Genomic DNA, 72,089 nt, shown 5'->3' on the forward strand with positions numbered 1-72,089 from the left:
TCCCAATCAACAACTTGCAAATTTCTGAAATAAGAAGCTTTTCCAAATCCTTTTTCAGCAAAATGGCCACTACCCTTTTGAGTAGATGTGTGATAACTTGATGATCTAGAATTTACAATCTCTCCTCCATATTGAACCATGCTAGCATGAGTTCTTAAGTGACTAAACAAGATTGCTGGCGAATAACCAACCAGTAGTCCTGATCCAAATTCCAGCCACCAATGTCCATGCTTAGAGTCCTACACACAAAACAAATTCTGTTCTAGTGACTTTTTTGGCTAAACTTTGGATGTACATTGCTTAAATCTTCCTTATTTCTCATTATGTCGTTCACTGCATAAAGGCAAACATAAGTAATTTCCCTAACATGGGTCCAATTATCTTATTATATAGTCTTAATTACAAATCAAGGGAAACAAATCACAACCATTAATGTAAGAGTAAAAAACTAAATATTAGGGAAAATGCAAAAAGAAAATTATGCTTTTAATTCTTCAATTTATAATAGATGGTGGGAGTCAACCCAATCTTTAAAAAAATAATTTTTTGGTTTAAAAGTTAGTGCTTGAATTGGATGAACCCTTGCTGACAGTAATATGATTGCAGGTTAGAGAAGAGCTTTTTCCTTTGAGTTGGACGAGAACATCCAAGTGGTATCAACTACTCTCCTTTTCAAAACCTACCAACTTTTGTCATTTATTGGGTATCATTGCATTATTTACTTCTGTTATGACACTGTGTGAAACAGAAAGCAAAGAAAATGAGTCCTTTATTTAGGCATTGTTGATGGATTACGTTCATATAGGTCATTTTGAAGCACATGTTTGGTATGAAACCAACATCACAGTCTTGCATCCACACGGAAACAAGTGACCTATAGCTCCATTCTTCCCCTCTTGGAATTAGGGATCAAATCCTCAGAGTGTGGCCGTGCTATGGACATAACCTTGGATGGATAAGAACCAGTTTGACCTAGGGCAACAAAAATAACACTAATTGTCCCCAAGGGTGGTCTTGAGGAAACATTCTTTTGATGTGCCGACCCTGCCTGGCTCCCCTGCCTAGTTGGTTGATACAGGAATTGCTTTAGCTTCCCACTTTTGACCAGCTGTTCCAAGTGATCATGTAAAATCCTACACTCCTCTGTAATGTGTCTTCGGTCTTGATGGTACTGGCAATGAAGACTTTGATTACGCTTTATAGATTCTCCTCCCATCTTATTTGGCCATTTAAAGTATGGCTCATTCTTTATCCTTTCCAAGATTTGGTGCATAGGCTTCCTAAACATTGTGCTGACTACCTGGGCAATGGCAAGCCCAGTATGTCCATCAAAATTAGGAATGGCAATGGGTTGGATTCGGGCCGGGTTTTTCCATACCCGAACCCAACCCACGGGCTAAGACCCATGGAATGGACCCACCCCCGTGGGCCCTGTTAAGGGATTGGGCTCAATTCGTGGCCCAACCAAAAAAAAAAAAAAAGAATTGAAGCCCAAATTTATTTTTGCCTACATTCAAGCCTAGATAACATGGCCCAAATGCCAAATCAGTCCAAATCATAAGCTACTAATCATAAATCAATAAATCACTTATTAAAGAAAATCATAACTAAAATCACCAGCTAAACATAAAAATAAAATAAATCCAACAAGTCCAAGAAATAAGTATCAAAAGTCCAACGAGTCCAAGAAATTAAAAAGCTACAAAATAAATCCCACAAATTTAGAATAATTACAAACCAACAAATTAATCCAACAAGGCTAAGAAATTTAAAAAGCTACTAAATTAATACAAAATGTTTAATCTTTGACAATTGTGACACAACTCCCATCAATTGTGACACAACTCATAATTTATAAATTTCCTGTACATGTAACTGTGTGGCCTGTGCTTCCCAACTCTTTTCTGTTTAAACATAAATTACAACTTGAAACTAAATAGAAGATCTCCAAATTCCCTGGAATTATGTGATCTTCAACAAATATAGAACAGCGCTACATAATGCATAGCACCCACAAAAAACCGAGATCTTTTAACTGATGTCTTTCACCTGCATAGTACAAGTAATGCATGACCAAACTATCAAGTTGTTTATACAAATAAGAAGTAATTAATAAGCAAACAAGCTACCAAAAACTACCACATACCCAAATGCATGCAGGATCTGATTAGTTTAAAATGTCATTTATATTGAAAAGAAAACAGGTTGATTTATAGTTGTAGTTCCATAGGTTCATTAATAAGCATTATATTCATTGAAATTTGCTTATCAACTGATTAAATTAAAATGCCATTTATATCAGAACCTTTGCATAATAAGATATTTTTAGATCTTATGCCTAACTGTTCTAGTCACCCTATTCATTTAGGCCCTGCAATATCATCCTCATCTCATTACTATGTTGTTTACATGAAATGACAATTCTTTATTGCATCTCCAACTTTAGTAAATAAAAACCGTTTTCCCTGAATATACAAAACTGATGCTTGGGTACAAACATATATACCTTCAAACATGTTTGAATACCTTCAAACATGTACAAATAGATATATATATATATACACACACACTTCATTCAGCATAACATCTTTATCAGACCGAAAGCCAATCATTATTCAATACTAATAAGCTCAATAACTTCATTTTTCATGTCCAACCAACCATTTAAACCAAACAAGGAACATACCTCTAATCAAACTCACCATCTTCATCTTTAAAATGATTCTTCATTTTCAGGCCTTCTTTGTTACTATTTACAAACTTGAGTTGAGCCTTTAGTCTTAAGCTCTCTCTATTATTTACGATCACAAGCGAGTCTTTGTTTTTGGGCTGTCACTAATATTTACAAAACCCTTGGTTCCTACTAGCATCCAAGGACCATTACATTCAGTTCCCTCACTAGCATTATGTAATTCTACCACTGTAGCAGCACAGTCAGACATAGAGTCAAGCAAGCTAAAGCTGGTTCCTACTAGTATCCAAGGAACAGAATGCTTTGAGACTTGAATCAAGTAAAAGATATGTATACAAAAATTCACTACCATATTTCACACTTAGTTTCACTGATTTCAAAACAAACCCAATAACACCACAAACACCTTAACCCATAAACCAAACCCTCACCCACCCAAAACCAAAATAAACATTATTATCATCATAACAAAGTCAATGAACCACCACACAATCAAAACCTCCAAACAAATTTTAATGAAACACTGAAAAAAAAAATCCAAAATTTTAAAACAAAAACCGAACATTTTGCCTCTTTATCTAATCCAAAAATCGCAATGATAGATCATACATTTTGCCTCTTTATCATCAAAGAGTGAGATCATATAAAAAAGCTTTACAAATCGGACAACAGAGATTAAACACATGACTCATCTTGTTCATGTTATGATCAATACAACTGAGTTTTATTATATAGCAATCACTACATGCTAACTGAGCATTTATGTAATAATCCAAAGCATTTCCGTTTCTTTTCTTATTCTCCTACATTTTCTCAGCAACCAAACAATGCACCAACAATCAAAACCTTAGCCTAGTAAAAAGAAACTGAAAAAAAAAAAAAAAAAAAAAAAAAAAAAAAAATCACGTCAAACTCATATTTAACAGCTCATTTTCTCTCTTTCATCACATTTTCATATCAACCAAACAGAGCACAAGCATCCATCCATACATTACATAAATGTATATACATACATATAAAAGAACTTATTGTTGTTATGTATCATTGTTACCTTAGAACAAGTTTTCTGGAACCCTAATCGTTTTCCCGAAACGCTTTTTAAGCAAAAAAAATTGCGAGAGTAACAGACTGAGACGACGAAACAATGCCGTGGAAAGGCTCTTTGTTGTCTACAATGCTAAATGGCCCAGAGATTTCTAGAAGACTCAGAATTTCTCAGAGTTTTTGAGAGAGAGAGAGAGAGAGTCTTTGGAGTTTAATCTTTTAGTGTGTCAATTGAGAAAGGATTCAAAGAGACAGAGGGTGAAGGAGTGTCAGAGTGTGGAAGTGAGGGTGAGGGAGCATCAGAGTGTGGGAGTGAGGGTGAGGGACTAAGTTGAGGGAGAGTGAACGTCAGACTAAGGGAGGGAGGTGTGAGTGCTGAAGAAATGAGGGATTAGGGTTAGATTATAGGTATATATATATATAGGGTATTTTAGTAATTTCAGGGTATCGGGTTTTTTTCCAGGCCGAGTTTCGGATCGGGTCTCAGATTTTTTTGATAAAACCCAGACCTGACCCGGACCCGCTTCAGGTTTTTTAAAAAAAAAAACCCATACCTGACCCTATTCCTAATCGGACTGGGTAAAACCTGGCCCATTAGGGTCGGGCCGGGTTGGGTACCCGCAGGTCAGGCAAAAATTGCCATCCCTGAGTAAAATCTCTCCTAGAGCGATTATTGTTATGTCTCTCCGACCTAAAATCTCTTCGGTCTTAGGGAACTACCTTCGCCTTCCCCTTTCCTTGTTGTTGATCATCTTTAACCCGTTTATACTCATCAATTCAGTCCATGAGCTGACATACATTTCAAGCAGGCTTCCTTATCAAAGACTTCCTCAAATCGTGCTCAGTAGGAAGGCCGACCTTGAATGTCCTTATTGCTACATCGTCAAAATTTCCATCTATCTCATTAAACATCTCCCAATACCTATCTGAGTACATCTTCAAGGTCTTTCCCTCTCGCATGGCTATAGACGACAAGGAATCCAAGGGACGAGGAATCTTACTACAAGTAACAAATTTGACCCCAAAGGCCTTGGTAAGCTCTTGAAAGGAGCTAATTGATCTCTCCTTCAACCCATCAAACCATCTCATCGCCACTGGCCCCAAGTTAGATGGGAATACCTTGTATATTAAGGCCTTATTCTTCGAGTGGACAACCATTCTTTGATTAAAATGTCTTACATGCTCCACTTGATCCGTCCTACCGATATACATGGTAAATGTTGTCTACGTAAACCACTGAGGAAGTTTTCCCCCTTCAATCCTTCCTGTGAGCGAAGATTTGGAAATTTGGCGCAAGGCCTTACTCATAGCATTTCTCCCCAAGCCCCTGCGAGATGAGCTTTTGCCCCTCTGCCTACAATGGCAATCCTTATCATAAGACAAAGACTTGCTATTAGGATTTCTTGACCTGGGCTTGTAACTACCATTATCATCAGAAGGAGACTTTGAGCTTGAAGGAGTCCCTCTCCATTGCTTACGGTGTAGCTTCCTCTGTAAATGATCTATCTCCAGCTACATGTTCCTGGTGTTTTCCCCATGGGACACATGACTCCCACTTCTAAAATGACTCCTGCTTGTATGGGTGGTGTGTACACTAACTTCACGGTTTCTCCTTCATTCAAGATTAAGGAATTGATCTTGACGTTGGGATCCTACAAATTCTTCACGATTTGGTCCTGAACCTACCATGGTTGATCAGGCTCAAGAATGTTCAATTTTCCACAGATGGCACCAATTGTAAGGACACGATTTGCTCCACAGCCCAAGCGGATGGTCAATGGCCCAATGAGCCCAAAATAATGAATTTATTAAAGGGTGGACTTGAAATTGAACTTTCAATGAGTTAGGTGGATAAGGATCACCAGTAGGTTAGTTATTAATGGAAAGAATAAAACAAACGGTTTTGAATAAGAAAAGTTCTCCACGGTCAAGTCCGAGGAAGATCTGTTCTTATATATTTCTAATGCGGCTATAGTTGTCACCTATAGCCGCATTTGAAAAATGCGGCTAGAATATGTCCTATAGCCGTTTTTATAAAAACGTGGCCATTGGTCTAAGCCTATAGTCATGGGTTTTAGGCCACACAGCCTAAAAAAACACTGCTATAAGCAAAATCGTCCTGTAGCCACGTTTTTAAGAGCTATAGCCGCATTTTAAAAATGCGACTATAGGACTTTTTTTTTGTAGTGAATGAATCACTAAGCAAGAAGCCCTATAAGTTAGAGGGAGTCACAGTATAAAGGCTTTCACTTAAAAAGGATACGGTGATTATTGTTGCACGAGATGAGTTGATATCATGTTTTAAAAGCATGAATTTAGCTTTGTGTACCGTACACACAGTGTTTAGCCATCACCAATTAAAACAAATATTATATTTCTAGTTCTAGCATTAATATTACAATCATGTGGAGTCGTTTTATTTGGTAGCTAAATTGTTTAGCAATGCCTCCACATAATTCCATAATCTAGTGTATAATGTGAACAGGATATGGTGGTCGGTGGGACAAACACATCCTCCAACACAATTGAGTTTGCCATGGCTGAAATCATGAACAAACCGAAGGTGATGAGGAAAACCCAACAAGAATTGGAGGATGTAGTTGACAAAGATAACATTGTAGAAGAATCTCATATTCACAAACTACCGTACTTACATGCTGTAATAAAAGAAACATTGCGGTTACATGCAGCCGTGCCATTATTAGTTCCTCATTGTCCCAGCGAGACATGCACTGTAGGAGGCTACACCATTCCAAAAGGATCTCGAATTTTTGTGAATGTATGGGCGATACAAAGGGACCCCTCTATTTGGGAAAATCCATTAAATTTTGATCCAAAGAGGTTCTTGGATAGTAAATGGGACTATAGTGGAAGTGACTTTAGTTATTTTATGTATGGGTTTGGTTGAAGAAGAGAAATGTAAGGGACATCAATTTTGGTACAACTTTGTGCCACAACTAGCCACTTGGCCACGAGTGGAGGTACATATAGTCTTGAGGGGGCTTTTGAAATCCTCTTATAGTGCTGTATAAAAATAAATTGGGCCCCTACAAATTATAATGATTGGCCCCTCCAAAAAATTTCACAAAACCTTCTTGTTGTCAATGGAAGAAAATTGGTCTAGCATAGTTGGACAGGCCACCTAATACAAGAATCTAGACTACTCTTAACTCAATTTAAATCATAATAAAAGAGAAAGTAACCAAGTGGCCCACCTACTTGCACAATATGCCAAGAACCTGGAGTTTCCAAACTATTGAATAGAAGATAGTCTCTGATTTTAGAGTTCCAATTAGCTATGAATATTCATCTTCTTCACAGTTTATGCTAATTTTTTTTACTGTTGTTTTGCTTAGTTTTCTCTTTACTCTGATTTTGGATAATGACTTTCATTTAAAAAAAAATGTCATAGAGATCTGTTCATTGTTAGTTTTTATGTTATTTCCCTTTAAAATATAACAATGATTGCATTTAGCCATTTACAATTCCAATGTTTAGTTAGTTTCTCAAGTGTACTCCACTCAAACAATATGCACACTTTTACCAAAATCTTATAAATCCCTAGACTTTTACCAAAATCTTATAAATCCCTAATCTCTAGGTGTCTTTCTTTTTATTTTTTCTAAGAATAGAAAAAGGACGTTGTTCCTATTGTTTTCAATTTTTAAATGCAATGCGTTGCTTGAATTGGTGTGTTTTTCTTTTCATTCTTAGCCTTCAAATTCATTTATTTTGGTCCCATCATCATCATTTTTTCACAAAATTTGATCCCTTTCTCATATTTCCAATTTTTTTTCCTCATATGTTTTTCTCTCATTATCATCATCTCATTTATATATATTTTTAGTTGATTTTTTGTTTTGCTTTTGTATCCAAGTGCCTTATAAGTTGTACCGACATTGATATGTTTCTACAATAGAATTTAGGTTGCGCTAGAGATAAGAAACATTCTCAACTCTTAACCCCCTCCCAATTTGAAAAGGGGAAATTTTGTTAAGAATTTCACTATGAAAATGATAATGAAGGGAATTTATTTCATGAATGGTCTTCATCAAGCAAAATTCTAATAGGAGATGCTAAGGCTTAAAAAAAAAAAAAAAAATCGTTTATATGTTTATAGCAAATTGAACAATTTTTTATTATTATCTTATTTGAGTTTTAAAATATTATAAAATGTTAAATTTGACTATTTTATATAGAATATAGTTATTGTATTAATTATGAGTTATGACTAGCATATAAATATATAATTCGCCCCCCCCCCCAAGTGGAAAATCCTGGTTACGCCCCTACACATAGTGAGTTGTGATTGGTAAGAATGTGTTAGTGGGCCATGTGAGGACACACCCTTACCAATTACAAGTCGCCATATGGCGAGTTGTTGTACAAAGTTGTGCGAAAATTGGTGTCACTAGCATTTCTAGTCGAAGAATATGCATTCTGATGAGGCCGTGAAATCACCAGTGAGCCGCACAGTCCACGCTCGCTGCAACTGGCAACCTGCAAAGAAGAAGAAAGTGATCTCGCCGTGGGCACCGGTGTGGTGTCGACCAAATACCCTCCGACGATCAAGTTAGAATTGTTCTCAACTCTAGAGTGCCAGAGAGGGTGTTTTTTGCGTACCTTGATTTGTGAGAGTATTCAAGCTTTTATAGTAGAAGAAAGTCGGTCTTTCCTCCTTGGACTAGAAGTCTTTTCCTTATAGGACTCTTCACCCTGAAATCCCAAACGTGATGGACAAATATTTCCTTCTAGAGTGAGTCTCTTCATTAAGGCGGATCTTCTAGAATTGCCCTTGTGCGGACCTCCTAATTTTCTGGGATTCCCTTGATTTCAAACGTGTGTATCAAGCATTTCAAGTGAGGCTAAGCCTTGGGCCCCTGCTTAAAGTCGGCCCATGATTTCAAATTCGTCAGGCCCAAACGTTGCACAATTTCTTACCCATCAGTTGCCCCCTTCACCCTATGGTCCGTCATTGTTTTTAATGGACGGAGCATTAGGGTGACGGTTAGATAAATTTGGGGGATGACGATTAAAGGTTCATAATGATGATGGTTGAGAAACTGACGTTTCCAGATGGATCAACTTGTCGGCTGAAGATTCATAAAGTTGACGGTTCCACAAAGGGTACAATTTGCTAATGCATGTTGACAGGTTGTCAACATTTATGGGGTATGCCACGTGTCACACTCGAAATGGTTGTTGTATTGGATCGAAGCGTTGCTTCATCTTCCGTGCATCTCCTATATATAAAGCGCACCACTCCCCCATTTCTCCTATTTTCAGCCAGAAATCATTTGTCAGAGCGAATTCGTCATTCTTGCCAGAGCACCCCGTCAGGGACCTGTATCCGTAGATCCCACCAATCATCAACTATCCTTTTCCAAGTGTGGTGAGTATTTATTTTATCATTATAGTTCAAGTTACTTTTCCGTCCTTGCGTTTAGACTTACTACACACCCGTCAATACTTTCAAACCCGTCAGTCTTAGGTTTTATCGTCAATTGTAGGAAATGTCTAGTGCGTCAAGTAACTAGTCGGTGGTTCGTGACGAGACGGAATACGAGGGTGTATACCCGTCCGGTCATAAAGACCAAGAGAGCCCCGGCGAAGATAGGAGTCCGTCTGCCTCTTCTTCATCCTCAACAAATGAGGATATGGAGATGGTTGAAGTAGAGGGTTCTGATGACGACGGGAATCAAGCACTGGAGTCCATTGTAGGTGCTGATGGACTAAGGCAGTTCATCATGTTACCAGAGTGGACGGTGCATAGGTTCACATCCGTCATTAGGGAGAGACATTTCAGCACTTTTAGAACCAACTTCCAAATTCCGGACTACATTCCCATCCGTCTACCCTATGTGTCGGAGAAGTGTTACTATGAAGGGGTAGAAGGTGTTGGAGTATATGAGCAGGTGTTGAAGGCAGGACTTGATTCCCGCTCAGTACACTTCATAGGGAACTCTTGCACTATCTGGGATTGTCCGTCACCCAGATATCTCCGAACGCCTGGAGGGTCTTCATAGCAATGGAGATTCTCTATGGTGCAATGTCGGATGGAGAAAGGAGATTGACGGTCCGTGAGTTTCTTCACTTTTACCGTCCTGACGAGATTGATAGATCAAGGGGGATGTATAGTTTTGCTAGTTGAAGCCCCTTGTTGAAGGTGATCTTTGAGACCCCAGACTCAAATAGAGACTGGAAGAGTCGTTACTTCTTCCTGGAGGGTGACAGATGGATGAACCATCCAGGGGAGACGGAGTACATGCCTGTTGACACAACCTGGGGAGTGATAAATCAATCGTGTATGCACCCGTCCTATTTTCGTAATACCCATCATACCCGTTCATTTTTATATATATATTTTGATCGTCTTTCTCTGCAGGTAGACGGCGCCCACAAGTTAGCCTTGAGGAATTTAGTTTCCTTGAAAAGATTTGTAGAAAAACTAAGCCGGAGGAAAGGACTTCGGCAAAGTTGGTGAACCCGAAGACCATACATTGGTACTGTGACGGTCTTGAGCCCACTCAAGAGGCCATTAGATACGACGAGCGAGTTCATAGACGTAAGCCCGTCAATTTTACTTGGCCAATTTATTTCAACCGTATTTAGTTTAATTTCATCCGTCATAATTTGCAGAGATGGAGGACGGAAAAAGGAGAGCTTTGATTAAATCTCAAGCCGTCAAGAAGAAGGAATCCAGCGAGGTGGCACCAAAGGGGTCGGCTCCAGCCTCGAAGAGGAAGCCGACATCAAAATCTGACCGTCCGTTTAAACAACCCAAGATCTCTCTTGAACCAGTTGTTGGCCTGATGGCTGAGGGCGCCAAGACCGTCACCCCAGCTAAGCATGGGACGGGGAAGGGTTTTATGAAGGCCCCAGACACCAAACAAGAGAGACCTCCTCCCCTCCTCCGTGACGACTCCAAGTATGCATTGGAGAAGCTGTCGTCTATTATCACGGTGGAAGATTATGAGGACATAGGGAACCACTCGATGGAGGCTATGGGAAAGACAGGCCTCTTTGCTGTTGCTTAAGTAAGTTATGCCCGTTAATTATGCTTGTTTTTCCTTTTTATTTAATATATTACATGACGGACTCTCTTTTCGTTTGTAGTCCTTGGTCATGATGAAGGGATTAATGGATCGATGTCTCAACCGTGAGAATACTTTGGACCGGGTGCGTGCAAAGGCGGAACAGACGGAGGAAGAGCTTGGTCAACTCCATAAATGGAAGTCCAATATGGAAAAGAAGCTAGAGTTGTCTGAGCAAGCAAGGAAAGAGCTGGAGCAGAAGACGGACGAGGTGTCGACGGCCTTGGAGAAGAAGGAGAAGGAGATCCAAGAACTGAAGGAAAAGATCCGTCATGCTAAAGAAGTAGCTGTCCAGGAGTACCGCGACTCAGACTCCTTGTTGAGCGAGCTGGCGGACTCTTTTCTGCAAGGCTTTGACGACTCGCTTCGTCAGATCAAGAAGGTCTATCCCGAGCTGGATGTGTCAATGATCAAAGTTGACGACCATGGCCAGACTTCCGCTATTCCCGTCGCTTTTGAAAATACGGAGGACCTCTTTGGAGATGAAACAGCTTAGGGTGACGGAGAATCAGCCATGCCAAAGGACGTTCCGGATGCCGACCCTAAGAATGTTGATTGATCTCTTGTAATTTTTTGTATTTTGAGGACGGTTTGTTCCTTCTTGTATGTTTTGAGCAATTTTACGATAGACTTATCCGTCAATGTGCACTTTAAACTTTTATTTCTGCTTTATATTAGCCTTCACAGTGGACAATGTTTTTTTGAAAATATGTTTATGCATATTTTGATTGAGCATTTACATCCGTAAGGATTTTTCTCTCCGTCTTTCTTTATGGGAATTGTTAATTTGGACAAACTTCCCTTTTGGAGGGTCCATCCAATCTATGGACTTCGCGAATGGTTGCATTGGTTTTTTGATCCGTCCACTTTGTTGAAAGTTTCTATCTACCATGGGGATCCGTCCACTTTGTTGTAGTTATCTCACTTCTAACTAGATCCGTCTATTAGGTGGACTTATGGATATACTATCCATCCACTTTGTGGTGGTTTTTACCTTAAACATGACCATCCAATTCATGGACTTGTAAAAAATTTTAACCGTTTCGGTGGTCCGTCCACTTTGTGGGCAGTTCTTTTATCGTCGTGGTGATCCGTCCACTTTGTGGCGATTATATCACCTTTAAAAGCACCGTCCATTTTATGGACTTGTAAAAATTTTCACCATTTCGTTGATCCGTCCACTTCGTGGACAATTTTTTTTTTCATCGTTGTGGTGATCCATCCTCTTTGTGGCGGTTATATCACCTTTAAATGCACCGTCCATTTTATGGACTTGTAAAAATTTTCACCGTTTCGGTGATCCGTCCACTTTGTGGACAGTTTTTTTTTTCATCGTCGTGGTGATCCGTCCTCTTTGGGGCGGTTATATCACCTTTAAATGCACCGTCCATTTTATGGACTTGTAAGAATTTTCACTGTTTTGGTGATCCGTCCACTTCGCGGACAGTTTTTTTTTTCATCGTCGTGGTGATCCGTCCACTTTGTGGCGGTTATATCACCTTTAAATGCACCGTCCATTTTATGGACTTGTAAGAATTTTCACCATTTCGGTGATTCGTCCACTTCGCGGACAGTTTTTTTTTTTCATCGTCGTGGTGATCCGTCCTCTTTGTGGCGGTTATATCACCTTTAAAAGGTCCGTCCACTTTATGGACCTGTAAAAATTTTCACCGTTTCGGTGATTCGTCCACTTTGCGGACATGTTCCTTGTAGCATATCCATATCCATGCGAAAAATTAAGTTGTCTGTGAATACTTAAATAAATAAATAAAAAAACCAAGTGCCAGTCCCCTTGGGCTTAAAAAAGGCACAAAAGGATTGTATCAAAAGTTGGAGAAAACGTAGTAAAAGTTAATAGAAAAATAAATAGGGGAAATTGAAGGTCTCTCTTATATTCTTCTTCTTTCTACGGGTAGTATTTCCGAAGATGCTCTAAGTTCCATGGGTGCTGTAGCTTTCGTCCATCCAATGTCTCAAGGTGGTAGGTGCCCTTCCTTTGCCATGACGTGATCCTGTAGGGTCCTTCCTAGTTGGGGCCGAGTTTTCCTTGTGAGGAGTCTCTGGCGGCACCCATTACTTTCCGTAGCACTAGGTCCCCGACCCTGAAGTCCCTATGCCTTACTTTGTTGTTGTAATGCCTCGCCATGAGATTCTGATAGCGTGCTAGCCTTTGCTCGGCCGTTGCTCTAACTTCGTCTAGTAGATCAAGCTGGAGGCGCATAGCTTCTTTGTTTACATCTTCGTCGTAGTTCTCCACCCGGTAGTTTGTGAGCCCCACTTCTGCAGGAATGACAGCCTCTGTCCCATACGCAAGTCGGAACGGTGTTTCTCCAGTGGGTGTTCTTGCTGTGGTCCGGTATGCCCATAGGACACTAGGTAGTTCATCTGGCCATATGTCTTTTGTTCCTTCAAGACGGGTCTTGATTATCCTGAGTAGGGATCGGTTCGTGACCTCAACCTGCCTGTTCGCCTGTGGGTGTGCAGGTGACGAGTAATGATTCCTGATCCCTAGCTCTGCGCAGAAGTCTCTGAAAGCACTGTTGTTGAACTGTTTACCGTTGTCAGAGACCAGTACCCTGGGTATCCCGTACCTGCATACGATGTTTCTCCAGACAAAACTTTGGATATTTTTCTCCGTGATGGTGGCTAAAGCTTCCGCCTCGACCCACTTGGTGAAGTAGTCTATGCCGACGACCAGGAATTTTAACTGCCGGACTGCTATCGAAAAGGGGCCCATAATGTCAAGTCCCTATTGCGCAAACGGCCAGGGTGCCGTCATAGGTGTCAGCTCTTCGAACGGCTGCCTGATGAAATTGCTGAACCTCTGGCATTTGTTGCAAGATTGGACATAGGCTTGCGCATCCTTCATCATTGTAGGCCAGTAGTACCCTGCACGGATCAGTTTATGTACCAGTGATCGCGCCCCTAAGTGGTTTCCGCAGATACCCTCGTGCACCTCTCTCATTACATAATTTGCCTTTTCTTTGCACAAACACCTCAGGTATGGTCGAGAAAAACCTATTTTATATAAGATGTCTTTTATCAGCACGAACCGTGACGCTTGGACCTTCAATTTTCTCGCAGTACCTTTCTCATCTGGTAACACCCCGTCCTTTAGGTAGGCGATTAATGGCGTAGTCCAGCTACACTTAGAGTCCTCAACCTGCATGTTTGTTTCGTTATCGATTAATGAGGATGTTTGTACGAACGACAATACCTGTTCGGGGACCACTACGAACTCGGCTGATGCAGATTTTGCTAGTTGGTCAGCCCATCCGTTCTCTTCCCTCGGGATTTGAACGAATTCGACTTCAGTGCTGTTGATCCGGTACTTCACTTCTTCTAAATATTTCTTCATTCTATCGTTCTTGCACTCGTAGTCGCCAATGATCTGACTTGTTACTACTTGTGAATCGCAATGGACAATTACGTTCTCCGCTCCCGCGGCCTTTGCGAGGTCTAGTCCCGCCACCAAGGCCTCATACTCTGCCTCATTGTTGGTTATTGGAAAATCCAGGTGGATCATGCATCGTATCGTGTCACCCACGGAGTTTGTATTACGACTCCAGCTCCTCCAGCCCGCCTGTTTGAGGATCCATCTGTGTAGATTTTCCACTGTTCCTTTACTTCTGCCAATTGGTCCTCCCCGAGTGTAAATTCGGCGATGAAGTCAGCTACTGCCTGTCCTTTCATGGCCGTCCGCGGGCGGTATTGAATGTCGAACTCGCTTAGCTCTATTGCCCACAAGACCATTCTTCCTGCTGCTTCCGGGCTGTTCATAGCTTTCCTTAGTGGCTTGTTTGTTAAGACAATGATCGTGTGTGCCTGGAAGTACGACTTAAGTCTCCACGCAGCTATTACTAGTGCGAAAGCCAACTTTTCCATCTGGGGGTACCTCTCCTCTGCTCCACGGAGTGCACGGCTGGTAAAGTAGACAGGTTTTTGTATCTCGTCCTCCTCCCTTACTAAAGCTGCGCTCACTGCGGCATGCGAGACTACTAAGTAAAGGTAGAGTTCTTCACCTTGCACGGAAGGACTGAGCAATGGTGGAGATGAGAGATACGCCTTTAAGTCGTTGAAGGCTGCTTGGCATTCATCCGTCCACTCAAATGACTTTCTTAGGGTTCGGAAGAATGGTAAGCACCTGTCCGTCGCCCTTGAGACGAATCTGTTTAGGGCCGCAATCTTTCCATTTAGACTCTGGACTTCTTTGACCGTCCTCGGGGGTTCCAACTCCATTATGGCCCGTACCTTCTCCAAGTTGACTTCTATTCCTCTCTGGGACACCATAAAACCCAGGAACTTTCCCGTCGTGACCCCGAACGCACACTTGCTCGGATTTAGCTTCATGTTGAATGATCGAAGTGTGTCGAACGTTTCTCAGAGGTCGTCTAGATGATCTTTTTCGCGCAGGCTTTTGACTAACATGTCGTCAATGTAAACATGAACGTTCCTGCCTATCTGATGTGCAAACATCTTGTTCATTAGCCTCTGGTACGTTGCTCCGGCGTTCTTGAGTCCGAAGGGCATTACCTTGTAGCAGAATAATCCCTGGCTTGTGACGAAGGAGGTCTTTTCTTGATCAGATACGTCCATCCGGATTTGGTTGTAGCCTGAGAAAGCATCAATGAAGCTTAGGAGCTGATGTCTTGCAGTTGAATCTACCAGGGTATCTATCCGTGGGAGCGGGTAGCTGTCTTTGGGGCAAGCTTTGTTGAGGTCTGTGAAGTCTACACACATCCGCCAATTCCCGTTGGCCTTCTTCACCATAACGACGTTCGCCAGCCAGTCGGGATAGTATACTTCTCTGATGAAGCCTGCCCCCAGTAACTTCTGAACTTCCTCGACTATGGCCTTATCCCGCTCCTGGGCGAAGGCTCGTTTCTTTTGCCGGACTAGAGGAAAAGAGGGCGACACATTCAACCTGTGGACCATGACTGATGGGTCAATACCCGGTATGTCTTCATGGTTCCAAGCGAAGACGTCTTGGTTACTTCTTAGGAAAGTTGTGATCGTCTGTCGCACCGGCCAACTGGCTAGCGTGCCGATTTTGGTCGTCCGTTCAGGCCGTGCGTCGTCCAGTCTTACTTCTTCTAGCTCTTCAACTGGCTCTGCCGTTACTTTCTGCTTCCCGATACACATCGTCAGCTATTGATCCTCCATTTCTATCATGGCAATATAGCACTCTCGGGCAACGACTTAATTTCCCCGCAGCTCTCCTACCCCGTACTCCATCGGGAATTTAATCATTAGGTGATACGTTGAAGTCACCGCCTTCCAGGAATTGAGAGTTGGTCGACCGAGGATGGCGTTGTAGGCGGATGAGCAGTCGACTACGAGAAATGTTACTTCCCTAGTGATTTGCTGAGGATAGTCACCTACTATTGCTGTTAGAGTTATTGCACCCAAAGGGAATATCTTTGCGCCCCCAAATCCTACGAGTGGGGCGTTCGTTGGGGACAATTGTTCCCTGCCAATTCTCATCTGCTGGAATGCTGGATAGTACAAGATGTCCGCTGAGCTGCCGTTGTCGACGAGTACCCGATGCATATTATAATCCCCAATCTGTAGGCTGACCACCAGCGCATCGTCATGAGGATGGTGAAGTCTCCGAGCATCATCCTCTGAAAAGTGTATGACGGGGTTACCTATTCGCGGCATCTTCGGTACGGATCCTGTGAGTTAGACGCTATGGACCGTCCTAAGGTAGGTTTTGCGGGCTTTTTTGGAAGACCCAGCTGCAACTGTGCCCTCTATTATCATCCGAATGTCCCCTATTGGTGGTCTGGGGCGCTCGTTCTCCCGTCGTGGGGTCTGTTCTTCCGGTTTGTCGGTCTTTTCCCTGCTGACGAACCTTTGTAACTTTCCCTGTCTAATCAGTGCCTCAATCTGCTGCTTCAGGTCATAACAGTTGGCAGTGTCATGCCCGTGGTCCCGGTGAAAGCGACAATACTTGTCCCTTGGTCTTTTGTTGGGATCTCCTTTCAACTTTCCTGGGAATGTCAATGCTCCTTCATCTTTGATTTGCATCAATACTTGGTCGATTGGGGCGGTTAATGGTGTGAAATTGGTGAATCTTCTTGTGGGGGGTCTGAAGCGCCTGTCATCACGCTGATCCCCGGTTCTAGCGACCTTTCGCCCCCTATCTTGTCGTGTATCCTCCTGCCTCTCCCTCTTCTTAGGCTTCTCTTCGCGGGCCAGCAATGCATCTTCTGCATTCATATACTTGGTAGCCCTATAGAGTACATCTGCCATGGTCTTCGGGTCGTTCTTGTACAAGGAAAATAAGAACTTCCCCTTCCGTAGCCCGCTTGTAAACGCGGCTACGAGTATCTTATCATCCGCTTCGTCGATCGAAAGGGCTTCTTTGTTGAAACAGGTTATGTAGGCTCGCAACGTCTCGTCTTCTCGCTGCTTGATGCTCATCAAGCACGCCGTGGACCTCTTGTACTGATGTCCGCCTATGAAGTGGGAGGTGAATTGGGCGCTCAAATCCTTGAAAGTATTGATGGAGTTCGGTGTCAGTCTACTAAACCAAACCCTCGCAGGTCCCTTCAGTGTGGTCAGGAACGCCCTGCACATGATTTCGTCAGGTACCCCCTAAAGGTGCATCAGGGTCTTGAAGGTCTCTAGATGATCGAGGGGGTCCTTGACCCCGTTGTAACTTTCGATCTGAGGCATTCGGAACTTCGGTGGCAGGGGGGATGAGTTGACGGATGCAGTGAATGGTGAGTCAGTCCTGTTCACTAAATCATTGAGGTCGGAGGATACCTGCCCCTTGAGGGCGTTCATCATGACCTTCATCTGCTCCTTCATCGCCTGCATCTCCGCGATGATAGGTGGGGGGGGGGGTAGGATCCGTGAGAGACGAAAGGCTCTCGTTTTGCCGCTCCTGTCGGCTTGGGATGTTGCTGTCCTCTGGGTTCTCTTGCTCCTTTCGCTCGGCACTGTCACCTTCCTGGTTTCGTTCCTGAGGGTTAGGTCCTGCATCCCTTTGACGTAGCTGTTCCTCCAAATCATGATTCTGCTTTGTGAGTCGTTCGACCGCCGTCATGAGGGTCTGGACCTGCCTTTCCAATGCAGTAGACCTCGGCGGTTCGTCTCCTTGGGCGTTGCTGGTGGTGGCCATTGAACGAGTGAGTACCATGCAACTCTTACGTCCGGGAGGCGATAATCTTTCTCGCGATTCCCACAGACAGCGCCAACTGATGAGGCCGTGAAATCACCAATGAGCCGCACAGTCCACGCTCGCTGCAACTGGCAACCTGCAAAGAAGAAGAAAGTGATCTCGTTGTGGGCACCGGTGTGGTGTTGACCAAATACCCTCCGACGATCAAGTTAGAATTGTTCTCAACTCTAGAGTGCTAGAGAGGGTGTTTTTTGCGTACCTTGATTTGTGAGAGTATTCAAGCTTTTATAGTAGAAGAAAGTCAGTCTTTCCTCCTTGGACTAGAAATCTTTTCCTTGTAGGACTCTTCACCCTGAAATCCCAAACGTGATAGACAAATATTTCCTTGTAGAGTGAGTCTCTTCATTAAGGCGGATCTTCTAGAATTGTCCTTGTGCGGACCTCCTGATTTTCTGGGATTCCCTTGATTTCAAACGTGTGTATCAAGCATTTCAAGTGAGGCTAAGCCTTGGGCCCCTGCTTAAAGTCGGCCCATGATTTCGAATCCGTCAGGCCCAAACGTTGCACAATTTCTTACCCATCACGTTGGAATTGCAATGGCTGAGAGGATGATGATGTATTCACTTACTACACTTCTGTATTCTTTTGATTGGAAACTTCCCCAAGGAGGGAAGTTGGACCATACTGAAAAGTTTGTGATTGTGCTAAAAAAAAAAAGATTCCTCTTGTTGCAATACCTACCCCAGGGTTATGTGATCCATCTACGTATGAGTAGGGCTGCCCAAGGCCTAGGCCTAAGGCCCGTAATACCCCAAAAAAAAAAAAAAAAAAAAAAAAAAAAAAAAAAAAAAAAACCTTCTATCACTTCATAAAGAAGGCCCCATTGCCCATTTTTAAAAGACCCTAAATTTATAATAATAATTTTAAAAAAATGATTCTGCATTTTATTCTCATGAGTGAAGTTAGAGATTCTATAAATTTTACTATAGACTTACAAAATAGCATGCCAGTAAAAAAATTAATTAAAAAATTCATTAACTAGATTTTATTTCATTAACAATGACTAAAGAATTGTTACAACAATTCTTAGTTCCATATTTTTGGGGTCAATTACAGATACTCAACAAATTAGTTATGGTTAGTCACATGTATGAGATGACTAAATCTAGAAATGGCAAAACAGGTCAGAATTCACTAACCCGACCCAAACCCAATTTTTTTGAACTGAATAAAAAAACAAGTTGATTTGTGAGTCAACCAGTTTTTTGCAGGTCAACCCGACCCAATCTGTCTAACACATGATGTCCTAACCTATCTTTAAAAAAAAAATATTTTGGGTAAAATATGAATGCTCTAAAATATGTGAAAACACAAGAGTTATTTAGACTCCCAAATTAAAATTACGGCTCAATAAATTTTACTCTAACTTATACTAAGTGAGGAAAAGAGTAAATACAAGCGTATAAACAAACAACCTACTCTAACCCATATTAATAATAACACAACAATAAAATAAAAGGTAAAAGAGTAGGGAAGAAAGATGCAAACACAAGATAACACGCCGATGTGTTATTGAAGAGGAAACCGAATAACTTAGTGAAAAACCTCTCCACCGCCCTCCAAGCGGTAATCGATCCACTAGACAATCAGTTGGGATACATGGGTTAGCAAGAGACCCTCCAAGCATAATCTACCTGCTGTACCTATGCCCTCCAAGCTCCTACTCCAACAAGGCTTCTTAGAACCGTGTCTTGTCTAGCTCTTCAGATCCCGCAATATGCCCGATTGCATTTGCCAAATCCTGGCTTCTTCCAATGCTTTCCAGTAGCACGAAATCCTCACTTGACACTTTGAAAGGGTGTGGTAAGTGTTTGGGCTATCAACCTCTCAAAGGTATGGAAATGGAGAGGTAGGAGTTGAGGAAAATCCATAAGCAATTGTGTAGAGTATAACAATCTCTAACTCTCAAGGTTTGTGGCTAGGAGTTTTCTCACAGAAGCACTCCTCAACATTTGTGGGTATATATAGTGTGGGTACATAAAGTATGTATTAGATGGGACAATCTGGCAAAACAAAATATTTCACGAGTGTCTCGCGGGAAGGTCTTACCTGCGAGCTACTCGCAAAACATGGCTATCTCTATCTTGTCTTGACTTTTCACATTCCAATCACATGCAAGGCACATGCATCATTTCGCGGGATGCTTAGTCACGAGCTACCCGCGAAAACTCTTTAGTTTTCAATTTGCTTGAGTCTTCACACTCTTTTTTACTCTCACACACACAACCCTTACAATTAAATCCCATAATAAATACAAGGTACAAAAGATTGAATAAAATTACAATCAAATTTGATATGGAATTAAAGCCAACAAAACAGATAGTTGTAAATTACAACTTTAAAAAATATAATAAAATTAAGACATAGTTGGTTTACTTGTTTCTTATGGGCTTTACATTACACAACCCAAACTCAATTGATAAATTAATATAAAGCTCGTGTTTTTTTTTTTTTTTTTAAATCAAATTTTGAAAAAAAAAAATTGTTCAACACCATTAAAAAAATATATTTATATTTAACGTCATTCAAATACAATGACCTCAAGAAAATAATTGAGACTTTTATCTAGTTGCATGCAAATGAATTAAAAGATGATTATTAAGGCAGTCTTTTTTGCTTGAGTAACTGATAAGTAAAGATTTTTAGATATTGAATGACAAAATACATACCAAAATAATTTGGTTGTAGTAAACTTAAAAACATATATTTGAAATTATAAACATGTATAAGAAGAACTTATAAGTGTAGAAAGAGTAAAGTCAAAGTATATCAATGGAATTGGCATAAATTATGGATACTTAGGCCTGCTTTTTAACAGTCCATAGCCAAAATAAAAGGCTTTTAAAAATAAAAGATAACATTTTTGGAGTATATATTGCTTAACAATAACATGAATAAATAAGTAAACAATCAAACTTTGATGTATATTCTCAAAATAAAATAGAATGTCAATCACAGTGCATCAAAAATTAAACACGGATATCATATTTTTTTAAGGTATTAGATTATGAAATTAGTTTTCAAGATTTTTTAAATTTTATATGTTTTATTCTTTATCAAATTAGCTATCGGCATTTGTAATTTTGTTTTATATTTTGGGATGTTGATATTGCGTAGTAGTGAAACTTGTGTATTTGTTTAATTAGATTTTCAAATGGTAGACTAGACTTCTTTGTGTTTTTGCAATTTATTTTGATTAGTAATATTGGGATTTGTATAATTTTATAATTTATTGAACAAGTGTCAATTTTTTGAGCTGAATGCTCTCTTGAAATGGGCGATGAATTCAAAATAATGCATTTCATACGAAGTAATTGGCTACATGACTTATCAAGTGACAAATACATGTTTTTTTTTAAATAAATAAAATATTCATGTGAAAGATAAAGGTCGACCTGGCCCGACCCGACCAACCCATTTCTAGCCTAATTAAAATGACCCGTTTTGTTACACAAACATGTTTTCAACCCGAACTCGATTGACCTGACCCGTACCTGACTTGACCTGCCTGTTTGACCACATCTAACTAAAACATCGTTAAGTAGTTTAAATTCATTAACTTATTTCTTTGTTAATATAAAAATATAACCACATAAAAGAAAGAGAAGTGCTACGTTTACAATATTTTCACAATAAATCGAATGTGATAAGTTGTTATATGTTCTAATTTAAATTCATCATTAAAATTACTTTTTTTTCCACTAATAACAGCTAGTAATAACTTACCACTTAGAATTTATTGTGAAAGTGTCATAAAATGTTGTGGGCATAGCATTTCTCTAAAAGAAAATAAGAAATTAAAAATTTGTACATGAACACAAGTTAGCTTAAAATCTTAAATTTTTTTATTTAGGAACAAGAACTTGATTCCATTTATATTGTAACATTTCAGATACAAAAAAACTCTTTTACAATAATAATATACATATAATCAAGTATTTCCCTATCCAACCATATTCAGACTAGTTACGGTCTACTTGATGTTCCTAGACCTTTTTTCTTTTTCTTTTTTTTTCCTTTTTTTGGGGTAATGTGGGGGGATGAATTTGAGCTTGGGCTGAAAACCAAGCACCCAATAGATCATGTCTAAATAGAGGGGCCTGGCCCAAAAAGATGGGTATGAGTAAGAAAACCCAAGAGATAGAGTACAACTCCCAAGAACAAGTCCCGTAAAGGCCTGAGGTAGTTGCCATTACGAAGGTCCACTCCCAAGGTAATAAGCAAGACTCTTCCCCTAGCAAACATATAGGGAACCACAGGTAACCAATTACCCTTTGACCTGAAATGCCATCGTCATCAAACTCGCCTCAGGAAACTCCATAAAGAGATAAGGACCACAGAGCTAGTCACCTTCGCATTAATGAGATGTTCTCTACCTAACCTCTTCTACATTAAATGCTAATAGACATGCCCGAATAGTAAAGACACCCCTAAAATCTTGTTTCATGATGAAATAATGGCAGAACAAAGGGGTGATGGGACAAGCATCCCCTGAATCTAGCTTGAGGCAAGCTAGCTGGGGGTATAAGGAAGGGAATGTGCCTATAAAAGGGGGGGGGGATGTGCAGCAGGAAGGGGGGTTCAGAAAAATAGAGAGAGAAGATTTAGAGAAGAAACAGAGATAGAAGCAGAATAGGACTTAGAGTTTTACAGCTTTCAATCCAACCTTTTGTACCTTGAGAAAACAATTTCCATATCAATAAACAACCATTTTGTTACTTGTTGCCTTGTAATCAGTTATTTAGATCCTCCATTGTGAAATTCTTTCCCTTTAGTTCTTATAAATTAATTGTGTAAGTCATCTACTAAGCACCAACCTTCCTGAGTGTTTGTTATTGACGCCCACAAGTAATATAAGATACTAGTATTCATAAAGAGAATTTAAAGAATAACATTAGCAGGCACTCTATGCCTATCACAGTACATGCCCAAATTGTCTAAACATAATAATAAAGCAACATTAGAAGGGGTTCATCTAAAATTAAAAAATGCTAGTCTTGCCTAACACCCTTTTTGACAAAGCATAGGTACATTTGTTTGCTTTTGCATCTATATAGCCGTGCTTGATCACCTTCAATGGGAATCTCCAAAGAATCTCCCTCTAGTCATCAACAAATAAAGCATAATCACCTAGATGTTCCTCAGAACTCTTCATAAGACATATCACAACTTTTGAATCAAGTTCAATTTCAATGGTAGAAAAGTTTAGTTGAAAGCAAAGCAATAAATCATCATTAAGACCCCATAATTCAACCATGATCCTAGAGGTAAAGCTCATAACTCTTTAGATTGTCAGAGACTGGACCTAAAGGGGGCTCTCAATCAAAAGAAAAAGTATTGGCACATCTCTTTTGGGGTTTTGATTATTGTGGAGTCGCCACTTATTTTTTTTATATTACAAAAAATAAGAAAAAAGCTAAAAATAAATACAAATTAAATGAATAACATCGAGTTCTTATTTATTTGTGTTGGGAAATTTAAACCTCGGTTGATAGAATTAACAAGTTTTAAATCCAAGTTGTTAATTAGATTTATTATGAATAAAACTTGTTAAAACAAACAAACATTAATATCATGTCAAAATCATGCAATGGAAAAATAAATAAGACAAGATATGATGACCTAGGAAAACCAATAAAACAAACTAGTTTCACAGTAAAAAACCAGGGAGGAAACCTTCTCGAAAAGCAATTCACTATAGTAAAGAGAAGTTTCAGATCTAGTACAAAACTTTTGTCCATAGACTCTACAATCCCCGTAGATGAACTCACAGCAGAAACTTTCTACCGCTTCAGAACCTCTGAATTCTTCAATTTATGAACACCACCTTTTTTATTGCACGGATCCCAGTACGTGACTAACCAATGATGTACGGCTCCCAGTACGTGACTAACACACCAACTAGAAGAAGATGTTGGCTGCAAAGTTCTTCACTTCATCAACAATGAAGATCAAAAAGCACTTGGTTACAAAATCCTAAGGCGCAAAGACGCAGTAGCTTCTTTTAGAGAGAATAAGACATCGGTCACCTTTTGCATATGTTTTCCTTGTATTCTCTTATGTGACGGCCTCTAAAATAAGCCTTATATATGTCTAGGGTTGTGAGAAAAGAAACCCTACACATACATGTTAGCATGAGCCGAAAATCAGATCTGAAAATCAGAATTCCCATAACCTCAATCGATCAAGAGGTGTCGAGGAGGTGTCAAGCTTTAAACTTCGACAGATATAGCTATCGAGGAGGTGTTGAGTAGGTGTCGAGGGGACAGAAATTTGCTTGATCGATCGACCTAGCTATCGAGAGGTGTCGAGATTGTGATAAGAAGCAACTGAAGAGCTCGACAAATAAGCCAGGTGTCGAGTAGCTATCAAGCTTTAAAATTTAGCACTTTCTCACTTGATTCTTGGATAGACTTGCATGACTTTAACACTTGAACTTGAAACAAGGTTTTTTGAAGTATTAAACACATCCTAGATCTACTCAAATATAAGTAAAGTGCGTTTTGTCAAAGGATTAGCCAATTACATAAAATAGTGACATATATTCCTAACAAGTAAATCACATATGTCCTAACAATTTGAACATTTACAATTGATAAAAAGAAACTTTACATGGCTTTATTTCCTAATTTACAATCTAGTAAAAAAGTTACATGGCCTTGTTTCTAGTTACAATCTACCAACAAAAAAGACTAATCTACGAACCTAAGATCTATGGTTCAGGGGCTAGGTTACAAGATGGGAAAGTGTTAAACACCCATCTTGTTCGGAAAAAATCTAGTTTTCTAGAATCCAATGATCATTTAAGTACCCATTCATATATAGTGATGAAATGCAGCATATATTTAAATAATAAATTTAAGATTAATTCAAGAAGTGAGCTTTATGAATCTACCCTTTTTAAAACGAAAGGAAATTTTGAAAAAGGTATTCAACATCTGTTTTTATTTATTAGAACATAAGAGATTTATGGAGAAAAATCTAGATCCGTTTTATTTAGAAGAAAAACAGTAGATTCTAAGAAGAAAATTCAGATATGTTTTTAGTTATTATAGAAAAATAGTAATTTTAAGGAGAAAATTCATATATGTTTTTATTTTGTAGGAAAATAGTAATTTTAAAAAGAAAATTCAAATCTTTTTTTAGTTATTGAGAAAAACAATAATTTTAAGAAGAAAATTCAGATATGTTTTTGTTGCTGTAGAAAAATAGTAATTTTAAGAAGAAAATTTAAATATGTTTTTATTGTTGTAGAAAAATAGAATTTTAAGAAGAAAATTCAGGTCTGTTTTTATTGTTGTAGAAAAATATAAGATTTGATAGAAAAAGTCATAGATTCATAAAAATAACTTCATAAACCATCTTAGATCTATTATGCACGAATCATATGATTATGAATGAATCATATGATTATGAGATGAACATATTAATCATAAAACATGAAAGAAGTACATCAATAAACTTAGACATGCATGCAAACAAATATATGAATCATGGAATCATAGAAAGGAAATGACTTACAGACTAAGAGCTTACTTGCATGAATTTGCTCCATGAGAAGGGATTACTTTAGAGATTAGAGAGAATGAATCTTTGTGAGATCTAAAGTATGGTTGCTTAACAGAAAAGAAATTCCTAAAGTAGGGCTTCCAAAATTTCTTCAACTGCCGATTGGGACTTCAAAAGTGCCTATCGGCATTGTTGAAGTGCCGATTGGCACTCTTGACTACTTCGCCTAGTTGCATCTTTTGGCACGTTTTGGACTCTTTTTTGGGCATTTTTTGGAGCTGGGAACTATACTTGGATGTGTCTTAGACTCATTTTCTAATAAAAATCACCTTAATTTGATAATTAAATCTTTCAAATAATTATCTCAAAGATAAATATCCTTAAAACTTGATTATCAATTCAATATTAATATTATCAAATTATTCTTTTTATTCCCATGCAACTAGACTTATTTTAATTAAATAAACTACCAATCATGGAAATTCAATTAATTAATTTTAATTGTCGACCAATCAAAATTAATTTCAATTAATTACGTGTGATCAATTCCACCCAAATGAATGCATGCAAACCATCAAAATTTGATCTTGTGATATCTTTCAATCTGATGGTCCGATTTGGAAACCAAGCATATTGTTGTGATCGTTAGAATCTCAAGATCATTTTATGATATGTGATGAATGACTTAATGCATGAAATGTAACCATGATTTTTGGGTACTTAGAGTGATTATTTCGTCATCTCCCAAGGTTAAATTATGGGTGCAAAATTGAGTGTCTACCTGGATAACCTTTTATCGAATTCCCTTGACTTGCCAAGACTTTTAAACCTTAATCCTTGTCAGTATTGATAGGCCACAAACTGAATGACCCCTTGTGATAGAAATTAATTAATTAATTAGTCAATTTATTAATTAATCAATTTATCATGCAAACGCGTGGTAGCACAAATAAATCACCAATAAACTAATAATGCAGTGGAAAATAAATAACATGGTGATTTGTTTACGAATGGGGAAAACCTAACGGCAAAAACCCCATCAGGTGATTTTCAGGTCACCACTCCCGAAACTCCACTATTATCATAACAAGCGGTTACAAGTAAAGGAATCCAAGTACCTTACCAACCTACAGTTGAACACTTACCCCAATACCCAATTGGACTTGTTCTATAGTGATAGTTCCCCTTTCAGATGCATGACTCCCAGTACGTGACTAACCAATTGCGCGGATCCCAGTACGCGACTTCAATCACCAACTAAAAAGGTTGTTGGTTGCAAAGTTCTTCAGTTCATCCACACAATGAAGATCAAGAAGATGCTTGGTCACAAAACCTTACGATGCACATACACAGCAACTTCTTCAAGAGAAAGAGATGAACTAGGTCAAGAACTTCGTCTCTGGTCACAATTTGCTTGAACAAAGTTTGCTCAAAGCTTGTGCAACTTGTGTACACTTTGACGGCCCTTAAACTGATCCTTTTATATGTCTAGGGTTAGGAGAAAAGAAAGCCTAAAGACACATTCACGGATCCCAAGAAAATCATATTGGAATTCTGACAATCTTAAATCTCGACAGATAACAGGTGTCGAGCAGCTGTTGAGCACACCGAATGAAGAACAAGTTCCATAAACTTGATAGATGCAGCTGTCGAGTTTTAATGATTTTGCACTCTGAACTTGTGTTCTTGAATAGACTTGAAAGTTTCAATACTTGATCTTGAAACAAGATTTCTTGAAGTATTTAAAGACATCCTAAATTTACCTAAATACAACTAAAGTGCATTTTGTCAAAGGATAAGCCAATTACATAAAATCATGACATATGTTCTTAACATGTGAAACACATATGTCCTAACAATCTCCCCCTTTGGCAATCCATGACAAAACCACAACAAACAAATGAACCTATGAGAGAAGTCATAAATCACTCAACTCATATTCACTTGTTGAATATAATAAAATCTATCCTAACACAAACTCTTGAAAAACTTTACAAGAAGAGAGTTTATGGCAACTAGACTTTGACAACCTGTATTTCTGAAACACTTTAAACAAAACTCATCAAGGTATCTTTGTGTGAAACAGAAATAATAGATTGCATACAAATATAAGAAACATGTGTATAAAGGAAGAAAAGAAATAACACATGAAAGGATAGATGAAAGAAAAACATACATCAATATAAAGAAAGAGATAAGTACAATGTATGTCTATAAATGGTCACAAGACCTCATGTACAAGAGTAATGTATCTAAAAAGAAAGAAAAGAAAAGATACATACTATCTTCACTACATCCCTCAAAAAGTATCAATACTCCCCCTATCAAAATGGTCCTATACTAACTCTTCCCCTAAGATGGACTACTCTCATACCAAAACTACTCCCCCTTTTTGTCACGAATGACAAAGGGTAAAAGTATCAAGTAAACATCTCATCGGTAGAGCTAGCATCTCCATCAACATCATCTGAAGCATCATCGTCATCACCATCATCATCATCCTCATTCTCAAAAGCAGAAGTCGCGAGAGAAGGTGGTGAAGGAGTAGCCTCAGGAGTAAAACCGCCCATAGATGCCTGTCGTCGTGCAATACGACCGACACGAACGTTCACCTTGTACAACTCCGTAGAGAGTGTATCGAGGCGAACATCCATGCGCTGCAGCTGCGCCATGATATCTCCTAGAGACACATCGCCCAAAGAAGAAGGAGGAGCCGATGTGGATGGAGTTGAACAGGCTGGAGTGGAACGGGAGGAAGGAGTTGCTAAATCTGATTGTCGCGACCGAAGCTGGGCCTTGCTACGTTTAACGGTAGTGTAATCTATGGCACACATGACGGTAAAATGGTCAAAAGAGGGAAAAGGAACAGAAAAATTGCGTAGAATCCTCGTGATAGTGGAAGGAAAGATGAGCTTATCACGGGACGCCGAATCGAGATGAACATCTATAATAGAAAAAATGAAATGAGAAGTAAAGTCTATGGTAAGATGCTCAAGAAGAGACAACAAAAATCGAGCACGAGGCTTTGTGATGGAGTTATAGTGAGAGAGGGGATGCAAAACAAAAGTTATCACCATATTCATGAATCTTGGACCTTTAGCAAAAGGTTGACATGGTATAAAAAACACTCACCCCAAGCAGTAGGGCGCTCATAGAAATCAGACATGAGCTCATCCCTAGATATAGTCCTCAGATGCTCACAACCAGGATAGTCAGGAAACTCTATCCTAGGGACCTGAAGCACATCTGCAACCAACTACGGTGTGATAGGAATGCGCGTACCTCTAACGCGAGTGAAGAAAAGAGGTACTAACTGATCAATCCCGTGCATGTTAGAGTAGAACTCCTAGATAAGCACGAGAGGACAGGTGACTGGGCCATCACATAGTGACTCCCATCCCCTACTGTGAATGACAAAGGGAAGGTCGGTGTCTGCAAAATCTTTCAAGATGATTTGGCATTTCGAATGAATGCCTTGTCTAGAAAATTTCTCTGAAAATGCCTTAAAGGCATCATCATCACGGAACCAGATATGAGATAGGGTAGGATCAGATGACGAAGAAGCACCGGAACGAAGAAGGTTCCGGGTTAGAGTGGATTTACGCTTAGGTGTCATAGACACGACTAACGTAAACTAACAAAGAGGGAGAGAAAGAATGACAATCAGAAAAGTCCCAAACAATTTCAAATATATCAAATATATTGAAAAGAAGTATGTATGCATGGGAAATGCATGAATATGTGACATGCAAAGGAAATTGCATCATGGGCTCAGGCCAATCCAAACCTATCAGCACACAAACATATAGCACACATCTAAATGCATAGCAATACCATTATAATGCAAATATGATGCAATGTATGAGGTTTTAAATATATTTAAGTGAAAACCCAACCTAAAATTTCAATGAAATCTCATCAATTTTGAAAAACCCAAAAATTTTCAAAAACCCCAAATCCTAGATTTCAAAACATGAAATGCATGAATGAGAAAGGATTAGAAGCTTACCAAGTGAAGAAAAACTTGAAAAGCCTTGTAAAATCCTTGAGAACCAAGATAGGAGTGAGATTGGAGTGTTTTTGGGAGAGAAACAGAGAAGTATGGAGAGAGGATCAATGGAAATGAGAGCCGGATTGCGCAGAGGCTTTATATAGGAAAGCCAGTAAATCTCAACAGATGCAGGTATCGAGAGGTATTGAGCGATTTGTCGAGGAGGTGTCGAGGAAATGCTCGTCCACGGCTGAGTTGTCGAGGAGGTATCGAGGATCAACTCATCAGACTTAAGAATAGAAGCTCGAAAGATCCACTAGGTATCCAGAAGCTATCGAGCATACAGACCCAATCTCGATAGATCCACCAAGTATCGAGGTGCATGCGAGATTGCGATAAGAAAAAGTTTTAGGAAGCTCAACAGATAGCCAGCTATCGAGGAGGTGTCGAGCCAGCTTTTAAAAACAGTTTTTCGAGATGTGAAAAGCACAAACATGAATGCAATTCAACATGCAACACAACTAACGATCCAATCAACATATTAAGCTCTCAAAAACATCTCTCAAATGAAAATTTAAGCACATGGATCTCCAAAAACACACACACACTAAACAAGTTCTAACCAATTTTATATTTCAAAAACAAGTCTAGACAGTTTAGTGAGTATACATTAATACCTGTAAAACCTCGTGATGGCCAAATCACATTGTACTTGCACATGTATCAAGAATAACAAAGAATATTGCGTGTTGTGTGTAAAAAACATCGTAAGATTGCATAAGTGTATGCATGTTATGACGATTTGAGATATGAGAAAATCTTTAACTCACACACAATCATAACTGCTTGATGGAGACTATCACCTTTGAGGTACATCCTATAACTCTCACATCTCCTAAAATACACGCTTGCAATCATATTTAAAGCATTTTTGATCTTTTTTCTTTTGATTTGTCTTTGCATATTTTTCTTTTAAGCATATCATGCATGGGCTTATTAGAGAGAGAAAAGAAATACCCAATGATATTTGACATTCCAATTTTGCTATGCCTAAGCACACAAATGTCATATTATGATTGGCGGACAACAGTGGTAAGATGGTTATTTATGCCTTTCTCTTAGGATTTTTAGTCCTTCCAGTCAAAAAGAGTGATATGAGTATTAAGTATAAGAGACAACTTAATCTTACTCATCACAAACACGAGCCACAAAGTTCACTTGCTTAGTTGTGCATAGAGATGCTCATCTAAGCTACAAATGATACAAAGTTTAGAAGACTTTGTTTCAATGGTCATCCAAGGTACACAAATACTAATGTACACACAGCACACATTGTTTTTGTATTTTTTTTTTCAATTTTTTTTTTATATTTTAAAAACAAAACAAAATAAAAAACTAAACAACCAAACAAAAACAGACAAATAACATGAAAGCATGAAAGAAATATGCATATGCATGAAGGCATGATAGAAGGGTGCAAATGCATGAAAGCATGATTCCAAAAGCAAATAAGAAATCAAGCAAGGAGAGTCCTACTTTAGATAGAAAGAATTAAAATAGAGGAAAAACAGAAAAGATAATTAAGTCTTAGGATCTTTTATCACCCACACAGCACGAGTCTTTGGCTGTGAAGATGAAAAGACACGTATCCTAGTATGACTACTATAGGGCATAGAGGAATTAGAATTCCCCTGAAATTGAGTTAAAAAGCTCAAAACTTTTAATAACTCACCAAGAATAGGTACAAAGCCTTTAGTCAAAGGATGAGACCTATTTGACACTCGCTTATGAGGAAACAACTTAAAGCAATTAGGACGTGTGTGTCCAAAAACACCATAATGGTGACAAATATGAGCAACTTTAAGACTACTCTGCTTCCTAGAAGGAGGTCTGACCTCAGAGGTTGACATAGACCTCAACTTAGGACAATTTGGCCTAATATGACCAACAATATGACAATGATGACAAGTGGGGACAAATTCATAATTTTTATTCAACCTAGGAGGAGTTTTAGACATAGGTTTAGAAACTTCAGTGTTAACATCAGATTGTTTACCTTTGTCTATCCTAACAATATTAGCCTTCAACTCTTCATTATTTCTTTTAAATGGGGGAATATAAAAATATTTTTCTTTTGAGTTAGGTTCAACAACAGGTTTGGCACTAGTTAATTTTTCAACTTCAGTTTTAGATTCAACTAGTTGCTCTTCCAAACTTTTAATTTTGTCCACCTGAGATGAAATTTGATTTTTAAAATTCTTGTTCAAATTATTGGCTTCATCCAATTTTGCAATCAAATCATCTTTTTCAAGCTTGACCGTTTTAAATTTAGCTTTTAATTTTGTAAAACATTCAAGAGATTTCATACAAAAATTATAAAGCTTGCAATAATCATCTTGAATATCATCATCATCATTCAACATAAGATCATGCAAATCAAAACAATCAAGAGTTTCCATGACAACAGGGGTCAATAGATCACACAGCAAAGATTAACTCTAATCAGAGTGTGCTTGCTCTGATACCACTTGATAGGCCACAAACTAAATGACTCCTTGTGATAGAAATTAATTAATTAATTAGCCAAGGTATTAATTAATCAATTTATCATGCAAACACATGGCAGCACAAACAAATCACTAATAAACTAATAATGCAACAAAAAATAAATAACACAGTAATTTGTTTATGAATGGGGAAAACCTAACGGTAAAAACCCCACCGGGTGATTTTCAGGTCACCACTCCCGAAACTCCACTATTATCACAACAAGCAATTACAAGTAAAGGAATCCAAGTACCTTACCAACCTACAATTGAATCCTTACCCCAATACCCAATTGGACTTGTTCTGTAGTGACAGTTCCCCTTTCAAATGCACGACTCCCAGTACGTGACTAACCAATTGTGCGGATCCCAGTGCGCGACTTCAATCACCATCTAAGAAGATTGTTGGTTGCAAAGTTCTTCAATTCATCCACACAATCAAAATCAAGAAGATGCTTGCTCACAAAACCCTATGGTGCACATACACAGCAACTTCTTCAAGAGAAAGAGATGAACTAGGGCAAGAACTTCGTCTCCGGTCACAATTTGTTTGAACAAAGTTTGCTCAAAGCTTGTGCAACTTGTGAACACTTTGACAGCCCTTAAACTGATCCTTTTATATGTCTAGGGTTAGGAGAAAAGAAAGCCCAAAGACACATTCACGGATCCCAAGAAAATCATATTAGAATTCTGACAATCTTAAATCTCGACAGATAGCAGGGGTCGAGCAGGTGTCAAGCACACTGAATGAAGGACAGCTTCCTTAAGCTCGATAGATGTAGCTGTCGAGCCAACTGTCAAGTTTTAATGATTTTGCACTCTAAACTTGTTTTCTTGAACAGACTTGGAAGCTTCAATACTTGATCTAGAAACAAGGTTTCTTGAAGTATTTAAAGACATCCTAAATCTACCAAAATACAAGTAAAGTGTGTTTTGTCAAAGGATAAGCCAATTACATAAAATCATGACATATGTTCTTAAAATGTGAAACACATATGTCCTAACAGGTATTAGGTATGATAAGTAGCATTTTTTTTTTACAATTTTTTTATGAATCAATAAATATGGATTTTTTTTTTCCCTTTTTATGAATCAATAACTATGGATTATTATACGAAATAAAATGGCGATCTTGTCTAAAGGGTCATCGAAAGTATGCCAGGCCGTCTAGAATAGAAGAATGTTGCCTACTACAATACACCTCAATAAGGTCGCAGTGAGCCGTCCATTGAGTGCTTGTTATCCACTCTTATAGTGCTCATCCGTGTCAATTGCCACTCAACACTTAAATAAATTTAACGATGCTTATATCACAAAATGGAATCTATCCCACAAGTCCACTACTTTAGAATGTGAGAGAAATCTCCTTGTTATTCGCTTCCACTATCTCCACTCAGCTAACATGTCTCTTATGAGGAGAGTGGCATAAAATAAGGAGACTCACTCAAGATTTCCTATATAATGGCCAAACCTCACTCAAATCAAGGTATGTGAGAAAAAACTTAACTCTTACACTTTTTAGGTTCTTGAAGATCTTTATAGAATTCAAACTTAACTATTGGAGGGGTCTTGGCCGTTGCCACACCGATGCACTCCGATAGTATCACTTTTCTATTATTCCAAGTCTTCCATCTTACATTGGTTTAGAATATCAGTTCATTGATATCATGCATCTTCATATTATATTATTTATAATGGACCACAATGTTTGAGGGTTTTACAAAATATTAGAATGTGTACCCCTAATGTTATAGAACATGATTGTAGAGTGTTTCCAGTTGGGGGAATTGTTGTTAATTTTTTGAATATGGCATTGGCCCTTTGGAGTTGTTACTTGGTATTAGGGGTGTCCACAAGTCGGGCCAGGTCGAGTTTGTGCCCAACCTGGACTCGACTTACTCAAGTCGAGTGGAACAAAAACAGATCCGCAACCGACCACCGACCACCACGGGTCGAGTCGGTCGGGCTCAGGGGAGCGAACGGTCGAGTCAGTCGAGTCCCATGATGAGCGACAGTGAGCGGAGGAGAAGATCATCTTCGTCGATCTGAGTTGCAGGCCGACCGGATCTAACGGATTATCTCCGGATTTGAGTAGATCGAAGCCCAATCTAACCAAGAATAGTCGGATTTATGTAGATCTAAGTTAGATCTAACCCAATACCGTCAGATTTGAGCAAATCTGAGCGAAGAAGGAGAGTAGATCTTAGATGGATTTGAGCAAATAACACCGGATCTGAGCAAAGGAAGATCAAGGGTGGCAGGATCGGAGTTGAGGAACATCGGATTTGAGAGAAGGAAGACCAAGGATGGCTAGATCGGAGTGGAGGAACACCAGAACATCACCGGATCTCGAAGGATCTCACCGGATTTGGTCCAAAATTCGTAATATTTCGCCGAAGAGGATGATTGTTTCGGTTTGGGTTGCGTGTCATGGGTTTTGAAAGGTAAAACCAGCAACCGACCCATGTGGGGTCGAGTTAGAGAGTTCGGACCCACGTCCGACTATCGGAGACGTCGGATCGGGTGGCGGTGGGTCGGGCTCAATCGGGTTGGGCGGTTCAGGCGGGTGGCCAGATGGGTTGGATAGCCCTACTTGGTACATGGAAGCAAGAAACTATTCCTAGGCATGACAATTGGCAATCATGCATGAGCTGAGTTATGGGTAAATAGTTTAGTTTAACAAGTGTTTATTAGTCAATTTAGTATATATATATAATCACATTCATGCATGTGAACTTCTTTGAATTTGATGGGATTTGTTGGGTTGGACACTTGGAACCATAGGACACATCGAAACAAATTATCTTTGTCCCTTGTGGTAGTGGAGCCTGGATTAAGGAAGTCAATTTCGTACCATATCGACCAGTATATACTGTACCGATTAGTGAATCGGTACAGAGACCCCCCTTGTTTTGTATTGGAAAAAATATCAACCGTATTGGCCATACCTACGAAATTCGGCTGTTTCAGCCGGTTAGTGGATACCGGACCGGTACCTTTTCTCACGTCACACTAAACTTCTGTCTCTCTTTACCTCTTCTTTATCACATCGGTGACGATGAAATACCGATTGCTGGTGAGGAGAAGCGTCAGTGACATTGATTCATGCATTGGAAATTGGTTTGAAGTGAAGAAAAAAATAGAATGGACTGATGCTAAAAGAGTTAGATTGGTGTGAATCGTGTGATACTGAGAGAGAGAGAGAGAGAGAGAGAGAGAGAGAGAGATCTGTAACTAATGGGGAAGAAATGAAATAAAAATTGAAAGAGTGAACACAAAATTAATTTAAAAGAGAAAGAGGTAATGTGTGGTTGTAAAGAGATAGCGTGTGAAGCTCTGATGTGTTGGAACTTGAAAATAGGAAAGATAGGTAGGCACTATGATAAAAGAGAGCTATGGATTCTGATAGATTGGCAGGCAACTAGCTTCACTGCTTCAAGCGTGCCTGCCAATTTTTGGAAGATGTGGAGCATTAGACACCTATGAATGTAGTTCTTTTTGGAAGATGTGGAGCATTAGACGGTAGATATGTAGTTCTTTTTGGTACTAGCAAAGTTGATACTTAATGTTTAAAAAAAAAAAAAGCTTTAGGCGTGCAACAGTAGAAAAAAATAAATGAAAGAATAAAATAAATGTGGGACAAGGGAAGAGAAAACTAGAATAAGAAAAGTGTTGGACTTTATTCTTTTTTTCTCTAAAAGTACTCGATATTTGGAATGACAATATCAATAACATTTTTACTTCTTTTTTATTTTTATTATTTTGTGTATATATATATATATAAAATAGTTATAAACTCCAAACGGTATATTGGTATTAACTGTTATCCGAAATATATCGTGTCAATAACCAAATCGATACAGCATTAGATACGGTATTGATTCTCGGAGCAGGATTATCTTTGTCCTGTTGACTTACTGTCCAAGCCCTTTGCCAATTCCATGCCTACAAAAGCTTTATATATATCGCCAACACGGGTTGCCTTGAATCGTAAACCCCACTACCATGACTCTCTTCTCAGATCTCCTCCACAGTCTTAGCCATGGAAATCACCAACTTTCAAGCTCACTCCTCACTCTTTTTATTGTCATCTTTACGCTCTCTTGGTACGCATGGATTCACAACACCAACAAATCTCACAAAAGAAGCTCTCCACACCCACTGCCGCCAGGTCCACGTGGCGTCCCGTTATTCGGCAACCTCCTCTCTTTCGACCCAGAGCTTCATTCCTACTTCGCTGGCCTGGCCCAAATCTACGGACCCATATACAAGCTCCGTCTCGGCAACAAGCTAGGTATCGTGGTCACCTCACCTTCCGTGGCTCGCCAAGTGCTCAAAGACCAAGATGTCACCTTTGCAAACCGTGACCCGACCGAAGCGGGTCGGGCTGCCACCTATGGTGGGTCCGATATAGCATGGACCTCATATGGGCCTGAGTGGCGGATGTTGAGAAAAGTTTGTGTGCTCAAGTTGCTTAGTAATACAACATTGGACTCTGTTTACACGCTTCGTCGGAAACAGGTTCGGGAAACTGTTGGGTACCTTTATAGTCGGGTCGGGTCGCCCGTGAACATCGGGGAACAGATGTTCTTGACGGTGCTGAACGCGATTACCAACATGTTGTGGGGTGGAACAGTGGAGGGGGAAGAGAGGTCTAGGGTAGGGGCAGAGTTCAGAGAAGTTATGTCGAAGATGATGGAGATTTCGGTGAAGCCCAACATCTCGGATTTTTATCCGGGTTTGGCCCGGTTTGACTTGCAAGGAATAAAGAGGCAGATGGATGGGTTGGCCCGAAGGTTTGATCGGATCTTTGATGCTATAATTGATCAACGGCTGAAGATTGATGATGAAGGTGGGAGCAAAGACAAGGTCAGTAAGGATTTTTTGGAGTTTTTGCTGAAATTGAAGGATGAAGGTGATTCCAAGACGCCTCTGAACATGACCAACGTCAAGGCCCTTCTCATGGTACTTTCTATTTTTTATTCTTTCACAATTCAGTAATAGTACCAAATTAATAAAATTTGTCGTCATATACTTATGTAGATTAATAAAACACAATTTTTATATATTTTAAAAATAATTATATTCAATATTTTTATAATTTTTTTTTTCAAGAGTGGAAACAATTTCCCTTAAAATAAATGCTTCCAAAAACTCACATTACAACTGTGGAAATGTTGGTTATATATAATTGGAATAAAAGTATTATTCAACTTATATTTTTGAATGTCTTCTACGTTCTTTTATTTGAATCAAAGGAAATATGAAAAAATGGAGTATTTTTTGGGTTGTTCGGTAGGGAAGTTTAAACTCACATTTTCAAATTTTTTGAAACCAACTCACATTTTCAAATTTTAAATTATTTTATATATATTTTTATATTTTTTTTCACTTACATGTATTTAAAAAAATTACAAATAATATTATTCAAAGTTCTTTTTGGTTCCAAAAATTCGAAAAAGTTGATCGATTAAAGAGTGGGTAAAAGTCATAAAAATAACAACACAATTTAATTTGAAAAGTTCCCAACTCGTACTCGAATCAGGTCAACTTCGAACACATGATCCAACTCGTTTGTAAGGTTAATCGTGTACCACATTGGAAAATCTTTTAGTTTAAAAGGAAATACTAAAGCTACTCTACATTTTACTACATAAAGCATATTTAAATTAACGTGGTAATTAATGTGATTAGTGTATTTTAGTCCATATCTGAATTATTTTGTTTTTTTCTTTTTTTCAACTAGTTTTTTTTTTAATGTATATTGGGAAGAGGATATGGTGGTTGGTGGGACAGACACATCCACAAACACAATCGAGTTTGCAATGGCTGAAATTATGAATAACCCGGAGGTGATGAGGAAAACCCAACAAGAATTAGAGGCTGTAGTTGGCAAAGATAACATTGTAGAAGAGTTCCACATTCACAATTTACCATACTTACATGCTGTGATGAAAGAAACACTACGGTTGCACCCAGCCTTGCCATTTTTAGTCCCTCATTGCCCTAGTAAGACGTGCATTGTGGGAGGCTACACCATTCCAAAAGGGTCTCAAGTCTTTGTGAATGTTTGGGCGATACAAAGAGACCCTTCTATTTGGGAAAATCCATTGAATTTTGATCCAGAGAGGTTCTTGAATAGTAAATGGGACTATAGTGGAAGTGACTTCAATTATTTTCCATTTGGATCTGGCCGACGAATATGTGTTGGAGTAGCTATGGCTGAGAGGATGGTCATGTATTCACTTGCTACGCTTCTACATTCTTTTGATTGGAAATTGCCTCAAGGAGAGGAGTTGGACTTTACAGAAAAGTTTGGTATTGGACTGAAAAAGAAGATCCCTCTTGTTGGGATACCTACCCCAAGGTTGATTGATATATCTTTGTATGAGTAAGCGAGGAGCTTGTGATGTAATGAGTGGAATTGCAATATCCAATACTCCATACCATCATATAAGACTATAACCTGTTTAGGTACTATCTTTTGAATTTCCAAAACCCATTTCGAATTTACAGACCAATCAAATTATAATCTAAGGGGTGAAACATTCATTTACAATCATGTTCTCACAAAATTAATTAGAATAACAAAAGCAAAAAAATTAATAATAAAAGAGGGGCAGAGACACCAATCAGACCCTATCTTGGTCGCATGTCCTTGGTGGAAGGGTGGAGGACTAAGGTAGAGATGTTGCTTAAGAGGGGAAGAGTGCAATAGAGATATTGTCAATGGAGGGAACGGCAGTGAAAGAGGCTTGGTGGTTTTACAGATGGAGGGCCTTGGGATTATCTAGCGATGGAGTAAATATTTAGCGGGGGAAGTAAGGAAGAAATTTAAATAATTATTAGAAATGGAAATAATAAAAATTATCATTTAATTGAAGTAAAGAACGAATAGAGAGGCTATTGAAATATGTTTGGAAAAGTGAATAGATAAAATAGAAAGTGGGTTTTTTTGTTCCAATTTGGATTAGAAAACAAGAGCATCTACACGGCTCTTCAAAGCCAAATTTCTCTCCAATTTGGATAGTAAACCCACAAGTTTGATCTTCAATAGACTCTCTACCTTCCTGATTCTTTTTTAAAAGAGCTACCGTGACTCTCCATGCATGAAGAGCCATTGTAGCTCCATACAAAAAATTTTGGGACAAAATATTTAACATATTCTTTTCTTTAATTCTTTCTCTCCCTATCAACGTCCCTCTCTCTCTCTCTCTCTTTCTCTCTCTCTCTCTCATAGAAGTATAGAACAACTTCCTTCTCTCATTAAAAAAAAACATAGCCCAAAAAAGGAAAAAAAGGAAAAAAGGAAGATATCGATATAGACTAAGTGTGCGTTTGGGAAGTAATGAAAATTATATATTATTTCACTATTTAGCTTATTTTTGCTACTATTCATGGGCCTCACTACATTTTTTGGTACTATTCATGACCTCACTGTACTATTTCTACTAACTTTTACTTTTATCTACAATACTTTCAACAATAAGTTTTCAGTATTAACAAAATAAGCGGTATCCAAATAAACTTTAAGTACAATGGTTGTGCTGACAATATGATTCTCTCTCTCTCTCTCTCTCTCTTATCTGAGTGGGTGAAGAAGACGTTGAGGAAAAACTGTTGGGGAGAAAATGAATGGATAACAAATTGACAGATATTTGATCTACAATACTTTCAACAATAAGTTTTCAGTATTAACAAAATAAGCGGTATCCAAATAAACTTTAAGTACAATGGTTGTGCTGACAATATGATTCTCTCTCTCTCTCTCTCTCTCTCTCTCTCTCTCTCTCATTTGAATGGGGAAGAAGGCATTGAGGAAAAACTCTTGGGGAGAAAATTAATGGATAAAAAATTGACATATATGAGAAGAAAAAAGTAATTAAAAAAAGGAATAAAAACTGATAAGGGTAAAAATCTGGTCTGACGGGCCTCCTTTAAATGGGCCTGACGGATCAATGTCTGTGGGCCAATAGAAGGCGAGCCCAAAACTTATACAAAGGCCTATATAGTAGGAACCCTAGATGGAAATTACTTGCGACACACATCTAATCACTATGGGAACCCTAGGTAAATGAAATTCTAGTATGAAGAGGATTTCGGAAGATACGCATGTAAATGGAGATCTTCTCTATAAGGAAAGTGTCTTGTCCATCACGTTTGGGGCAATTCAAGAGGATTCCTAGAAGGAATAGACTTCTACACCAAGGAAGAGAGGTCAACCTTTTACTACTATAAAAACCCCAATACCCTCACAAATCGGGGTACGCATAATTAACCCCTCTCTAGCACTCTAGAGTTGAGAATAGTTCTAACTTGACCTATGGAGGGTATTTGGCCGGCATCACACCGGTGCTTTCTGTTAGGTCAATTCTTTCTTCTTATAGGTCGCTATTTCAAGCATGTGAGGATTGTGTACCTCACTAGTGATTTTTATGGCATCATCAAAAACAATTTTTTTTTTTTTTTTTTTTTATAAATAAAATAAGGAAATGATAAAGAGAGTGTTGGAGAGAGTGTTAAAAAGTGGTTTGGTAAAAAAGAAAAAAAAAACTTTAAATTTGGGTGAAAATTTAAAGATGCTCCTCAAAATTAAAAAAGTGGTTTGTGATAAATGCTATGCTCTCTCTCTCTCTCTCTCTCTCTCTCTCATAGAAGTATAGAACAACTTCCTCCTCTCGTCCAAAAAAAAAAAAAAAAAACCCAAAAAAGGAAAAATGAAAATATCAATGTGGACTAAGTGTAATGGTCGTGCTGCTGATATGACTCTCTCTCTCTCTCTCTCTCTCATTTGATAGGTGAAGAAGACGTTTGAGGAAAAACTCTTGAAGAGAAAATTAATGAATAAGAAATTGATAGATATGAGAAGAAAAAATAATTAAAAAAAGGAATAAAAATAATTTTATAAAATAAAATAAGGAAGAAATAAAAAGAGCGTTGGAGAGAGTGTTAAAAAAGTTTTTTTTTATTTAAATAAAATAGAAAAAAAAAACTTTAAATTTCGGTGAAAAGTTAAAGATGCTCCTCAAATATATATATATATATATATATATATTTTTTTTTAAGTGGTTTGTAATAAATGCTATGTTCACATATCTTTACAAACATTTTTACAATAAATTTTAAGTGGCATATGGTTACTAACTTGTTACTAGCGGGCGAAAAATTAATTTTAGTGATGGATTCAAATTAAAACCAGTAACTTACTACTTAGGATTTATTGTGAAAATAGTGTAGATGTAACACAAGTGCAAAGAGTTTATATCTATACTATATATAAGAGGATTCCCCTCTTTCAATTGGATTTTTATTTGGTTCAAAAATACCCTCATTAATGAATGGCAACTTCATTTAGAAATAGGGTCATAAATGTCAAATAATAAATTTTATTTTGAATTCAAAAAGAGAATTCCTAAAATTTAGAATTTTTTTCGCTTTATGTTCAAAAAGGAAATTACATTTACTACTTATCTCTAAAGTTTATCATTTTTATTTATTTGAAAAATAAATAAAAAATAATTCTAAATTATAATAGATGCAAATTATTAATGTAAGGAGTAGATTTGGCTCCCCTAGCCCAAAGGGTGGATGGATTCAAGTCCAAAAAGTCCAATACAATGAATTTGTAGAGAGTAGGTTAGAAAACAAGACTTTAACGAATTAGACAACCACTAAAGTGGATTCAGATAACAAGAAAATAAAGATAGACTGGTTTAATCTGAAGAAAAATCGTCCTCAGTATAGTCCGAGGAGATTAGTTCTTATATATATCTCTCAAGTTTGATTACAAGTTAAGTTCGGGATTGCTAGAGTGTTTCTTTTTCTATTTCTCGATCTCTACTCCATGGAGGGTCTCTTACATTATATAGTTCTCTTTAGGCGATCTTGACCCTCCACTTTTTGATCATCCAAGCCACTACTTGAGTGCTTGTCCCATCGAACACCCTTTCAGGCCCTCAATGAGTTGGGGCAGCCAAAGTAACATTGTTCAGAGGTTTTCTCCACATTAATGCAACCAGAAAGTTAGCTGCAGAGCATTTAATGTAGTGGTAGCAGCTTTCCCTTGAGATATTTCATGGCCTCCCTACGCCCTGTTCCTTCTTGATACTTATCTTAATCAGTGGAATTGTCTAGAACGTTGCTTTTGATGTTAGACTGTAAGCTCCCACCTTGGCTTTGCTTAGCTGAGGAGACATTCATCCTTGAACCACCTTTTTGGATGATCATGATCACACTTCACTTCTTCACTTACGAACACGAATTCTCATGAAAGTGTTTACTCGTTCTCGGCCTACTTGATGTTCCTTAGATTGGGCCTTCAGCCCAACGTATACATAGATATGTGCTCCTGGGTCTATCACCCCTACAATAGCCCCTCGAGATTCTTCTTTTTGGCTCTTCGGGAAGAAATGAAGATTTCAATGTCACTATAGACACCCTGTGCTCACCGTATACTGCCCCTGACTGTGAAGATGCCTTTTTAACTGCCTAGATCAATTATCCTTCTTATTTTAGTGCTCATACATTGAACCTACAAACTCATCCAACCTATTCGTACCCTCACAAATTTCAAAAGCCTGTCCAAGGAGACCATTCCTCTCTACGTAAGTCTTTATAAACCCTTTCATTTATTTTTCAATCTATTTTTCTTTCTTTGTGTCTTTTTCTCTTCGACTCTTCTTTTTTCTCATTATCTTCTTAGTACCTTCAAGTCTCTCTTAGGAATGGGTAGGTTCGCCTATTTGGTAGACTCCGAGGAAGGTATAGAGAGTTTTAGAGCTTTGTATAGGATTCCTCTTGGAGTGTCCATTAGGTATTGTAAGGACAGAGAATGGTACGAGAAAAGGTAAGAGGAAGAAGTGGTAATCCCAATGATTGCCTTTATAGAGGGTGGGATGAGAATTCCTATGGGTACCGTAACCAGAGACTACTTTAGGGCTTATAGGTTAGCTTCCACCCAATGCGCCCCCAACATGTTTAGGACTCTAGGGAGTGCAAACGCTCTTAATGAAAAGATGGGCTTAAGGCTTACCCATCATGATGTCAACTGGATTTACAACCTCCACCACCTAAAAGGGTAGTGGTATTACCTAAAATCAAGGTACCCTGAGATTAGGCTTATTCAATGCCACCCTGAATCCAACAAAGGACTGAATAATGATTTCTTGATCGTGTTAGGGGAGTGGCATGATGGCCTACCTTGCCCAATGAGAGAGGGGCAACCAAGTGAGGTTTTAGGTTTAGGACGATTACTTTAAAGTTACCCCCTTCCCCTTGATTTGTGCCATTCCTGTTTCTGATAGCTTTTTGTTTTCCTAATGATTTTGCAGATGGACACGCTATTGAGCCCAACTTCAACCTGGTCAACAAAGAGAGCCTAGAAAAAATACTCAAGGCCAAGATTTTTGTACACAAGGACGGTCAATTACGGGCGGCTCACTTAATCCTAGGATACACGCCGATCTCATCTAGCTTCCAGGCACCTAAGGGCATAATTAAAGCTAAGGACCCTCTTCTACACCAGATAAGTGTAGCTACCCCGAGTTTTCTTATCACTGGTCCCATCCTAGAATGCGTCCTAACCACCAACCCTATTCCCGAAGGTATACCTAAGGTAGCATTGCCATTTCAACAAGCTGTCGAGGAAGAGGCAACGCCATCACAGCTTGCCAACAAGGAGGAGGAAGAGGTAGTTGACATCTCTGAATCCGAAGATGATTTCGAAGTCTTCAGCTGACTTCAATCCTTTGAAGTTCCTACCGTGGATTTTAGCTACTCCCCCTCTGCCCAAGTGAGTTAGATACAAGAGGATATGGGGATACAACGCAAACCTAGGGCTAGCCTCATGGAGGTGATGGAGTTCCAAGTTGGAAGAAAGGTGCCTGAGGCAGCCACTCAAACTAAGCTCCCCCTTCTTCCCACTATTCATGACCCCCAACAGGAGATTGCTGATAAAAAGAGGAAACGAGAGCAGAAAGGGAAGGAGGTAGTGGAAGAGGGCTGAGGTGGCCTTCCTAAGGAGATGGAGCCTCAAAAAAGGGCCAAGGTCACCAAGACTGGCTAGATAAAGTCCCTGGGTGATGGAGCGCTGGGAGATAAGGGACGAAATCTTTGCGCTAAGGTTCCAAACTGGAACCCCCCTTTGGTGCTAAATGGGTCTCCTCTCCCTACGAACTCATCAATCAAGGACTTCCAAAAAGAAAAGGCCAGGTATGTAGCAAATTCTGTAAAGTAAGCTTTACTACTACTTGAGGACATGGTTGACCTAAGGACCATGAAGAAACACGAGGTGGTTCTTACCCTAAAAAGAGACCTGGCTATGGTAAGAATTTCAAACTATATATATATATATATATATAAATTTCAAACTATATATATATATATTTATCTTTATTCATTGCCAAATTTCCCTTACAGGCTGTTCAAGCCACTTTCAGAGCTGAGGAGTTGGTGGATATTTCCCACTAGCAAATGAAGGATGAGGAGGGAAGAAGGACTGTTGCTGTTGAGGCCTTCAAGGTGGCCGAGAAGAGGTTAAAGGAGTCTGATGCTAAGCTCAAGGAGTCTGAGGCTAAGCTCATCAAGGCAGAAAAGGGGTAGGAGAAGTGCTGAGGTAGCGGTGGATAATGCGGAGAGGCAGGCGGACACTCAACGCAAGCAACTCCGCTTGACTGAGGATGAGCTTGTTGCTGCTCGAAAGCAAATCAAGCTACTAAAGTAGAAACTGGAGGATGCTGAAAAGGCCAAGGATTAGGCCAAACAAGAAGGCTATGATGTGGGGGTAGTTGAGACCGAGGAAGCCCTTAAGGCCAAGGTCTTAGGGGTGTGTAGAGCATATTGCCTCCAAATGTGGAATGATGGTCTTAACCTAGTAGGGGTTGAGGCCTCCTCGGCACTCAAGAGGGCTGAGAATGTGTACTACACCCCTGTAATTTGGGCGACAGGCTCCTTAGCCTCCCAAGATGATGCAGCCCCTAACGTTGCAAGCCTTATTGAAGAGGCTTCATCCAAGGACTCTCTTCACTCCAACAGTCCTAAGGAAGTGGTAGAGCAAGCCGACCTAGTTGATAAAGAGAAAGAAGTCTCTAAGGAGGTCACCCCTGAGATGACCAAACCCTCAGATGCGCCCAAGGATTCTTCCAAGGAGCGAATGGGTTCTCAAAATATGGAGTTGGTTTTGGCAACTCTCCTTATCCCTGCCAAGGAAGACCCCAAGGGTAAGAGTTTAGGATCCTCGGTAGCAGCAACCTCTCAGCCCACCAAGACTCCAAAAGATAAACTTGTAATAAAGATGAAATCATGAACTATCTTTTGTTGTTGTTGTTATTTATTTATTTTTTTTTTCCAAAACTTGTAATTTATTTTGATCCTACATAATCAACTTCGCCTCTTCCTAAGGCTCAAATCAATGATGATTATAAGTTTTTCTTTCATATTTGTGATGTTTGTATTGATCTTGACATAGTCTCTGTCTTATCTAACTCTCATCTAACTTGGAAATGAGATATAGCTCCATTCATGTATACAAATGGTATAACACACACTCATGTTAGACTCCACCTAACTCTCTTCCCATTACTAAGTTAAACAGCTGGATACAATAATCAGACCTTAAACAGATCATAGATATACTTTCAATTGCTTTAAGTGATCCTTAAAAGCACGCAATTGATCATGTCACTTCAATGAAAATCTATCTCATTCAGCATGGTAAATCCTATCAGACACTTAAATAATCAATGGGAAGTGTTAACTTATTCAAGATAGGTGGTCTGAGGATCTAGATATAACGCGAGTTCTATTTAACATTTAAAAAAATGATTAAAACATATCAATTTACACAAGGTATGTGGTTCAAGGATCCAGGCATGACCAAGTTTCTGTTTGATACTTAGAAAAATGATTAAAACATATCAATTTAGACAAGGTATGTGGTCCAAGGATCCAGGCATGACTAAGTTTATGTTTGATACTTAGGAAAATACCATGAAGTATTAATTTATCCAAAGTAGATAGTCTGAAGAACCAGACATAATTGAGGTTCTGTTTAACACTTAGATAGATGTCAAAAAGTATTAATTTACCCAAAGCATTTGGTCCGAAGAGCCAGGCATGGCTAAGGTTCTATTTAACACTTAGATAGATAATTTAAAAATATCAATTTACCTAAGGTATGTGGTCCAAGGAGCCAGGCATGACTAAGGTTCTATTTGATACTTAGGAAAATAATTAAAACATATCAATTTATGCAAGGTATGTGGTTCGAGGATCCAGGCATGACCAAGTTTCTGTTTGATACTTAGGAAAATATCATGAAGCATTAATTTACCCAAAGTAGATGGTCTGAGGAACCAGACATAACTAAGGTTCTGTTGAACACTTAGATAGATGTCAAAAAGTATTAATTTACCCAAAGCATGTGGTCCGAAGAGCCAAGCATGGCTAAGGTTCAGTTTAACACTTATATAGATGATTTAAAAATATCAATTTACCCAAGGTATGTGGTTCGGGGAACTAGACATGACCAATGTTCTGTTTGGTATTCAAACAAATAGAAGAATGCATGACACGCAATATAACAAACCCAAACGTGGTAAAGAAAGCTTTCATTAATAATAATACATTCTCAGGTTGTTTACATTCCAGGGGCATGATACAACCTTTTCCTCTAAGTCTTCAAGATGATATGTAACTATTCTAGCCACTGATGTGATACGATATGACCTTTCCCAGTTTTTCCCTTTGCTGGGTTCTTTGTAGTACCCAAAACCTTTCTTAGCACCAAATCTCCAAGTGCCAGTGGCCTTAGCTTCATGTTGATATCATACCCTTACTTGAGCTTGTGTTGATAATAGGCCAATTGGACCATGGCATTTTCTCTTCGTTTTTCAATTAAGTCTAAGCTCTTTTCCAATAGCCCATCATTGTTGCTCGGAGTGAAAGAACTCATTCTCAGCATTGGGAATTTAGTCTCTAGAGGAATAACAGCCTCAGCACCATAAGTCATTAAAAAGGGTGTCTCCCCTGTTGACCTGCGAGTTGTGGTCTGATATGTCCAAAGGATGTGAGACAACTTTTCCACCCATTTTTTGGTCGTATCATCCAACCTCTTCTTGAGTCTGTTTACTATGACCTTATTGACAGTCTCTGCTTGTCCATTCCCTTATGGATAAGCCTGGGTGGAATATCTATTTGTAATCCCATGGTCATAATAGTATCTCCTGAAAGTCTTGCTATCAAACTAAAGGCCATTGTTCGAGATGAGGGTATGAAGGATCCCAAACCGAGTGACAATATTCTTCCAAATAAATCTCTTGGCATCCATGTCCCTGATATTTGCCAATGGTTCAGCTTTAATCCATTTGGTGAAGTAATCTGTGTCGACCAGCAGATATCTCTTATTCCCTGATGCCTTAAGGAAAAGGCCCACGATGTCCAAGCCCCATTGAGCAAATGGCCAAGGGTTGGATAGAGGGTTGAGAGCTCCCCCTGGTTGGTGAATGTTTGGGGCAAATCTTTGGCATTGGTCACACTTCTTCACATACTACTGCGCTTCCTTCTACATATTTAGCCACCAATACCCCTGAGTGAGGGCTCTGTGAGACAAGGACCTGCCTCCGGTGTGGCTTCCACAAATCCTTTCATGTAGCTTTTCTAGGAGTAGTTCTGATATTTCTGGGTGTATGCATAATAAGTATGGCTCAGAAAAAGAGTGTTTATACAATTTTTGGTCCTCGGAAAGCCAAGACCGAGGAGCCTTTCTTCGCACCTTGTTGGCCTCGGATTTGCTCTTGGGCAAGATATTTTCCTTAAGGAATAGCATAATGGAGTCCATCTAGCTAGGACTCACCCTAATCTGATGAATATGAACCACATTTTTCCCTACTTCAGTAGGTTTACACAAGTCTTCCACAAGGTAATACCTCCATTGCCACCAGGTCCCTGTGGCTTGCCAATTATTGGGTACCTTCCATTTCTAGGCACTGAGCTTCATAGGAAATTTGAGGAATTGGCAGGGGTCTATGGACCAATTTACAAGGTTTGGCTTGGACAAAAATGATGTGTAGTGGTAAATTCGACATCACTAGTGAAAGAAGTGGTTCGTGACCAAGACACAATATTTTGTAACCGTGACCCTCCCATAGCTGCACTAGCTGCCACTTTTGGAGGAGCTGATTTTGCATTTTCATCATATGGTCCTGATTGGAGGAAGCTGCGCAAGATATTTGTGCGAGAGATGCTAAGTAATGCAAATCCTGAGAGCTCTTACACCCTATGAAGAGAAGAAGTTAAGAATTCGATTAGAAATGTGTATGACAAAATTGGCACCCCCATAGATTTCGGGGAATTGACATTTGTGACAGTGATAAATACGATGTTGAACATGTTGTGGGGTGGCACGCTACAAGGAGAGGAAGGGGCTTGGTTTAAAAAATTGATAGCTGAACAAATGGTGCTATTTGGAAAACCAGATGTTTCAGACCTTTTCCCAGTGCTTGCAAGGTTTGATTTACAAGGGATTGAGAGGCAGTCAAAGAAATTTTTCAATGGTCTGAGAACATTCTTGATACTGCAATTGAAAAGTGGATGAATTCCAACGAAGGCAAAGAAGATGGGACAGGAAAGTTTGAACAAAAGGACTTCTTGCAATTTCTGTTGGAGCTAAAGGAAAAAAATGACGCTGCAACATCAATTAGCATGACTCAAGTCAAGGCCTTGCTTTGGGTTTTCCCAATTTTCTACTCTCTAGTTTGTACTAAATTAATTCAAAGTCAACAAGGAAGAGTCAACCTAGACCTAGACAATCTAAAGTAAAACCTTGTTAGACTAAGCTCAAACTGTTTTGATAAATCCAGCCTCCATAGTTAATGTCACATTCTTGGTAATTCCTTTTCATTTTGTTTATTTTGAGTTAAGTTCATAGTTTATAATGCATGGGCACATGATAAATTTTGATATTACTTGAACTTCTAGTATAACATTTCCCAGGCACGGAAACGTTGCTTAATATTCTGCTTGTGCCATCCATTGAATACCTTAAGTTGTTAAAAGGTATGAACGGTTCATATTCTGAATTAGAAATAACATTGGTCTATATTCTAGAGGTCTTGTGTGTGAAGCCAAAATGGGGAGAGGGGGATTAGGGTTTTACTGGATGCACTATAAATTTGTTGTAAATCCTTTATTTTCTAATTGCGAAGATTTTCATTGCTTACTCTTGTGGATGTAGGCACACTGTTGAACCACTTAAAACTTGGTGTTGATTTTATCTATTTTCTCTCTATTCTTTTTACTAATATTGATAAGATTTGAAATTTACAACGTAAGTTTTTAACAGGACATAATGGTGGGTGGATCCGAGACCACAGCAACCATGGTAGAATGGGTGATGGCAGAGCTAAGGCAGCATTCAGAAGCAATGAGAAAAGTCAATGAAGAATTAACAGAAATTGTGGGATCAAACAGCTTAGTAGAAGAATCCCATTTGCCCAAATTACACTATTTAGATGCTATCATTAAGGAGACATGCTGCTTGCTCCCTGCGCTTCCTTTCTTAGTACCTCGTTGTCCAAGCCAATCTAGCACTATTGGTGGGTACTATGTACCCAAAGGTACTAGGATTTTATTAAATGTTTGGGCTATACATAGGGACCCAAAGATTTAGGAGAATCCCTTGAAATTTCAACTAGAGAGGTTCCTAAATGATCCTAGCAAATTTGATTTTTCTGGCAACGATTTTAAGTATATTCCATTTGGATCTAGGAGAAGAATATGTGCAAGGATTCCACTAGCAGAGAGGACTCTAACATACACCATAGCTTCGTTCTTGCATTCTATTGAATTTTAGAAAAGAGAAAAGAGAATAAATAAATGCTCTGCTTGATTATTATTGAAAACCTGATTAGCTTATATACTGTTAGGTTCTAAAGACTTAGGTTTTTATGTATTTAGAACTCTAATTTGTATTGTTGGCAAACCATGATCAAAACAATGTGTTTAGAAGTATTTTTGTCTAGCTCAAAGTTGTGCATTTATGTAAAGTTGGAATCGAGTTAAGGCAGGAAAGCATTGTGCCTTTCGGCTTGGCTCGATCGATCGAAGTTTAGGCTCGATCAATCGAAGCTCGGGAAGAATGTTTTTTCTGCAGAATTTTCCAACTCAGCCCTAGGTGTTTTAAAACATTTTTAGGGTTTCTTATTTGTCCTAAGTATAAAAGGCAAACCCTAGCCACGTTTTAGTGTTGCTCATATTGCGATTTGTGTAAATCTCTTGTGAGATCTAGAGGAGCTTTCCTTTACACAAACTTAGGGTTTTCAAGGAGGAGATATTATCTACACCTTGATGATCAACTCAGTTGCTGCCATTGAAGCTTAAAGAAAATACAAGTGGGTGTTCTTGTATCTGGTAGTGAATCCAAGAAAGAAGGAGTCCGTGGATTTGGAGTTTGCACGTGGTCGTGTCAGTAAGTTCTACTGGTTGGTAGCAATAAGAAGTCAAGCGTGGGGGCTTGTAAGTCTTATTGTATGAACTTCGATTCTTTCAAGATAGTGGATTCAAGTTTACCTTGAGGATAGCTAGGTCAAATCCTCCTCAGGTTTTTACCGGTTTAGTTTCCTGGGTGATCATATCTTGTGTTATTTATTTTTCCGCTGCTATACATTGATTTGATATTGTGATAACCTAGACTTGTTTAATTGGACTAAGTAACAACTTGGCTGATTACCTAGGTTAAATCAATTGTTTTAAGGGGTCTAAAAACTATCATATACATTGAGTCACTAACACATTAACAAACTTAACAAACCAGTCTACTAATAACTAACTCAAATATCACATGATCAGCACGTGATGACTTAAACAGCAATAACAGTAAACATAAAACTACAGTAGCACAGCAGTGGCATTTAAACGACTTGCAACTTGCACCAAACTTGACTGGTACTTCTTCAGTACTCCCCATCAAGATGGAGCATATATGTTACTCATGCCCATCTTGCCGAGTAAGTTGCTAAACTGTTGATGCCCTAGAGGCTTTGTAAGCAAGTCTGCCAATTGATGCTTAGTTGAGACATGGAAGGTTTTAACTAGACCATCTTATATCTTCTCCCTCACAAAATGACAGTCCAGCTCTATATGCTTAATCCTCTCATGATAGACAGGGTTAGTTGCAATGTGGATTGCATCTTTACTATCATAGTACAGAAGAGCAAGTTGATCATGACTGATTGACAAGTCTTTAAGCAAGTCTTTTAGCCATACAAACTCACTGACAACAGTAGCCATAGACCTGTACTCTAATTCAGCAAAAGACCTGGACATAGTGTGCTGCTTTTTGGACTTCTAGGAAATTAAGGACTTACCCAAAAATACACAAAATCCAATGATAGATCTCCTTGTATTAGGACAGTTGGCCCAATCCGCATCACAGTAAACTTTCAAGTGCAAATTTGAGGTTGCTGAGAAAAAGAGACCTTGTCCAGGTGTCCTTTTTAGATACTTAAGAATCCTGTTAGCTGCTTGGAGGTGTGGCTGTCTAGGCTGTGCAAGAAACTGACTAAGTTGGTGCACACTGTAAGCAATATCTGGTCTGGTCAATGTCAAATATATCTTCCCAACAAGTCTCCTATACTGAGAAGGATCTGTTAACAATTCTCCATGATAGTTTGAGCACCATACATTTCAATACAAGAGTCGCTTTCCCTTTTTCCTAGTCAAATACTAGTATGTGCGACAGGCTTTTGTAGCTCATAATCTCTTTTTCATTTTGAGATTTATATTTGGTGAGCTCTATTGCAAAAACAGAAAAAAAATAAAGGTGGGAAGATATATAGGCACAAGTCTACGCAAGTATCAAGATCGTCAAGACTATTGACCAATCATTCAAGACAAGCTTGAAGATTTATTTACAACAGTCACCCATAGTTTTCAAGATTTTTCCCACTAAGATATATGTGCACACATAACAAGCTAAGCTCGTAAATGCACTATGTCATTAGTACGAAGGTAGTAGGCCAAACTCACATGTGATATACACAACACAAGCGATCAAATTTTTTGAAGATTTTTCAATTTTTATGGGTTTTTGAATTTTTGAACACACTCAAAAACAGAACAAGTAAGATCAACAAAAACAAGTATAAAACAAAACTTGTAAAAGAAACATGCTATAAACAGGAAGCAATGCATGACATGATGCATGAACCTATGACCCTTAAAATTGGAAGTATTAATGCATGGATAGAGGAAGAGATCATGCATAAGTACCCTTCTGCACCCACACTTTACAAGTGTTTTGGGTGAAAGCCTTAGATGGCGAGGTACGACCAACATAACTTTCAAACCTCGGAGTGAAGCTAGCAAGGCATAGGGATATGTTTTTCAGCATTTCCATCACATCGCCAATGAGATGTCCTTCACTATTTCCCTTAGCTTGTGCTCCCCTTGGTCTTCTCCTTAAAGTTTCTTGACCACGCATCGAATTAGCCTTTTTGAGTGCATGAAGCTTGAAACAATTCGGACTTATACGCCACAATGATGACACAAATGCTTTACTTGAGGCCCCTTTTGATTTTTCGGTAATGACTTCCCTTTTTCCTTTGGTTTTGCACCAACGGTCCTCTTAAATACGGCAAGGGTCTCAGTCTCAGGCTTCACTCCTTTAAGTTTTTCATCATTCTTGGTTGATATAAACCGTATATCCTTCTTGGGTTCGCTACTAGAACTTCCTTCTCTGGTATAATCCAAACCGGTCTTATCATGTGAAGATTTCTGAGAAGATAGTACATTGTCAAGTTTCTTGGTGGAGATGCGCTTAACCTTGACATTTGCTTGAATGATTTCAAGTTCAAGAAACTTGATCTTAGAATAAGCTGCAACCAACTCTCCTTTGAGTCTTTCTTCTTCACACTTTGATTCCTTAAGTTGCACAAGTATATCCTTATGTTCTTCTTCAACCTTGTTCATCTTTTTCAAAGCAAGGTTAGCAACTTTGGTGTATTTGCCACAATCTTCTAGCAGAGAGTCATAGGCTTCTTGAAGGTTGTTCTCCCCTTCATTTTGGCATACATCTTCATCTTCGGATTCTTCAATTACCTCATCCTCAGAAATATTACCAAGTTCCTCAACCAAATTGCTCAAATCATCTTTTGACTCAACTGAGGCAATAGCCATAAAAGCCCTATAATTCCCTTCACTGTCACATTCTCCTTTAGTGTCTGAGTTTGAGCTGTCAAAATCACTAAGGGTAGTGGCAAACACTTTACCCTTCCCTCTCAGGTAGTTAGGACATTTCTTCTTGAGATGTCCATGTCCATGGCCATTGCATTCGTAACACACAATTCCTTGAGGGGATTGAAACTCCTTCCCATCTTTCTTATTAAACTTCTTCCTATCACCCTTGGAGGATGAAAACTTTCCTTTGCTGAAAGGCTTCCTACTTTTTTTCATCTTCAGAAATTTTTGGAAGTTCTTTGCAAGGAATGGTACTTCTTTCTCCACATCATCCTCCTCGGAGGAGTCGTCCATTCTCTCGGTGATGGTTTTAAGAGTAAGAGATTTGCTTGATTTATGAGAAGGTAGTCCTAACTCATATGTTTGGAGAGATCCAATTAGCTCTTGGATTTTGATCTCATCCAAGTCTTTACTCTCTTTTATAGTTATGACTTTTGCTCGGAAACTCTCTAGTAAAGACCTCAAAATCTTTCTCACCACCTTAGAATCTTCAATCTTCTCTTTGAGATTGAGCTTAGCAATTACAATTTCATTGAGCTTTCCATATAAAGAATCGAAAGCCTCATCATCTCCCATCTTAAGCTCTTCAAATCTAGTGGTAGGCATTTTGAGCTGTATGTCCTTGACTTTCTTGGTACCCTTATAGGTAGTCTTAAGGATCATCCAAGCTTCCTTGGTTATCTCCATGTGTGATATCCTATGAAATTCATCAAGGGACACACCACAGAATATAGCGTTAATGGCTTTACTATTCGCATTAGCTAATGCAGGAGCTACCTTGTCCCATTCAGACTTGGTTGTTGTGGGTTTAATATACCCATTCTCAACGGAATCCCAAACAGACTCATCTATAGCACACAAGAAAGCCCTCAGTTGAAGACATGCAAGTCTCTCCAAGATTCAAGTTGAAGAAGTGCTGTTCATTAAATTTTGACAGCTAGCTCAACAGCTAGCTATCTATCGAGCTTAAGAAGTTGTTCCAGCCCCAGGCCTTGACAGCACCTCGACAGATAGCTATCTGTCGAGCTTTATGAAAAACAAAATTCTAGTTCTGTTTTGACTCTAATCCGTGATTATATGTTTGGGCCTTCTTTTCTTCTAACCCTAGACATATAAAATGATTATTTTAAGAGCCGTCAAAGTGTACACAAGTTGCACAAGTGTTGAGCAAAGTTTCTTCAAGCAATTTGTAATCGGAGACAAAGTTTTGCCCTAGTTCATCATTCTTGTGAAGAAGTTGGTGTGTATGTGCACTGCAGGGTTTTGTGACTAAGCATCTTCTTGATCTTCATCATTGGGATGAACTGAAGAACTTTGCAACCAACTACCTTCTTTAGTTGGTGATTGAAGTCACGTACTGGGATCTGCGCATTAGTTAGTCACGTACTTGGGAGTCATGCATCAAAAGGGAAATTGTCGCTACAAAACAAGTCTAATTGGGTATTGGGTAAGGGTTCAACTGTAGATTGGTATAAGATACTGGGATTCCTTTACTTATAATCGCTTATTTTGATAATAGTGGAATTTCAGGAGTGGTGACCTAAAAATCACCGGATGGGGTTTTTGCCGTTAGGTTTTCCCCATTCGTAAACAAATCACCATGTTATTTATTTTTCGCTGCATAATTAGTTTATTGGTAATTTGTTTGTGCTACCACGTGCTTTGCATGTTAATTTGATTAATTAATAAACTTGGCTAATTAATCAATTAATTTATCACAAGGGGTCAATTCGTTTTTGGCCTATCAAGTGGTATCAGAGTGGGCATACTCTGATTAGGATTTAATCTTTGTTGTGTTGATCCATTGACCCCTGTTGTCATGGCTGCAACTGGCTTGAAGAGATCTTTTAATTCAAATACATCTTGTTTTTCTAATCTTTTCTTGTTTAAGTGTTTCAGAAAATACAAGTCTAAAAGTTATTTGAATTCACTTGTGATGACCATTGTAAAAGATCACAGTTTGCCTAAGAAAAAACTAGGCTGTCTCAGAATGAAAATGTACAAAGGAGTTTATCTGAGAAGAGTGAAAATTAAGGGTTTAGCTCGTAAAAGGCACATGAGAGAAGCACTGTTCCTATTGATTTTTCATCTAAGCACGAAGTGTGTTTTATGATGAAGTTCGCATTTAAAGTGATGGACATGTGTTTATGGTACCTTGACAGCGGTTGCTTAAAACACATGACTGGAGACCGATCTCTCTTCAAGGTTTTCGAGTCTAAGAAAGGTAGCAATGTCACTTTTGGTGATAGAAGCAAGTCACAAATTAAAGGAAAGGGAATCATCTCTCTACCTGGACTGCCAGACATTGCAAATGTTCTATATATGGAAGGTTTGAAGGTGAACCTGTTGAACATAAGTCAGATATGTGATCAAGACTTTATGGTGCTATTCTCAAAAGGAAAGTGTCTTGTTATGGATGAGTCTGGAAAGAAACTCATAAGTGGTGTTTGCACTCTAGACAACTATTATGGACTGGTTCCTGATGTTGATATTGTGTGCAATAGCATTCGTTTGCCAAACGAAGATCTATGACATCAACAGATGGGACATGCTACTTACAAACATCTCTCTATTGTATCTAAGCATGAATCAGTCATGGGAATACCAAAGCTTAGTAGAATAAGCAATGTAGTGTGTGGACCATGTCAGTTTGGAAAATAGACGAAAGCTAAGTACCCAGGCACTCAGACATCAGCTACATCTAGACCATTGGAGCTTCTACATCTGGATTTGATGGGTCCATCTAGAGCCAAATCTCTTGGTGGTAAAAGATACATCATGGTTGTGGTAGACAACTTCACTAGGTATACTTAGGTCATTCTCCTACGATCCAAGTCTGATGCTTCTGAGTACATTGAAGCTTTGTGCACAAGACTACAGAATGAAAAGAGTTTGAAGATTGATCGAATTCGAAGTGACCATGGTAAAGAATTCGAGAACTTGTATATGGAGTCCTTTTGCACAAGATCAGGTATATCTCAAGAATTCTCTGCTCCTATTACTCTTCAGCAGAATGGTGTAGTAGAAAGGAAGAATAGGGTTATTTAGGAGATGGCCAAAGCCATGTTACACAACAAGGATGTGACTAGAAACTTGTGGAGAGAAGCAGTTAACACTGCCTGTCATACGGTTAATAGAGTGTACTTCAGACCTGGTACCAAGAAGACTCCATATGAGTTATGGAAAGGAAGTAAGCCTATTGTGAAGTATTTCAGAATCTTTGGAAGTACTTGTTTCATCCTCAAGGATAAGAGAATGTGGGAAAGCTTGATTCCCGGAGTGATGAAGGTATATTTCTGGGCCACTCCTCCACAAGCAAGGCTTATCGGGTATACAACAAAAGAAACATAAAGGTAATGGAGACAGTGAATGTTGTTATTGATGAGTCTTCAGATTCTGGTTCTGAGAAAGGTATTGAGGAATTCTCCAAAGAAATCCTTCGTCCTGAGCCTAAGGAAGTTGAAGAAATTGTTGAACAAGAACCTGCATCTCCAAGTGCTCCCGGTACTCCCAGTGTTGTGGAAGATTCTGTAAATATACCCACTTCACCAAATTCTGAATCTCATGAAGAGAAAGGACCTTCATCTAGGATCAAATCAAATCATCCTCCAAAAGTTATTGTGGGAAATATGAATGAACTCACATGAAGGAAACAGACAATTAATAAATGTGTTGCTAACTTTATGTCTTATTCTTGTTATCTATCACAGGTTGAACCCACAAAAGTTGAGGAAGCTCTTCAGGATGAAAGGTGGGTCGAAGCAATGCATGATGAACTTCTTCAGTTTCAAAGGAATGATGTGTGGACCTTAGTACCTAGACCAAAGGGCGAGCACATCATCGGCACAAAATGGATATTCCGCAATAAGACTGATGAGGAGGGCAATGTGATTCGTAACAAGGCTTGGCTTGTAGCTCAAAGATACTCAATAAATGAAGGAATAGACTATGATGAGACATTTGCCCTAGTTGCACGTATGGAGTCCATCAGAATTCTCCTTGCACTAGCATGTCAATTGAAGTTCAAACTTTATCAGATAGATGTAAAGACTGCTTTCTTGAATGGGCTACTTAAAGAAGATGTCTATGTGGCTCAACCAAAAGGATTTATTGATCCACACTTTCCAGATCATGTGTTGTATCTCAAGAAGGCACTCTATGGCTTAAAACAAGCCCCTAGAGCTTGGTATGATCGACTTACTCAATACTTGGTATCGCATGGGTTCACAAGAGGAAAAGCTTATCAGACTCTCTTCATCAAAAAGGCAGATGGCAAGTTGATAGTTGCTCAAGTCTATATAGATGATATCATCTTTGGGTCAACTAAGGATGAATTTGCTCACAACTTCTCAAAACTCATGCAAGCAAAGTTCGAGATGAGCATGATTGGAAAGCTGACTCACTTTCTTGGATTGCAGATTCGTCAACAAGATTCAGGTATATTCCTATCCCAATCTAAATATGCTAAGAATCTCGTGAAAAAATTTGGTTTGGAATCTGCTAATTCTATTAGAACCCCTATGAGCCTAAATGTTAAACTCATTATGGACTTGTTATGCAAAAGTGTAGATCCTTCTCTCTATTAGAAGCATGATAGGTAGTCTCCTCTATCTTATTGCTAGTAAACCTGACATTAATTACAGTGTTGGAGTGTGTGCTAGATATCAGGCTAATCCCAAAGAATCCCATATGACTTCTTTAAAAAGAATCATAAAGTATGTCAAAACCACTGCTGAGTTAGGTGTATGGTACAGCAAGGACACAAATGATGTCTTACCTGGATATTCTGATGTTGATTGGGCTGGGAACGTTGATGATAGAAAGAGTACATCGGGGGTTTTTTTTTTATGTGGGTAACAATCTTGTCTATTGGATGAGCAAAAAGCAGAACTCCATCTCATTATCCACTGCAGAAGCTGAGTACATCACTGCCGGTAGCTGTTGCACCCAACTCCTATGGATGTAAAAACTCCTCCATGATTATGGTATTTGTCAAGAGCATCTCAACATCTATTGTGACAATACCAGTGTCATCAACATCTCTAAGAATCTAGTTCAACATTCTCGAACCAAACACATAGAGATTTGATATCACTTCATTAGGGAGCTTGTCGAAGATGGTATTCTCACTCTTGAGTTTATTCACACCGATGATCAGAAGGCTGACTTGTTCACCAAACCTCTTGATAGCAAACGTTTTGAATTCCTTCGTCAAAACATTGGTGTTATCTCCATGGATTGATCTCTTTCTCTCCTCCTTATCCTCCTTCTTCCTTGTGCATTTGCATCTAGTTTTTATACTTTGCATTGTTTAACATGTTTTTGTTTGTTTTTAGTTTTAATTATTTTGTTTTAATATAAAAATAAAAAAAAATCAAAAATCAAAAAAATACAAAAATAGTGTGTTTTGTATACATTGGTACTTGTGTACCTTGGATGGCCATTAAAACAAAGGTTTCTAAACTTTGTATCACTTGTAGCTTAGATGAGCATCTCTATGCACAACTAAGCAAGTGAGCTTTGTGGCTCTTGTTTGTGATGAGTAAGATTAAGTTATCTCTTGTACTTAACACTCGTATCACTCCTTTTAATGGGAAGGAGAAAGGTATAAATAACCATCTAACCATTGTTGCCCGCCAATCATAATATGACACCTGTATGCTTCGGCATAGTAAAAGTGCAGTGTCAATGACATTTGTGTGCTTCGGCATAGCAAAATTGGAATGTCAAATGCTTACCATCATTAGGTATTTCTTTTCTCTCTCTTATATGCCCATGCATGATTTGCTTAAATAAAATATGCAAAGAAAATGAAAGGCAAAAAGATCAAAATGCTTTAAATATGGTTGCAAGCGTGTATTCTAGGATGTACCTCAAAGGTGATAGTCCCCATCAAAGAGTTATGATTGTGTGTAAGTTAAAGTGATTTTCTCATATCTCAAATTGTCATAACATATATACACTTATGCAATCTTGCGATATTTTTCACACACAACACGCAACATTCTTTACTACTTTTGATACATGTGCAGGTACAATGTGATTTGGCCATCACAAGGTTTTACATGTGTTAATGTATGCTCACAAAACTATCTTAACTTATTTTTGAAATATAAAATTGGTTAAACTTGTTGTGTGTGTGTGTGTGTGTGTGTTTTTGGGATCATTGTGCTTAAAATTTTTGTTAAGAGATGATTTTGAGAGCTTAAAATGTTGCTTGGATCTTTGGTTGAGTTGCATGATTGATTGCATTCATATCTATGTTTTTCCCTTCTTAAAAAATGATTTTTAAGCAATCTCGACACCTCCTCAATACCTGACTATCTGTTGAGCTCTTAAAGTCTTTTCTTATCACAATCTTGATAGATCCTCGACAGTTGGTGGATCGAACAAGAAAGTTCCTAGATCCTCGATAGCTTCTCGACACTTGGTGGATCGATCGAACCTCATCTCCTATGTCTAATGTTTTTGTACCTCGACACTTGTATCTATCTACGGTAAAATCCTCGACACTTGGGTTGACACCTTGCTCGACATCTCTCGACACCTCTATCTGTCGAGAATTACTGAAGCTCTATATATTGGGTTGTCGTGATCCGGTTCTCATTTACTTGATCTCTCTCGATCTATCCGCTCTTATTCTCCTCCCAAACACTTTCTTCTCTCTCTGAACCTTCAGCGCACGAGATTTTCGACCTTTCCTTGCTTTAAATCACTTGGTATGTGTTCTTTTTCTCTTGGTATTTTGAAAATTTTTGGGGTTTTTCAAAATTGATGAGTTATTGTTACAATTTTGGGATGGGTTTATGATTAAATGAGTTTAAAATCTCATGCATTGCATCACATTAGCATAATAACAGTATTATCATGCATTTTAGATGTGTGTAATTGATTGTGTGCTGGTAGGATTGGATTGGGCTAAGCCCATGATGTAATTTCTTTTGCATATCACATGTTCATGCATTCCCCATGCATATGTACTCTCTTTTCAATATACTTGTAATATTTGTATTGCTTTGGGACTTTTCTGATTATCTCTCTTTCTCTCCCTCTCTTTCTGTTTATGTTAGTCGTGTCTATGGCACCTAAGCATAAGTCTGCTCCGTCCCAGAACCCTTTGCATTCTAGGGCATCGTCTTCTTTTGATCATACTCCTTCTCATATTTGATTCCGTGATGAGGATGCCTGAAAGGACTTCTCGGAGAACTTTTCTCAACTAGGTGTTCATTCGGAACGCCGAGTCATTTTGGCAGACTTTGTCGACATTGATCTTCCCACTATCATTCACAGTCGAGGATGGGAGTCACTGTGTGACGTCTCGGTCATTTGTCTAACCGTGCTAATTCAGGAGTTTTACTTCAACATGCATGGTTTTGATTTTTCAGTACCTCTCTTTTCTACTCGCGTTCGAGGTATGCGCATTGTAGTCACACCGCAGCTTGTTACAGATGTGCTTCATGTTCCGAGGGTAGAGCATTCTGACGACCCCGATTGTGAGCGTCTACGGACTGTGTCCAAAGACGAAATGATTTTCTTTTTCTGTAAGCATCTCGTAGATGGGGGTGATCATCAGTTCACACCATGTCGGCCTTTTGCTAAAGGTCCTAGATTCATGACCATGGTGATGACTTTTGTTTTGCACCTATTATCTCACTATAACTCTATTATAGAGCCTCGTGCTCGATTTTTACTATCTTTATTAGAGCACCTCACTATAGATTTTCCTTTACATTTCATTATTTTTATCTTAGATGTGTATAGGGATACGGCTACCTGTGATAAGCTCATTTTCCCTTCGGCTATCACGCAGGTTCTATGCAATTTTTCTATTCCTTTTCCCTCTTCTGACTATTTTCTTGTCATGTGTGCCATAGACTACGCTACCGTTAAACGTAGCGAGGCGTAGTTTTGGTCTCGACAATCAAATTCAGCAGCTCCTCCCTCCCGTTCTGCTCCATCCACATCCGCTCCCTCTTCTTCTTCGGGCGATGTGACTCTAGGAGACATCATGGCGTAGCTGCAGTGCATGGATGCTCGCCTTGATACACTTTCTACAAAGTTGTATCAGGTGAACGTTCGTGTCGATTGCATTGCACGGCGACAGGCGACCATGGTTGGTTTTGCTCCTGAGGCTTCTCCTCCACCACCTCCTCCAATGGCTTTTGAGTCTGAGGATGATGATGATGATGATGGTGATAACGATGATGCTTCAGATGATGATGATGGAGATGCTAGCTCTACTGATGAGATGTCTACTTAACACTCTTACCCTTTGTCACTCGTGTATCTTAAGGGGAGAGTTAGTATAGGACATTTTGTTAGGGGGAGTTTTGATATCTGAGGGATGTAGTAAGGATTACATGTATCTTTTTCTTTTCTCTATTTTAGATACATTTATTCTTGTACATGGGTCTTGTGACCATTTTGACATACATTGTACTTATCTTCTTTTTATATGTTGATGTAAGTTTCTTTCACCTACCCTTACGTGTGTTGTTTCTTTTCTTTCTTTATGCACATGCTTCTTATTACGTGTATACAATCTATTATTTTTGTTTCACACAAAGATGCCTTGATGAGTTTTGTTTAAAAATGTTTCAGAATTACAGGTTGTCAAAGTCTACTTGCCATAAACTCTTTTCTTGCAAAAATTTTCAAGAGTTTGTGTTAGGATAGATTTTATTGTATTCAACAAGTGAATATGAGTTGAGTGATTTATGACTTCTCTCATATGTTCATTTATTTGTTGTGGTTTTGTCATGAATTGCCAAAGAGGGAGATTATTAGGACATATGTGATTCATTTGTTAGGAACATATGTCACTATTTTATGTAATTGGCTTATCATTTGACAAAACGCACTTTACTTGTATTTGGGTAGATCTAGGATGTGTTTAATACTTCAAGAAACTGTGTTTCAAGATCAAGTGTTGAAGACATGTAAGTCTGTCCAAGATTCAAGTTGAAGAAGTGTTGTTCATTAAAGCTCGACAACTGCTCGACAGCACCTCGACAAACAGCTATCTGTTGAGTTTTATGAAAAACAGAATTCCAGTTTTGTTTTGACTCTAAGCCGTGATTATGTGTTTGGGCCTTCTTTTCTTCTAACCCTAGACATATGAAATGATTATTTTAAGGGCTATCAAAGTGTACATAAGTTGCACAAATGTTAAGCAAAGTTTCTTCAAGCAATTTGTAACCGGAGACAAAGTTTTGCCCTAATTCATCATTCTTGTGAAGAAGTTGGTGTGTATGGGCACCATAGGGTTTTGTGACCAAGCATCTTCTTGATCTTCATCGTTGGGATGAGCTGAAGAACTTTGCAACCAACTACCTTCTTTAGTTGGTGATTGAAGTCGCGTACTAGAATCCGCACATTGGTTAGTCACATACTTAGGAGCTGTGCATCAAAAGGGAAATTGTCACTACAGAATAAGTCCAATTGGGTATTGGGGTAAAAGTTCAACTATAGGTTGGTATAATGTACTGGGATTCCTTTACTTGTAACCGCTTGTTTTGATAATAATCGAATTTCAAGAGTGGTGACCTGAAAATCACCTGGTGGGGTTTTTGTCATTAGGTTTTTCCCATTCATAAACAAATCACCGTGTTATTTATTTTCCGCTCATAATTAGTTTATTAGTGATTTGTTTGTGATACCACGCTCTTTGCATGTTAATTTGATTAATTAATAAACTTGGCTAATTAATCAATTAATTTATCACAAGAGGTCAATTCGTTTTTGGCCTATCAAACACTTATAACATGCTGCTTTAAGTCTGTTTGCTCTGTTTTGGGTTGGCAATACTCTGTTTTAAGCTACTTTACTTATGATTTGGACTAACTTGAATCTAATCAAGTTTTGTGTTCTGTGTTGTGTCTGTGCACCTGTTTTTGTTCTTTGCTCTCTGTGTAAATGTGCAGATGTCTCCTGCCAAACATTCAGCTTCCAAGAAACCGACCTCAAAGTGTGCACGCATAGATTCTGACAACTTCAAGTCTATGGAGGCAGACTTGAAGTACAATGATTGCTACAAAAGAGCAATCATTATCATGGAAAGGGTTGTGAAGTTAGACACCCTTAAGGACACTTGCATACTTGTAGTGTTCAGGGAAAGGACATGGACAAAACTACTGAATCCAGTTAGAGTAGTGTATTCAGAGATTATCAGAGAGTTTTTCTCCAATGCTAGTGTTGAAGGGGATAATATAAACTGCTGGGTAAGACAAAAAGAGTTTGTCATCACTAGGGACAACATTTTGAAGTTCTTAGAAGTTTATCCTCCCTCACACCCAATCACGGTGCAATACGAGGATAGATTGGAATCTATTAAGGAGATGGTGAGGATACTTGGTGGTACTCCTAAGAAAACCTCCATGAACACAATCCCATTCAGTCCAGACATGAGAACCCTTGCTCATGTGATGATTAACAATTTATACCCGGTCACCAACCTCACTACATTGTCCGCTCCAAGGACAATCTTCTTGTATGATCTCTTCACTCACAAAGAAATTGATATTTATGGACACATCTTCCACATTTTGAAGAGGAGCATTGAGAAGCAAAATTCCAGAACAATTATGGCTTTTCCCTCACTGATTATGGTCCTAATTGCGAAGACAAGACTCAAACTCCCGAGTGGTCTCGTAGTGGTTCAGAGGGACTATCCCATTGGTGCACACACAATGACTAGGAGCACAGCTCACATCAAAGGCTCTAAAATAGGTGTGCATATGATACCACAGGATCGTGTTAAGGAGGAGGGAGGAGATATAGAGGAGGAGATTGATAGATTCACTTCTGTACCAGAGACTTCAACACAGCCATCCTCTTCAGCACCTACACGAGGATCCGACAGACTTGATCGCCTTCTTGATAGAGTGGACCAGCTATATACTTTGTTAGACTCCCATGTGCAGCACACCGCAGACCAGTTTGCTTATGTCCAGGGTCAGATCACTGCCTTATCCTCTCAGATCGATGATTTGTCTATTGACCGTGGTTCTGATTTAGAGTTCGACCAGTTCTAGCCCTTTGGCCATTTCGGTTAAAAAGGGGGAGAAAATTTTGAGGGGGAGCTTGCAGTTAGGGGGAGCATAGCTTAGGGCTTAGAAACATTGGTTCATTCAGGCGGTTTTATCTTTGTTCATTTTAGTTTTTATAACTGCTGGTTTATTGTTATTACTATTTTAGCTTAAAGTTTCAGTACTTTGTTCTTATAATTCAGTCTTATTTTCAGTATGTGTTTACCTTACTACTTTGTAGCATTTTTTTGTGCTTTTAAGATATTACTAATATGTCTTAAGTATCTCACACTTGTACCCTAGTAGGATTTTGTATCCTAAATACATGTACTTCGTGTATTCTACATTGGTTGTGTGTTAGACATGCAATTGATCATCTTGGTTGATCTTCATTGCATTGTATGTCTGGATGAGCATTTACTAGTTAAATGTTCATTGTAGTCATTCTTTAATGACTGTTCTTATATGATCAAGATATGCTTACATGTTTTATAATGTTTACAAACTTGATCGCATTTTACTTGCTCATGTATGTACCATGTATTCAACTTGTCATAAGCTTAATGAAAGTCTTGTTTGTATGCAAGTGTTTCAAGTTACAGGTATATACGTGCAAGTGCTTCACAGCTTCTAGATTAGGTGTGATGAGTTTTTCCACTGTTCTCAAACTCACGTTTAAGTCTAGAGTCTGTTTTAGGGGTTTTTTCACGGAATAGCCAAAGGGGGAGATTTTAAAGTTGTAATTTACAACTATATATTTTGTTGGCTTTTATTCCGTGCCAAATTTGATTGTAATTTTATTCAATGTTTTGTACCCTGTATTTATTGTGGGATTTAATTGTAAGAGTTGTGTGATAAAGAGAGAGTGTGACGACTTAAGCAATTGAAGATAGAAGAGTTTCTGCAGGTAGCTCGCGACTAAGCATCCCGCGAAATGATGCATGTGCCCTGCACATGACTGGAATGCAAAGAGCCAGAATAGATGGAGACAACTGTGTTTCGTGAGTAGCTCGCGGGTAAGCCTTCCCGCGAGACACTCGTGAAACATTTTGTTTTGCCAGACTGTGCTATCTGATACACACTTTCTATACCTACACTATATATACCTACTGTGGGGCCCAAACGATTTACGGGCCGGGCCCATCTACCTGGGGAAAATCCGAAGGCCCAAGCCGAGGAGGGCTATGGCCCAAACTCGACCAAATAGCCTATGGACATCGCCGAGGACGGCTCAGTCCTCGGCAGACCCAAAGTTCCCCCTCTGAAAGGAGGGCAGAAACGGTATAGGACCGAAACCAGGACAAAAGATCTAAAATATCCAGGGAAAGCTGCTGTTATTGCCATTTAATGCTCTGAACCTGACAGAGCCGCATTCTTTGGCTTTTACAACCATCCCCAACGACTTTGGGGGATAGGCTGATGGGACAAGTATCAATTTTGGAAAGATTGACCCTATACGTGGACGAAGGACAATGAACGCAGGCGAATATAAAAGGAAAAAGAAGTAACCTAAAAGGGGGTTGGGAAAAATGGCCAGAAACCAGAGCCTCCCAGCCCACCTCCAGGAGAAAGACTCCAGGGGTGTAGGAAAGCTTAAGTTCATACGAACACCGCGAAAAACCCACCGCCTATCGAACAAGGCCTAGCCTTTCAAACCCACGCTCTACAAATGATATTGTTAGGGGCCTTTTCACGTGCGAACCCGACACTGTTACGGTCCGTCACGAATCGCGTCCTTACAATTGGCGCCGTCTGTGGGGAGGCTTGTGTGTTGGTATAGGAAGTGGGTCGATAGAGTTTCTTCGTTGTATCTAACCGTTGGTTATAGAGTTCTAGTATAAAGTTCTGTTAAGGACTCCGTTTCTTGACTAGGGGCTGGGTTGAGGAGCTAACTCCCTTAAAGCCAAGGTCCCCTGTAAAGAGCAAACTAGGCACTTGGTAGCGTTAACCGTATGGATAAACTCTAGGGGCTTGGCCGAGGAGCTAACTCCCCTAAAGCCAAGATCCCACACAATGAGAAAACTAGGTTTTGGACAGAACCAAGGCATTGCATGGTCCACGGACCCAAGCCTCAGGGGAAACCAACTACCTGGATGTGGAAAACTAGGTTTTGGATAGAACCAAGGCATTGCATGGTCCTCGGACCCAAGTCTCAGGGGAAACCAACTACCTGGATGTGGGAAACTAGGTTTTGGACAGAACCAAGGCATTGCATGGTCCACGGACCCAAGCCTCAGGGGAAACCAACTACCTGGATGTGGAAAACTAGGTTTTGGACAGAACCAAGGCATTGCATGGTCCACGGACCCAAGCCTCAGGGGAAACCAACTACCTGGATATGGAAAACTAGGTTTTGGACAGAACCAAGGCATTGCATGGTCCACGGACCCAAGCCTCAGGGGAAACCAACTACCTGGATGTGGAAAACTAGGTTTTGGACAGAACCAAGGCATTGCATGGTCCACGGACCCAAGCCTCAGGGGAAACCAACTACCTGGATGTGGAAAACTAGGTTTTGGACAGAACCAAGGCATTGCATGGTCCACGGACCCAAGCCTCAGGGGAAACCAAACTACCAAGATATGGAAAACTAGGTTTTGGACAGAACGAAGGCATTGCATGGTCCTCGGACCCAAGCCTCTGGGGAAACCAACTACCTGGATGTGGAAATACTAGGTTTTGACAGAACCAAGGATTGCATGGTCCCTCGGAACCCAAAGCCTCAGGGAAACCAACTACCTGGAATGTGGAAACTAGGTTTGGACAGAACCAAGGCATTTGCATGGTCCTCGGACCCAAGCCTTAAGGGGAAACGCAACCTACCTGGATGTGGAAAACTAGGTTTTGGACAGATACCAAGGCATTGTATGGTCCACGGACCCAAGCCTCAGGGGAAACCAACTACTGGATTGTGGAAACTAGGTTTTTGGACAGAACCAAGGCATTGCATGGTTCACGGACCCCAAGCCCTCAGGGGAAACCAAACTACCTGGATGTGGAAAACTAGGTTTTGGACAGAACCAAGGCATTGCAATGGTCCTCGGACCCAAGCCCTCAGGGGAAACCAACTACCTGGATGTGAAAACTAGGTTTTGGGACAGAACCAAGGCCATTGCATGGTCCTCGGACCCAAGCCTGCAGGGGAAACAACTACTTGGTGTGGAAAACTAGGTTTTGGACAGAACCAAGGCATTGCATGGTCCACGGACCCAAGCCTCAGGGGAAACCAACTACCTGGATGTGACGAAAACTAGGTTTTGGACAGAACCAAGGCATTGCATGGTCCTCGGACCCAAGCCTCAGGGGAAACCAACTACTTGGATGAGGAACCAACTATTTAAAGAAAAAACTATGGCTCGTAAACCTCGAAATCCCTCCGAAGAGAACTCCGCGTTAGCAGACGGGTTAATACCTTGATTGCGCGGATTCCTCGGTCTACCCTCGGATCCCCAGTATCAAAGGGGTTGATGCGATACGGCGCAACATATTACCCCAAAAGCACAACCAAAGTCCCTCGCTACTTAGCTACCCTTTCAGACGAATTATTTAGAGATTATCGTTCTCGGACATTGGTCTAGCATGCATCGCGTAGTACTCAACGCTTATCCCGGTTAGTTCCAAGAATTTAATTTATTGAAAGTTACCATTGTTATACTTGATAATATTTATGAGTTTAAATTAGTAGGAACCCGTGTTAAAGCATTTTTTCTGCCTGGAATATCCTTAAGGGCAAGCTTGCATTTAATATTCATGCATAAAGTAGTTGTTATGGAGAAGAAAGATATGTATGGAGAAATAGACACATATTTTATTAAGACAAAGGAACAGTACAGTGTACAATGAAAAGCTGAAACAAGCTTACACTAAAGCTGACTACATAAGTAAAGGAAAATACAAGCGAGTGGAGAGAAGGCCGTGGGGACAGCTCAGAGGAGAGGTTGGCTACTGCGCCAAGTTATTGTCTAAGGAAACCATTCCTCGACACCTCTGCATGCCCATAACTCAGGCAGCCAAAGAACCTGACCTCAGGCTAACACCATCTACAGAAAAGGTGCTAGGAGCTTGAGGTTGGGAAGCCCCCACAAAAATTTGCCTGCCACAAGGTAGACAGTGCTGATGGTGGAAATTCCTTCTTTGGACATACCGAAAAACTGGCATGACTAGAACCTGCTTCGGATTTTGACTAAAAGAGGGAAGAGGACCCCCTCCCCTATGACGAAATGGAATGCTCCCTTGAACTTGCACCTCCTTGGCCCGTACCTCCCTACTCTGAGTCTCGGGGGGACATGACGCCTTTGTGGCGGAGGGAGCTCCTTTTTCCCAATCTCTGCCTCAAGCATGATGAACTAAGGGAGGAATCTGAAGGATTTGTGTGTGAAAAGGAGCAACTTTCTCTCCTATTTATGTTAAAAGATAAGGTGGTGGCATTTAATTCGCGCAGCGTCCCAAGGAACGCTACAGAAAAAACGTCTCTGGCTCGACTTCCAACGTCGTCTGCAACCCTGAGGTTAAAGGAGTCTCGAGAAGGTGCACCTCGAACACTGGGACGCCAAAAGGTACCGCGTGATCAAAAGTTATGGAAACACCTCTTAATTTGTGGGCCCAGTAAATTCGCGGCCCAGGCCCGTTCGGCATATGGGCCCAGGGACAGAACCAAGGCCTTGTATGGTCCTCGGACTCAAGCCTATGGGGAAACCAAGTACGAAAAATTATAAAAATTACAAGTTATTGGACAGAACCAAGGCCTTGCATGGTCCTCGGACTCAAGCCTATGGGAAAACCAAATACTTGGATAAGAAAAGGTTTGACTCTCATAAGAAAGGTTACTTGGTAAAAATGTCAGGTCACTTTATCCACGGCTTAAACACCATAAAATGTTAAGGCCAATAAAGGTGTAAGGAAAGGGGTGGAACGCCCCAGCATTTAGTCGTATAAGAGGGCCATTCATTTGGTAGGGGATATGTCCTCGGACGGCTCTTTCTCACCCGGCATCAAGCCTTCGGTTCTCTCCTCGGCTAGTTCCGGGTGAGTACTATTTTTTACGGGTCGGCCTTATTGTGCCAAGCACTTCTATTAAAGCTATGGCGACATCATTTTATTATCAAATATTTTGGTCTTAGTCGTCATTGATTTAGATGCTATATTATTGTACCAAGCACTTCTATTAAAGCTATGGCGACATCATTTTATTATTAAATATTTTGGTCTTAGTCGTCATTGATTTAGATGCTATATTATTGTGTCGAGCAGCGCTTGCAAATTTATGAAAACATAGGGACATAACATGCGAAATAAGGTAGACAACAATTTTTATTAATATAAAAAAAATCATTACAACATACAAAAAGGGGCTCAAACGAGCCTATACAAAATGTAAACTGCCTAAGCAACCATTACATCTGTAGTACAGAAAAGTAAACTGTCAAGCGTCTTTTAAACTCGTCTTCAAAGTTTCTCCAATCTCTGCCTCATTGCTGCTCATACTGAGAGAGGGACTCACTTTAAAAAAGAAAATGAATGAAGAAGAAGGAAATGGTAAGGAAGAAATCAATGACGAAGATGAGGGGGATGAATAAAGAAGATGGAGGACATGAGTAAAGAAGGAGGAGAAGAAGAGAGAGAGATGAAGAGATAAAGAGAGGAACAAAAGATAGAAAAGAAACAGCACCAGGGCGGAACTGGTGCTGGGAAGACAATAAGAAGAGGGAGGGGAAGGGCACCAAGGAGCAAAAGAGGGAGAAGCAGAAGCAATTAGCCCCTGCCTCCGCCCTGACTCCTAACACGCCGGTGCCATATTAGGTACGCTCGTGAGGAGCCGGATGGTAACGATCTTGGGTGTTCTCGACTCAGTCACGTCGAAAGTTTGACGTGACGAGTCCCTGCTTCGGATTTTGACTGAAAGAAGGATGAGGTTGATTTTGAGTCTTCGCCATCCTTGTCTCGATCGAGCCATGATAAGCTTTATCGGAACGTGGCGTTTTTGGGAGGGGTGGGACTTTTGCATCCTTTGTTGTTATGGTAAAGTATTTTACGATTAAGTGTATAAACCGGCGAGTAAACCGAATCTTAAGGGAGGCTAAGTATTCCAGAGTCGCAGGAGGATGAAAAGGGATTTTCGGTAAAAACAATCACCTCCTCCTGTCCTACTTATACAGAGGGCGGAGCGGGGGGCATTTAATAGGTTCAGATCTCCAAAGGAATCAGCAAACCCAAACACGCCGGTTCCGCTTCTCCATCCCATCAAAATAAACCGTCGAATTAAAGTAGTCTCGTAAATAGTGATTATTCAAAGCGCGTTTTGGATACCCCAAGCGATAAGAACGCCTCAAGCGCGAAATTAAAAACTATCTCGTAGACCGGTGAATCTCTTGGGCATATGAGGAACCACCAGCATGTTTAATAGGCCGAATAGATTGGGCCACAGGAGAGGTTTGGCATCACCAAAACCCCCCTTTCCAACCAAGAGGTTGGAAAGCCGGGTTTTGAGGGGCTATTGTGGGGCCCAAACGATTTACGGGCCGAACCCATCTACCTGGGGAAAATCCGAAGGCCCAAGCCGAGGAGGGCTATGGCCCAAACTCGACCAAATAGCCTATGGACATCGCCGAGGACGGCTCAGTCCTCGGCAGACCCAAAGTTCCCCCTCTGAAAGGAGGGCAGAAACGGTATAGGACCGAAACCAGGACAAAAGATCTAAAATATCCAGGGAAAGCTGCTGTTATTGCCATTTAATGCTCTGAACCTGACAGAGCCGCATTCTTTGGCTTTTACAACCATCCCCAACGACTTTGGGGGATAGGCTGATGGGACAAAAATCAATTTTGGAAAGATTGACCCTATACGTGGACGAAGGACAATGAACGCAGGCGAATATAAAAGGAAAAAGAAGTAACCTAAAAGGGGGTTGGGAAAAATGGCCAGAAACCAGGGCCTCCCAGCCCACCTCCAGGAGAAAGACTCCAGGGGTGTAGGAAAGCTTAAGTTCATACGAACATCGCGAAAAACCCACCGCCTATCGAACAAGGCCTAGCCTTCCAAACCCACGCTCTACAAATGATATTGTTAGGGGCCTTTTCACGTGCGAACCCGACACTGTTACGGTCCGTCACGAATCGCGTCCTTACAGATACTAATATAAAAATACATCACAATTTCACTCTAAAGTCATGATAAGAGTTTATTAGTTGAACCATTAAATACTATATTGTGTATATATATATATATATATATATTTTTTTTTTTTAATACTTAAACGTACTATATTTCATAATTGCATGAAAAATAATTCATTGACATGCTCATTTTATTCTGACACAATTGTATCCCTAAGTCTAACCATACATTTTTAATTTCTATTCAATGAATTAACAATATAAATAAAGAAATATTATGTGACATATAGATGATATAATTGAATCTTCATATATATATATATATATATATATATATATATACAGAAAATCTTCATATTTAATCAAAGAGATATGATCATGATCATAACTTAGTATCTTACCTGTAATTTTTTTTATATTATTAAATGAATTACCGCAATAACAATTTAAAAAAAAAGGAGTTAATGTGACACGTACATTATGGTGACACAAAGTTTACAAATTTGTAGCCATTTGCGTCATACACAACACTCCAATGTACTTCGCATTAAACCTTATTTTGCCCACATTTAAAATCTACTTTAGGAGTAATGCATAGAATATAAAATATAATTATATAGCTTCTAATAATAATATAATATAATTGTTATAGTT

The 72,089-nt window shown here is 39.3% G+C and overlaps 1 protein-coding gene and 2 pseudogenes across 1 annotated transcript; all 3 read left to right on the top strand.

Moving 5' to 3' along the window:
• Positions 1-6,224: 6,224 nt before the first annotated feature.
• On the top strand, positions 6,225-18,734 carry LOC115970267 (annotated as a pseudogene).
• A 17,190-nt stretch (positions 18,735-35,924) lies between these two features.
• Positions 35,925-38,546, top strand: LOC115970091 (7-ethoxycoumarin O-deethylase-like). Its single transcript, XM_031089764.1, has 2 exons — positions 35,925-37,030; positions 37,840-38,546. Exons 1-2 carry the CDS (start codon positions 36,071-36,073, stop codon positions 38,458-38,460), a joined length of 1,581 nt encoding a protein of 526 aa, XP_030945624.1. The 5' UTR covers positions 35,925-36,070; the 3' UTR covers positions 38,461-38,546.
• A 6,366-nt stretch (positions 38,547-44,912) lies between these two features.
• Positions 44,913-49,913, top strand: LOC115970268 (annotated as a pseudogene).
• Positions 49,914-72,089: the final 22,176 nt, after the last annotated feature.

The sequence above is a fragment of the Quercus lobata genome, chromosome 12, assembly GCF_001633185.2.
Source record: "Quercus lobata isolate SW786 chromosome 12, ValleyOak3.0 Primary Assembly, whole genome shotgun sequence".
NCBI classification, from domain to species: domain Eukaryota; kingdom Viridiplantae; phylum Streptophyta; class Magnoliopsida; order Fagales; family Fagaceae; genus Quercus; species Quercus lobata.

Coding starts and splice junctions, on each gene's coding strand:
- LOC115970091 (XM_031089764.1), top strand. CDS start 36,071: ATGACTCTCTTCTCAGATCTCCTCCACAGTCTTAGCCATGGAAATCAC. Junction 37,031..37,839: donor ACGTCAAGGCCCTTCTCATG/GTACTTTCTATT, acceptor TATTGGGAAGAG/GATATGGTGGTTGGTGGGAC.